The sequence below is a fragment of the Ixodes scapularis genome, unplaced genomic scaffold (assembly GCF_016920785.2).
Source record: "Ixodes scapularis isolate PalLabHiFi unplaced genomic scaffold, ASM1692078v2 ptg000972l_1__unscaffolded, whole genome shotgun sequence".
NCBI lineage: Eukaryota > Metazoa > Arthropoda > Arachnida > Ixodida > Ixodidae > Ixodes > Ixodes scapularis.
In genome coordinates, this window is record NW_024610076.1 from 169,277 (window position 1) to 226,928 (window position 57,652).

At 46.2% G+C, this 57,652-nt stretch overlaps 1 protein-coding gene across 1 annotated transcript; it reads right to left on the reverse strand.

Annotated features, from left to right (window-relative positions):
- Positions 1 to 5,456: 5,456 nt before the first annotated feature.
- Positions 5,457 to 31,105, reverse strand: LOC120841568 (hydroxyacid oxidase 1-like). Its single transcript, XM_040212481.3, has 8 exons — positions 30,951 to 31,105; positions 28,021 to 28,175; positions 22,947 to 23,202; positions 18,153 to 18,313; positions 16,827 to 16,918; positions 13,962 to 14,120; positions 10,194 to 10,263; positions 5,457 to 5,530 (listed from the first exon to the last, which is right to left on the reverse strand). The coding sequence occupies exons 1-8, from the start codon at positions 31,103 to 31,105 to the stop codon at positions 5,457 to 5,459; spliced, it is 1,122 nt and encodes a 373-aa protein (XP_040068415.3).
- Between the last annotated feature and the right edge of the window lie 26,547 nt (positions 31,106 to 57,652).

Here is a 57,652-nt window from a genome sequence, read left to right on the forward strand (position 1 = left end):
TTTGGTCAAGAAAAGCTGAAATTTATAATTTTCTAAATGTTATCTATGTGAAGAGCAAGTCGTCTTCTCCTTGCTTAGGATTTTTGGTGACACCAGAAAGAAGCCGATCTCTGTTTGGCTTTGATTGAAAGAAAATGATTAGTACACCTCACTTAATGCTAGATTCCTTGAGGTCTGCACACTATTTTTTCAATCGGCCAATAAGAGCTCGGCCTTTTGATATCACCGCAACCCCTGAGCAAGAAGTAAACAAACTTGCGCTCCGCAAAAGATTCAATGCGAAAAAATAGAGCACCGTGGAATAAAAACTATACACATCCAGAAGTTCAATAGCAGTACTGCTTATTGATATTTTATGGCTTCCATATAAAATATTCTCGGGGAACATTGCGGTGCTTGTGGTTGTCCGGTTTAAATCAGTATCTTAGTGCATGCGCCGATACCTTGATGACCTTGTAGAGATAATATAAATTACATTATCAATGCAATTTTGTAAGATTTTCACATCGCTAGGTTGGTAAAGGTTCTACATGACTACAAACACATTTGCTAGCACTTTCGGTTTTGGTAGCGTTTTGGCACGCATCTCGGCTTTTATATTTGTGTAAACAGAAAAGGAAAGACAGGAACATTTGATCTGCCAAACAAGAAAAATGAAGGTTCTACTCCCAGTAAGGTTTCAAATAAGAAGGAAAACTCCAGTCCTTCATAATAATTAGGGTAGTGTGGATATTTATGCAGCGTGTAGTTGGTCAGCCATTTCAAAGTTGCCTCGAGTCACTCGATGTAGATGAGAAATTTAGCCAGTGCAGTAAACCTGCTAGCCTAAGGTTTTTAACGTGCACCAAGCAGTAGTGGTACACGACCGCACGCCGGTACGATGCTCATCCAGATCGAAACGGGCAGGGGTGGGGATTGAACCCAGAATCCCTGGGTTCTGCAGCGTGAGCTCTCGCTCCACGTGCTCCGAGGTGGTGTGCTCTAGCCCACTCGGCCACCGATCCTTTTTTCTTTATTGCATGGAAGAATAAACAACTTCTACACCATTCCTAACCAACTTACCCATAACAGAATCAGGTATTCTGTCTCTGTTACTCAATTCGGATACGAAAGAGACACCAGGAATTGACGACATTCCAAAGGGTTTTTTTCAGAGGTACGCACAACTGTGTGCTAAGTACCTTTGTATAATATTTAAGAGGTCTATATCGACGTGTAACGTACCAAGGTAGTGGAAGCGTGCCAAAGTTACCCCAGTAGTAAAATCGGGAGGTAGTCAACTTGTAACAAACTACAGACCAAAATCGATCTTGTGTGTGTCTGGAAAAATCCTGGAACACGTCGCATTCAAGCACATCGCATATATTCTTGAAAGCAACAAACTATTGGACAATAGACTGCACGGGTTCAGAGAGGGTTTCTCGGCAAGTACGCAGTTACTAGAAAGAGTCCATTACGTTAGAGAAGACTCAATCGGTGACGACAAGTCGACGCAATAATCTTGGGCCTCGCAAAGGCGCTTGACAGGACGTCCCACTCCAAACTACTTTTAAACCTGTGGATGCTTCTAAAAAAACGACATGTCACGCGATTGGATCCAAGATTATCTTTCCTCAAGAAAGCAGTCAGTGTGCATCGGTGGGACCCAGTCCAACCCGGTCTTGGTCGACTCAGGGGTGCCCCAGGTGTCCGTCCTCAGGCCACTTTTCTTTTTAGATTTTATTAACAACATTTTTCTGAAAATACCCGTACAAATTAAGCTATTTGCGGTAGATTGCGTACAATTTCACGAAATCCGTAGTACCGAAAACCAAGCGCTATTTACCACAGCCCTGGCTAGGAATTGCTAAATAGTGTGAGAATTGGCAAATATCACTGAACCTTAAAAAGACGGCAACTATGACGTCCACCTAAAAACAAAAAAAACAAAACAAAAAAGCACCTAGATACCTTATACCTTAAGCGGGACACCGGACTGAATAAGGTAGATTCATTTAAATACTTGAGAGTTATGCTTACAAGCGACATGAGGTGGAACCAGCACATAGACTATATTACAAAGAGAGACTTCAAGAAACTGGGATACTTAAGGCGATTTCTTAGAGACTGTTTATCTTCAGAAGTAACACTACTCACCTTTAAAACGCGCGTAAGGCCTACCCTTGAGTACGCGGCAATAGTCTGGGACCCTTACACTGTAACAGCGAAAGATAAACTGGAGTGTATCCAACGAAAGGCGGCACGATTTGTGTACAGTTCGTATAGCTTGTCGGTCATTTTGAAACAAATTTTCAAACATTTCCCATGAAATTGCGCCACCTGTCTAACCAAACTTTATTTCCCCGTGGGCCTTGTCTATATAACATAATTCAGCGCCTTCAGAAAAGCCGCAGTAAATATTTTAACTACTTTTTTAATTGCATTTTTAATATTGATTTCGACAATCATGTTACAAATGTAGTACTGACGCCGATTCTCATTAGGGTCATGAAATTATAAAATTTTGGTTCATTATCGAACCGCAACGATGATTATTCTCCAATCAAATGTTCTCAGAGCCTCAAAACACCGGAAGAGACGGCATTCATGTAACCACTACACCCCGCTTTGACAAAATCTTTTCGATTTAAAATGAAACTACCCATATACTGCCGTAAATTAACAAGCACTTCCGGAGAGCAGTAATCTGCTAGGGCTATACAACTAACTTTTAAAAAAATCCTTACCATATAGCGTGTGTAAAACTAACGCTATGAAAATATTGTAAATCGCTAGCGCTAAATAGTTTTGCCATCTGAAATCCCTTTTCATTGTGAAAAAATGTGGTCTGGGCATTTTCATGGCTTATCGAAGTGTTATTTACTCACAAGAGGTCGGCGCGTTTCCAACAATGGGGCAATTCATAGGATAAAAACATTACTCCAAACTAAGTAAATGAGTAAATCAACTTTAAAGTAGAGTCTAAGCCACAAAATGTTTCGCTCGGCATAAACCATCATACGCAGCACACGCGGCAAGACGCGGCCAAAAAACCAAACCGGGGAAACGGAGCCAGCGAAACCTAGGGTGCCTTCATTTGCGCTTCGCATAGAGTGATGCCAACTGCCTGTTTCCCTTTCACACACCCTCTTCCACCGCCATTTTGTTCCTCTCATTGTTTCCCCGTGCGCCAGAAAGTGGCCTTTGTGTCCATCGGTCCTCCCATCCAAGGGGGAAAGTGCTAATCCACCCTCTGTGGGTTCCACAACGCTGCTCCGAACTTGTGAGATAAGGTGCTTGTTTCCGGGAGGGTTATAAGCCCCACGTATTATCGCCGAGAACCAAAATGGCTGCTGGTTTGTCGGCAAGTGGTATTACAAAGGGTGGCATCACCCTAACAAAGCGCACGTGAAGGCTCACTGGCGAAACCTAGCTTCCCGTGAGCTGCACTGCCCCGTCATGTCGCGGCGACATATCCCAGTGCCGTTAGATGTTTTCTTATGACTGTTAAAATGCTTTGTTAAGTATTTTAACAAAACAAAACTGAGCTGTTTTCTTTTTTACTCAAAACTAAGGTTATTCATATGATGGTAAACCGAACGCCTCTTTTTTTCTGTTAGACATGAGAGGCGTAGGCAAGCGCTGGTTTCAGTTTACTCAGTAAGAGATGAAAATATTTCCTTCCCTTTCTATCTTCAAGGAATAACACGCAAAACTAATAACTGAAGGAAAGTTTAAATAATATTCTCTTTTCTGTGATCTAAATTCAACGCACCATTCTAATAACTCCAAATATGTAAAAAGCAACCAAGTGCTCAATAAGCCGCCTGTTTCTCCACCGGTTCGATCGCTGTTGCCACAGGGAACATGGAAGATGAAGTTTTCCTACCTTTTTCCAGCGCAAACAGACGGCGCTGCGTGTGTATCGGTAGACTGAAGGAACAGGAGCAACTTCCAACTCTTAAGTTGGCGACAGGAAGGAAAATATTTCTTTTTTCCATCTGTCCTTTCTTTTTTTCTTTTTTTTAGAGTGCAGTAAACAACGGTCAGTGCGCGCGTCGTCGCCTTGGTGAAAGATATCCAGTCGGAAATTGGCGCATCGAGCACACGTCTTGTCCACAGACCACATCAAATCTGGAGTGGCATTCGGCAGGCGTAAAAGTTCAACACTTCATGCATTGTAGTCCTGTCGCTTATTGTCTAATCGTGTTAGAAAGGAGTTTAAAAAAGAAAAAAAAAAAGCATTATCCATTGGTTATTGCATTCGCTTCACCTCTTGGCTCAGTATCTTAAGTTTTGAATCCAGATTACTGTCACGGTCCGATTTTCGTCATGGTGAGCTCTAGAGCGTTATCGGCTGCTGATTGGGCATGACTCCACAGTTTGAACCTAATGAACCAATGAGACCATTTCAACCCGCTCGAGAGTTTGCAATCTGGCATTATTTTGGTGAGAACGTCTTACAAACATAAAAATAGCCATAGAGGTCTCGCAGTCTCTGATGCGCTCTTCCTTGTTATTCTATCGTCCACTGCAGGGTGTCTGTTTGTGTACAATAACAGTACAACTTTAGATATTTCATCAAAGTTCGAGTTGAGAATGTCTTACAGTGTTTTGTTGGTTCATTTTTGTTTCCAAAAGACGCTTAGTAGAAGACAAACTGCGTTCTACCATCGCTTTAGCAGACGATCTTCTTACAACCTCCATTTTCATTCGCTCCACGAGAGGCAAATTACGTATCGCTTTCGTTTTTGCAGTGTAATCGCATTGGCGCAATCAGCTTTCCTGTCGCTTTCCACACGTACCTGAGGGACACGTGGCTGCAGGATTTGCTGTAAAGAACCAATGCTACATGTGGAACAAGAAGCCAACACTGAACGACCACTCTGTGCGGCCGCCCTATACAAATGTGCCAGCTGCTTTCCTGCCTTATAAATCTCGGAGGGTATGATGCTCTGCGAAATATACTTTGACAGACGGCACAGACCTTTCAGGACATTTTGACGTACCGTGGTGCACGTTCAAGACACGAGACTAGGAGACGTACTGCACTGGCTAAATTGCTCATCTACAGTGTGAGACGTCCGTTGTGGCTGAATAACATCCCACTGTTTAAACATCCTCACAACGAAACTTACTTTTTCAAAGCTTTCACAAAAATGTCGAAGGCGTCATCAACACGACCTGAAATCTTGACGGGCCGTACTAACAATCTCCTATATTATTAAAGCGAAGCAAGCACGTAAATGAAACGTTGGTGGACATCCCCAGACACGAACTTATTTTAGGTGCTGTCTCGGAATGTCACAGATGGGGTAGGAGAATATCAAGATGTAGGAGAGGCAAAAAATACAAAGGCCAAAGTATTTCAGTCATCTAAGATTTATTTATCAACCTGACAAATCACAAGGGCGCTTGCTGGCAGATGGCACAATAAGCGATTGTAAAATGCAGTTCATAAACAAATGTCACTTGAGTTAGTCACACTGGCCGGAAAAGTGGTCTTTATGCACAACCATCTCGGGCACCAGTTGGTCAATAGATGAGCAGCCTGCATGTTGGGGCAAATTGTCAGTCTTCGTTTATCACAAATGACTACAGTGTCGCGTGTAACTTAGGCTTTCGAGCAATATACCCGATTTGAAGGTACGCGTGTGTACGTGTTCATAGACAAATAAAAAATGCGACCACAGCCCACAACAGTCTCTGCGGTGACTCATTAAACGTAACCGCGCTACCAGGAACGCGTTAAATTTCCACTAACTTTGTAACGTACTCGTTACATTTTCAAAACTGTAACGGTTAACGTACTTAAGTTATTTATTTCGGGTAACGCGTAACTTCGTTACATTACCCGTCACATACTCTTTCCAAAGCACAAGAGAATACATTTACGATTTTTTTCTTCAGATACCAATTGTTACATAAAACGTAGCTTTTTGCGTTTATACATGTGTCTTTTCTTTTTGTCGCAAGTACTTAGGTGAACAATAAAATAAATAAGGGGATTATGTTCAGTTTCTGAACGTACCTAAGGTTTCTTTAAATATGGCGCTTATGCATAGTTGTAATGTCGTAACTTAAAACAGGTAATTTGTAATTTAAAAAGTAACACAAAAGTAACGTGTCTTACTTCATTTTAAAGCAACGCTGAAGCGTTTTTTTTTTTTAGGTAAAGTAGTTTGGTAACGCGTTTATTTGATTTGCAAGTAACGAGTAACGTATTTATGCAGTTTGTTTTTTGGTAACGCCTTCAACACTGGTTACAGGTAGTATGCCTCTCTGGCGTGTACTGTCAACTCACGAACCCCAATGCAAACTGTTATCTCCCGGAATTCCAGTCGCACAGAATTCAAAACGTTGGCGTTCACGTTTGCGACGTATGTATGCTGGCATTATGTTTACGTAGATTTTAGATTCTCTTCAGGTGTTCCTAGAAGCAGGAATTGGAGCCGGCGCGAGAGCCAGCTGCGTATTTCGCTGCATACATCCCACAGCAACAACAGCGACGTACATATGCTGGCATTATGTTTACGTAGATTTTAGATTCTCTTCCAGGTGTTCCTAGAAGCAGGAATCAGAGCTTGCGAGAGAGCGAGCTGCATATTTCGGTGCATATCCCACATAAACAACAATATCTCTAAAGAAGCCCGGAAAACAAAATAAATAACAATAAAGAATCAGAAAGACCTGAATGTAAACAGATTCCAACAACTACACATTGCAACGGAGGCTCTTGCGCAAACGCGAAAACATCCATCGGTTGCCTTTTTTCGTTTAGTCTTGCACTACTCTAAAATAAAGCAACCATTATCTGTCTTTTAGAGCGCAGCTCTTAGGGGCCCGTTCCCGGCTTGAGCGGCGTCGCCGTCGGCGTCGGCGTAACCAATGTCATCCCAAGGTCACGTGGCCCCCAAGGTCATCCCAAGGTCACGTGACCCCCAAGGTCACCCCAAGGTCACGTGAACACCCCCGCCCCCCGAGGTCACGTGACCCCCCTTCCGGTCACGTGACACCCCCAGGTCACGTGACCACCCCCAGGGTCACGTGACCCCCCCCCCCCCGAGGTCACGTGACCTCCCCGATGACGTCATCGATGACGTCACCGGCATCCGCATCGTCATCGTCATCATCACTGATGACGTGATCAGTGACGTCACTGGTGACGTCATCAGTGATGATGACGATGACGATGCGGATGCCGGTGCCGTCACTGATGACGTCATCAGTGATGATGACGATGACGATGTGGATGCCGGTGACGTCATCAGTGACGTCACTGATGACGTCATCAGTGATGATGACGATGACGATGCGGATGCCGGTGAGGTCATCAGTGACGTCACTGATGACGTCATCTGTGATGATGACGATGACGATGCGGATGCCGGTGACGTCATCAGTGACGATGACGTCATCGGGTAGGTCACGTGACCTCGGCGGGGGTCACGTGACCTGGGGGTGTCACGTGACTTCGGGGGGGCATCCGCATCGTCATCGTCATCATCACAGATGACGTCATCGGAGTCCGCATCGTCATCGTCACTGATGACTCCCCAAGGTCACGTGACCCCCCCCCCCCCAGGTCACTTCACCCCCCAGTACCCTTCCCTCCTCCTCCTCAAGAGCTGCGCTCTAATTCGGTGTTACAGGGAGTTGTAAACGGCTTTCACTTTTTAGGAAAGAAATCTGCTATGGGCTTCAGGATAATTTCTGGACATTGGTTAAGTACAGGCATGCTAGAAGGAGTATAGAAGCAAGATATATATATATATATATATATATATTCCTGACGAAGGCCGGACTCCGGCCGAAACGTCGAAGATTAAATCGTCCGTTGTTGCTGTTTTCACTAAGGATTTTTTTCTTCTCAGTCATATATATATATATATATATATATGGAAACACGATATATATATACTTCTGAACAGTATATTTTCGTGAGCCATCTTGGAGCTTATGCTTATTTGAGGCTTGTGTGAGTGCGGGCAGTAGCTTCTTTTAAGTGAGTTGGAAAAAGTTTCTCGAGTAACAGCTGACCAGGCCCTCAAGTTGAGTAGTCTGGTAATCGAGGAACAAGTCGGCATAGGCACAATCTTGTGTGATCGATGCCAATTAAAATAGTTATCTGAAAACACACGCACATACACACACACACACACGCAGGCACACACACACACACGCAGGCACGCACGCACGCACGCACACACATAAAACACGCAGACACACACACAAACAAACAAACACACTGGTTGAGGCAATTTGCTACACTGTTCACGCTGAAAAGGCGTATGCCGAAATTCTCATTGTTTTCTTTTCAAGCAAAAAAGCGTGTAATTGAAACTGCTCTAGTCAATGACAAGTTAAAAGGCGCAATGTGTGGTGAGTCTCGGGCACCCTGTTAACGCCCCCTGGTCAATCATATCGCGTGCCATTAGCCAATAAGAGCACATACAAATGAATAACGTAGTAAAAAAGTTTAAAGTGGCACTGACACATCAAATCATTTTTTTATTGTTTGAAACGATTGAAATCGGTGCTTGGACATTACCCTCAAAACTTGAAACTTGGAAATTCAGTATTTGTGAAGTAAAAAATTAATTTCCAAATGGCCGAATTAGAAGTTCCCTCGCGATCCGCGCCGGTGGAGTGACGTCAAATTTTGAGGGCTTCTCAGGGTCGAGTTTCTTTCGCGCCTCCGCTCCAAAACGTGTCTCCGCGACCCGAAGCGAGGAGAGAAGGCGCCGGCGTCGCGGGAACTACCGTATTGGGAAACAGGTTTCCTGCGTGAGTGCCGTGCTGCCTGATGCTTCGAGCAGACGACGGTGCCCCGCCGATGTCACAACCATAACTACGATACAAAGACACAAAACCCAGTTGCTTTGAAGGTTTGACAATTTCCTCTTCGAGGTCTGAGAGGTCCTCGGGCACTTTGAAAAGACCACTTTATCCAATTCCCCGACTCGGCCATCACCCTCTGCTATACACGCGTCGAGCGTCGCCATCTTTTCGAAGGGAGGATAAAAATCCAGAAGGGGACATCACAACGGACTACGATTTTTGGTATTTCAAAAAGAAGGGCCGTAGGGCATTCGCAAGTGCGTTAAAAAAACATGTTTTACGATTGTAGTGTTTAAATGTTTTAAAAATGTCGCCTACAAAGCTTCTAAATTTCATAATTTGTAGCGTCACCAATCAAAAGAAGCAAGGAGAGGAAAACGCCAAAAATAAAAAGACGCGCGCGCGGCGGGGAATTTTTTTTTTTTTTCTTTGCGATGCGGTATTTTTTTGTGTGTCTACGACTACGACGTGCATTGTTTTAGACATTAAAGAAATACGACCTTTGGGGTGTCAGTGCCCCTTTAAGCTACCCTAACCAAAGTGGAGTGAGGTGCCCCTTACCAACCTGCTCGGTCAAATTTACCCTTCGCTGCTGATCCATCACGGAAAAAACACAAAAACAAAAACTACCCGATTTCTTTGTTGCTGATCGAATGTCGGGCAGTCTACGCCATGTAACAGTAAATATGAATGGCCAGACAATATAGAAAATCCTTCATTTTTCAGAAACTCGTCGTAGATGCTTGCAGACGACAGACAAGACATGAGATCGCTCAACAACTCTAAGCGTCTATGTAGCTTTGTATGCTACTATTGCTTTAGGGCAATACTAGCTTGCTCGGTACTCGCCAAACCCCGTCTTTCTTAAGCTGTCAGAGACTTCAGAGAACATCATCTGATATAGTGAGTGAAGTAAGAAGTGCAAACATAACAGATCACACCATGCACTTTTAAACATTTCAGCGACTACATCTTAAAAAGCTGGAGTACTACTTTCTCCTTTCAGGGAGAAAAAGAAATGTCCAATGAAGTCCTCCACAAAGGGAGCACAATTTTATTACTTCAAAAGGGTGGGAATTTTATCCTCCCACGGTAGATAAGGCCTTCTATTTCCACGAACGGAGTAAAACATCGTACCCTAAACCGACATGGCGGAACGCAAGTGCGAACCGGGTCGAAAGGCATGACAATCTGCACGGCTCTTCACCGTAGTAAGAGCGAACGGCGTATACACCATAACGTCGTCTTTCAGGTGCACAAGAGACTCTAAAGAGCTGTCTTCAAGCATTGGCCTCACACATCGTACGGGGACATGATGAAAAATCGCACTCAAAAGACAAGGACAAGGAGAGGTGTTTGAAGAAAGCTAGTACCCATTTGAGCAAGATCTCGGTCCACCTCTCGCCTCAGTATCGCCAGCATTTCCCTCACTCCGGCTTCACCCTGAAAAAGTAAAGAAGGCTTGTTATAAACACACATGTGTGGTCCGGAAAACATTCTCAATATTGTCCGCCTCTCTCGTGTCGCGATTTTGTTATCCGACGACCGCAGGCAGATGAAGAGGCTCTTTCACGCTTAAGTACAAGACGGTAGCTATACTAAAAACACAAAGATTATAGAGTTTATGATCATACGCGTGGTGACGAGTTGCGAGACGAGCTGCTGTGGGAACCGCCACGAATGACATCACTCACCTTTTAGGGTTGATGTCGCTGGTGGCTCTGTAAACCCCAGTCACAATCCACAAGCATCATACAAAACAGATGTTGTTTCCGGCTGACATGGTGAAAACGAAATGTGCAAACACGCTTCAAGCATTCATCGAAGAATATTCGTTCTACATACGTGTATTTGCTTCGAATATGTCTGAATGCAGTTTTTGCATAATACATTCACTTATTATGAAACTCAAGGGAGCAAAGTTTTATCGAATATGAAGTAGTTGGGGAAATATGGAAAGGTTCGATGCTACTTAGATTATCTTAAGTTAATGGTTATACTGTGCATGAGGTCGGACATTCAATCAGGAAAGGAAAGTCGTTGACGAACGTGCGCAGACTGAAATTGGGAGCTTATCGGAACACACCAAATAAGGAGGTACCGGGGGACATGGCCTGGTCGTCTCGTGAGAGGAGAGTGGCAATTACTAAACTTAAATTGAACGAAGTTTGAAATAAATGGAGGATAGCCGGAAGGCTTGGAAGCTAAACGAGCAATTAGACCGAAATAGTTTAAACAAAAAATGAACGAAGTGAAACCGAAGTCTTTTCTTAAAATACCTCTGCTTCTTTTGCACTCGTTCTGGTAACGGCAGAACGTCAAGCTCAGATTGGCTGTGATGGAAGGATAGTGGGTAGGTTTCAAAGCAAGCCTGCCTTGTGGTTTACCCAATATCCTTCACATCGAGCGTGATCGGCGTTCTGACGTTACCGCAACCCCTGCAGAAGTAGCAGACGAACTTGCGCTCCTCATAATCACAAAAGTGTCTTAAACTATTCATGGAAAAGGTCTAAAGAAGCGTGATAGTAAAAAAACTGATGAAGCAAATTATTTGCGAAAATTTTAATTTTTAAAAATAATTTTGATGGGATAGTTGTGTTTATAGGCCAGGTAACGCCAACTACCGCCCGATACAGAGGTTGATGCATGGCATGTCCAGTACCAAAAGGTCGAACCGGATTCGGAACCGAACCAAACCTAACCGGAAACCGGAACAGAACAGTTATTTTAGCCGAACCGGAACTTAACCAAACCGAAAACTTCGCCGCCATTTTCGAACTGAACCGGAACTCAACCGGAAAAAAATACAATGGCAACCAGTCCAAAGCGGCGCGCGGTATTTCTTTTGTAACAAAATGAATGTTTGTGAAATAAAAATTGTCTGCTGCATTTCTATGTAGTGATCGAATTGGCATACACCGAAGTACAATATATGAGAAATTGTGGGTTTTCCTGGCGCTTTTTTATTGGCACTGTGATTCATTGCGTGGTCCCGTGACGCAATCAAGTGACTCAAACTCGACTTACATTGAGAATATCACTTGGTTTATTAGTGTTATGTTTGACGCCGTGACGTTAAATGGCATCATGACTTACCACGAGTCACGTGACACTGTGACGTACTCCATTGCCATCAGCAGTGCTCATGTTCATGACAATCAGGATCGTCAAACATTCGAATAATAGCTCGAGTACAGTCAAAAATGAGGATAGCCGAACTCTAACAATGTCTAAAGCTCAACCCATGCTTGCTCCTTTTCCAACCTCATCGAATCACTATGATATGCGTATAATATGCGTATGTGACACGCATAAATCAGAAATATTATCTGCTGCATTGCGTAATAATAAGTAGAAAAAGTCGTCACTTATTGACAAATGATTAAACTCAGGTGCAAGAAAACAAATGTTTCTGCCAATTTACATGCACGGAGAATATAGTGGGGAAATCCTAAACACGCCAGTCTCACTCGCTTTTTTCATAAACCGAGATATCAGGCGTGTATATCCTTTTGCACTCATAACACTGACTTTGCATACTTAGGACTATGACCACGCGGCACTCCCTGGCGGAGCCTCGTTTCGCTGATCACCAGTAAACTTAGTTCATTCGATGTTTTTTTTATTATTATTATTTTCGCTTCGGCTCTCCCTCCCCGCCCCCTTGGTGGCTCCCAGTGTAAGTGTCGGACGGATCCCGAGTTGGCGAGTCCAAACCTCGGCCAAGATGCCCGTATTGAGACGTGAAGCCCATTTCGGAGAAGACATGATGTAACCGAGATTTTGATTTCATTACCGTCCAGAAGGTTTGAAATTCATCCTCAGTTTTCCGCTGGCGCGCGCGTCCCCCTCTCTTCCACCTTTATTTTATATGGCTGCCTCTCCCGTTTCTTCTCGCCCCCTTCGCCTGTTGAACGGACACAGCCCCCACGTTCGTTTGTTCTTTGCGCACTTCGTTCTTTTGTTTACAGTACAGAAACGCGCGCGTGCTTTTGTTTCGCCCCGACCTCTACCAATGACGGCCAGCGCCTGTCAGTCTCGATTTTGCGTATTTTTGAGCATACATTACGTTGTCATTTTATTCGCGATCTCCTACTGCCCTTCTAAAGCGTGCAGGGACGCTTTTCGGAACACTTGCTCTCCGTATAGTCACAGTAGCGTACGAAAACTAAGGAAGGGCCGATTATGCTCGCGGTTTTTGTCTTTCTGAGCCCTCCGTCGCTGCTCTTATCGGATAGTTCCGCAATGCACCCTGCTGCGGAGGGCTAATAAGATCCTCGGAACACAATCGCGCCCACCGATTTTTGAGCTGTCGGTGAGCATGCACGAGGAAACAACCGTCGAAATCGGGACGCGCTCGCCGTGACCACACCGGGACTTCAAAGCGATCCCCGAGCGGCCCTTGCAAACACCATCTAGATAGCAAGGCCGTAGTGCTAAAGTTTGTTTACGTTCCGCAGAAAGACGAGCGCGGGGGGCGATATCGGAGACGGTATTGCGTCAGCGTCCATCGGGAAGTCGTGTCAATTTATGAGGCAACACTCGAAATGAGGCAGCACTCGTAACAGCAGAACGATTGACGCAGCACACGTGGGTTCATGCTCTCTAGCCTCTTGTAGGTTACCTGACCGTAGACCCTTTTTAAAAAGTCCTCACCATCGCCTGTCCGTCATTGCTTGAGCACGTACTCTGAGCAGGTGTTGGACACGAGTGCTGTCTCATGCCCAAGCAATTACGATCACCAACGCTGCTTTGTGCACTCTCGAAAAGGGTCTGTTCCAGCACTGCCTTGGTGAGCAGGTGGCGTTCTCATTGGTAGGCACAAGCAGCTGGTGCGATTGCTATGCGACAGATTCCTGGATAGTGACAAACTTCAATAGTATCATAGTGACCTCGGGGACTTCTGGCCTTGCATCAACAAACAAAATGAATATTTTGAGTCCAACGGCGACATACCGAATACGTCCCGGCAAATCTCAGCTAGAACCTTGTCAATAGACCAGGAAGTTGGTTCAGCCTTTGTGCTTGAACTCGTGTCTTATTCCGATAACTTTTTCATCTATTTCTCGCTCTTTGATCATATGGCTTCTATGGGGTTTCTTTCTGATAATGTTGCAGAAGCGATATCGTGGATGTCTTACGTTGTACGCCAACCCCCAGATGGTAGGACGTCCAACGAACACAGCCTTGGCTCCGAGTGCCAACGCCTTGATCACATCCGTGCCGTGACGAACGCCGCCGTCCAAGTAAACTTCGACGCGTCCGCGGACTGCACTCACGACCTCTGGGAGGACCTCGATCTGCAGACAGGTCGAAACAGAAAATTTCTCTGGTAACTTTGCTTACCTTTATTATGAGTTTCATGGCAGAACTGAAAGGTGGGATTATTTGCAGTTTGTCTTATTTGCTAAAGACGCTTTCAGGCAGCTGTGCATCGGCGGCGCCATGACCGACCTTCAGTTTTTTTTTTTCCTCTTATTCCGTTAGCCGGCGCCATTTGAAGGTTGCCAAATTCTCCCATAGCACCCATCTATTTTCTTCTTCTTCCGTTCGCTTCCCTTCATTGCAGCAGCAAAAAAGGTTATTGCCACTTTAAATGCTACTGAGTTCTTCTCCCCAGCATAGGCCCTTGTGGAGGCTCGTTAACCCCCGCTTCAATGGCCCAACATCTCGGTAAGGCAAGATATGGTCAGCAATAGCAGGTCAATCTGGCGAAATGTTAGAACTTCTTTTGAAAAGATCTATCTTTTTAAATTTGCGAAAGGAACACTAATGATGTTTGTGTAGGTAAGCTCTACGGCCAAGGAGCATGATATAGGTAGTTAATTCTCAAGATACGTCAGTTAATTACCTAAGATTTTATTATTCACTTTTTACTTAGTGAAATCACCCATAAGGCTCTATTTAGAAACTTGCCACGCGTCATTGTAAACACGTAATTCAGTACATTTGAGAAGGTTTTGATGAACGTGGGAAGCAAGGACTTGCACCAAAATTCTCTCTTGTGCCTTGAGCAACAGGCACAAGGCTAGTGGCATGAAAACGGATAGATTTCTACTACATGGGGTTGGATCTTGCTTAGAGATGCACCATGCCGGGCACGAGTGAACCCATTGAGAAGTTCAATGCTTATCCCGGAAGTCTAGTGTCTGCTGGGGTTTATTTCATAGAGCATTTATTCAATGATTTGGTTCACAGTTTCTTGCATTTTTACGTGGGCATTAGTAATACCTTTCAGCTTTTATTCTAGAGGCGTTTAAATACGGTTATCCACACTTAATCAACTGGAATCTCGGAATTCTCGTAGATCACTTGGCTTTTCAGAAGACTTCTCTAGCCCGCATGAGCTGTTCTTGCGCAACAAGTGCGCTCTCCTGAGATAACGAAAGCAAACCGCCGCCTTGGACACTGTTTGAGAAAACGCTCTAAAGAGTTGGAAAGACTCTCAAGCGCTCGTTTCCTGGACAAGCCGCTTACATCTAGTGGCTTCATACCTGTTTACTAAATGCGCCATCCAGTACCCTAGTGAAGATTATTAAGAAGACGCGGATGAAAATTGTATAGTATCCGCGTTTAGGGCACCGATTATCGACGGTGACTGCATTCGATGCGGGAGAAAGAGTCCAGCAACTATAATACATCTTCTATGGGAATGCAGAGCCACTGTACGCTCAAGGCGGGCCATCATATACGACTTCCCCGCTCGTCATCGACTCAAAACTTTCGTAGAGTGGACGCGACCAGGGGGCGACGTACAGCACAGGACGATTGTGCTGGACTCTCTGATTAAGTTCATTCGAGAAGCTGGCATCCGTAACTATTTTTAAACATTTCATCCTCATCGTATTCCCCATCTCTCACCCCTCATCTTCCCCACAAATGACGTAAGGTCAAGGTGGTGGAAAAATCATTAAAATACGTCTTAAACAAACAAAATGAATTCGGAAACGCAAAACCTCGCGGTGGAAAACGAAGGCGGTGACTTCCCATGAACGAAATTCAAGCATGATATGATTTGATGTTCGTCCCAGTTTTTCTTTTCAAATAAAAATAAAAAATTATGACCGCTCGAATTTTGTATTCATCCATCGTTAAAAATGTTCATGGTTGCTCGACTAGAATTGTTGTCAATGCCATACTTTTTCAGATATCAATCTGACGTTTGTGGTCATTTTACACGAAAGGGTGCCCAACACAGCGCCATAAAAATATATTGGTAAAAAACCCTTCCTAATGGTGATTCCGGAAACTTTTCAATCTAACCTCCTACGTAACCCTGGTCGTATAACTCAGCTATAGAAACCTCATAAGTGTAACATTCACGGCTTTTTTTAAACAAATTTACAAAGCAAAAAGAAAAAGAAAAAAAAAACACACTGTGTATCTCTCTTCCGGTCTTTACCGTGGCATGTTCGAAAAAAAAAAAAACTTTATGAGCTGCGTTTTAATTTCGCATTACACAAAAGAGTAAACTTTTTTCAAAAATAGTCTAAACTAGCCATCTTATTTTCACCTTATAAAAATTTTCGTTGCGTGTAGATATTTTTAAGTTACGAACACACGCAATTTCCACGGCGATTACTCCGGATTATATTAAAAGGGCTACGCTGCAATCCCTACTCCTTAAAGGTCAACGTAAAGTTCAATCACGAAATGCCTTCCCTACTCTGACAAGCACGACTTTGCCATTCGCCATATGCCAACACTTCTAAGTTACCATCACTCGCTGCGACAAAACGATATATAATATGATGTTCCAACTCCAGGCGTAAGCTAGTGGATCTATATACCTTTACAAATATGATCACAATACTGCGCGTCTAGCTCCATACAATAAAACACAAAAACAGCCTCATTACTTCTCAAACAGCCCTCGTACTTAGGAGAAACGAAATATCTCCATGCCGATCATCGACGTTCGTCTACAAAATTTAAAGCATAGCATTATTTCCTTTAGTGGAATCGAGTTATAATTATAAAGTAAGACTTTGCCAGATGGAGCGTACGGTTGCTGGGAGCCCGTCCAGCAGGCGACCACCGTGGTTTGATACGAAGATCGCTGAAGCGCCGCGACTGATGGCTTCGTCCGCGTCTTCCGCTGTGAAAGTTAAGAAAGCTAGATCGGTACACTCACATTTGCGAATACAATCGAAGCATATAAATGTAGACGAAAGCTAGAACAGCAGCAGAAGCTTCACTAGACAAGTGACTTGGGAAGACTTCCCGAAACGTTTCTTCGGTAACGCTTCTCCTTTTAACGTTAAAAAAAAAATCTATATTTATAAATATATCATATTCATAGTTATACTTACTAACACATTGCTGGATTTCATTACTGAAGTACCACAGTGTTTTATTCCAAAATTTGGTGTTTGCGTGTCAATTTTTAGAGCCCTCTACGCCCAAAGAACGTTAACGTAAAACCTTGGATTTTCTTTTGGCCATAGCCCGGCACGCTTTTCACTGAGTAGGCAAACAAGTGCCAGGCTTCACCCCGGGTTGCTGGGAAGGTAATGGGCCTTTTTGCCGCTTGTTTGGTACTTTTAACATTATGCGGTGAACTGGACAAAAATCGCATAAAAGCCGAATGAATGTGCTTCGGCACTTACTGAAGCTTCGGAAAAGAACCATATTAGGCCCAAGCTTTCGCGTCTAGTCATGCTCGACGTTTTTCTGGCGGGCAGCCTGTGTAGCCATATTTGTATTTGGAGAAGCAATGGGTAAAAATGTGCATTTCCTGTCCTTTGGCGGTTTCAGCAAGCGTCATACTTAAGTTGAAAAATGCCCTCACTCGTAAATGGTGTTTTCTGCGTTTAGTCTCCAAGGGGTGCATCAACATCGAGTTAACCACAACGGTGCAACATCTATTAAAATGCGATCTGTTTTAAAAATACAGAGTGCGTCTCGTGTTTTTTTTTTCTGACATCGAAACATTAATAATTGCAATTCTCAGGTTTAATATTTTCTCGCTATGTGACAAACATCTTAGCTCGGTACGTTTAACCCAGGCGTGCATCACATCACGTTATCCAGTGATGAAGAAATTCATGCGAATGCCGGTCAGTCCGTAACCGGCTTTAGTATATCTCCGCAGATCGAGCAGATCTCCATTCACTATTTAATGCCTCCAAACATATAATAAGGATTAATAAAAAAATATGTGAATATAGAAGATTGTATGGATTCTAGGGAATTAATTATTTAGAGCGCTCGAATAATTACGAAATTTAAATATTGAGAAGGCACCAATTTTCCTGCCTACAACAAACCGAAGAATGCAACCGCGTTTCAAATTAACACAAGAGGTGTAAGGATACTATGCAAGTTCGCACCATTAGTGATTCCTTTGAGCACCAAAGGTAGGCTGGTGATACTCTTCAACCAGGTGATGTCATCCCAAGACTGCGAGGGGTCGATGTGGGCGTCTCTCACGGACACCATCGCTTTCACGTTGGCAGATTTGTTTTCCGGGCTTGCTTCCAGGTTCCCAAATCTGCGTTGAAAACGCGCTGTGGAAACTTTCCGCGTTTGTCGACGGCGTTTTCATTACGAGACCCTGAGTAACCGCTCATTAACACTGGAAGCGGATCCGCGTTCGTAAAGCGGTTGCGAACGCCGCTTGTATAAAGATTCAGTACAATATCACGCGCACTTGATGTGATTGAGTGGGCGTGCAATTGTACTGGATTTTTATACAACCGCGTTCGCAACCGCTTTGCAAACGCGGATCCGCATCCAGTGTGAATGAGCGGTAAGAGCTGACTTTTCAAACGACGAACGGTCTTCAGGCCAAATTCGTCAACATTAATATTATAAAAAATGAGATAACAGCCATTGTCATTTTTCTTTTGTCTCATGCTCCAGAACAAGCACTCAAATAACGCATGGAAATTAAACTCAATGACTAAAGTTGAAAGATATGCGATATGCTTCTCTTTTTAAATAATACTATAAAAACGCATCAACACGACTCATCCGGTTATTTGAGCAAACCTGGCTTCTTACCGGTGATGATAGTTTAGATTGAATAGAAGGGTAAAATATCCAAGAGTCTCTCAACATACGAGCAGGGCCATGAAACTGCAATGATGATACCAAATCGCTATTCAAGTAGCCATGAAATATTAGAAAACAAAAACGACATGAGCGGTCTGGTTTTTTTTTACAAGTTTGGTAATGAGGGTTAATACAGTATGTATTCAGGGTCCTTCTGCACATAGAGGTGTGGAAGATCAAGCTACAGACAAGTCGACTTAATGGCAAACGTTTAACACACGTCCACTGATCAAAATACAAAAAAACATCATTATCATAGACAATCGTGGCCAACTGCAGCTCCTTGTTTTTTTTTTTAATTACTTTGACGACACCGTAATATTACGGCTGCCACGAAATCCTCGTTCTATACACACAAGAATATGACCTTGAGTATTAGCCGTTGCAACCTCCGCCTCTATGGACCATGCCCGAAGTCATCTCACTCAGAATCATCAGCAAGGGGAGGGCAGGGATGGGGGGGGGGGGGGGGGGTGGCAACTCCTTACGCAGAAGCTCATCACCTTCATAAGAAAACCACGTCGTGATTCAGCGAATAACAAGTCTTCGGGACGACGGGAGTCATCACCAGAGCAAGTTCGTAGGACGACAAAGTACAATATAATTTTTCTAGCACGGAAAACCGACAAAACTGTTTACAAACAAGCAGCACGTCTGTGAGAACTGGGCACAATCACTGACTGGCTTTTGGAGCGATGAAGGTGCTGTCATTACCTCGTAAACAGTATGCTAGCATATATGGTCCAGCACTCTGCTTCCAAACCCGTACATATTGACCTCTCTCCGACCTCATGTCGTCTGTGTCCTAGTATTGTTCCTGGAAGGCGTCACTGATAGGTGTGTTTACCGGGTCCAAAAATACGGTCCCTCGATTTCCGGCTGATGACGTCGCAGAACTGTCATGTTTTCTCCGGCCGCGATCCTGGTGGTGTCACAGCGGCGGTGGTATATGTGGCGCACACCTATTCTGCTGCGGGCTGATCTCAGCTTGACAGTCCACGGAAGCTTATTAGGCTGGGGTTTGGGATACCGCGACGACAGCGACACTCTCGTTTGCTATTGCTTTGTTGCCAGGACATCTACGCCCAACAGCCAGGACCGCGGCATGCAATCCGACAGCGTGACACTCCGGCGTCAGTGACGCCATGTTTTTCCACTTTACGACCACTTTCGGGTCATGGGTGGAATAGGACTCTGAACACCAACAGCCGGCAAAGCGTTCCAGATACTATGTATTTGTACTAGTAGCGCACCGCAGCTCGGTACACCTGGACCAGGAGCTCGCGCTTCAGAAACCAGTGACCTCGGTCTCAATGGAGACTTTTAGTATAGCCCTCACGGTTCTTGGTCTTCTTAGAATCTTATGGTATCGCACTGGTTGTGCGAGGACATTTTAAGTATCCAGAGTGCAGCACCCCAAGCTGGTTGCGGGACCGCTGGGGCGTCCTATTCTAACACTCACTAATTTTTAACCTGGCCAAATTCCATGAGGGACGACATATAGCCACCAAATACGATGCTCTTCCGAGCGAAACGTTCGCTGACTTGGTGCTTGTTAACCAGTTTTCTGAAGTTTTATCTGACATCGCACAAAGTTAAGTTCCTTCCTCCGAAAATATTAAGGCAGTTCGTGACAGAGCTTTCTAATACTCTATCTAAAACTAAGAAAGTTTCATTTTCGAATGGTTATTTTAACCGAGTGCGCTTGCCCTGTACTACGCACCAAACTGGCGGCGCCCAAAAGAAGATTGGGGAATCGAAGCCGATATGTTAATCACAGGTTATTGACTAGCTGGAGGTGGGCATTGTATACTGTCATGTAACCGCCGCTGCATGATGCATGTTAAAGATTGCAGTTTATTTCAAAATACGGGCCCGCCTTTATCACGACATCCTACATTGTAGCGCCAATTATAACCTATGCTAAGATAAGGGATTAGAGTCACTCAGTCCCCTCCGACTTGGGTAGCGTATATACAACTAATGCCCCCTTTATGACTCCCTTGTAAAGGAATATGCCTTACACCCTGACAGTAAAGCTCTTTTTTATACCTAGGATTTTCCAATGGACTTCTTCCAAAACCGACGCGCCCCATCGCGGCCAAATACCACGCAGTGCACTGTGGGAACTAGTTGGCCACTCAGTTTCGGTTTCGACTGAGCAGCTTCATCTCATGCTATCACGCCGCGACCGAACGCACTGCTTGCGTTTTTGCTTATCTGACTTTTTACGAATGTACAATACACTCATTCTCGAGCGATACAAAACGAAGACCGGGGCACTTTCCTTGGTTCCCGAAACACCGGATATTGTGCGTCCGTATGCAAACGTATTGAGACGTGGCTTAGTCACCTCACCGCGAGTGCATCTTTGAGCTCAATTTCAATAATCCCGTCTAGTACCAGTGTACTAGAACTGAAATTTGGCCTTAAACGTATTTTGTGTGCCAAACGTCTGCTCCTTGTTACTTCATTGGGCGAAAAGCAAGCCGCAACCTCACAGGAGTATCAGAGTTCAGCCTAGCGGTGACGCATAAACGTTTATTAAGGAAACGCGATAAATCCGACCTCACTTCTGCACCAAAGTTACTATGATGTCTTCCACCGTGTCATCATATATCCCCCACTCAAATTTTATGCTGATAGAAGATTAAGTTATCGCAAACGCTGAGATCGGCTAGCTAAGACGGAGACCCTAACAATGCGTCCCCTACTCCTCTGTTAGCCTTTTTGGACGAGCTTTACTGACGCCCAAGATCTGTACCTGAACGGTGTGTCTGAAATTATCTCCGGATATTCAGTCAGGAAGAAAACAAACACATAACAAATATTGTGGCCATTAGCAACCGTCAAATGCGCTTTGATTAATTTCGTTCGTTTGGCGCACCGCATACGCGATGTTGAATATCAGTGGAATGCAAGCGGGTGGGAACTTCACTTCGTGCAGTGCTGCGGGTCAGTACAGGTAAGAGATAAGAAGCGTGTTAAAATTCAGCTTTTCACTGGCGCCTCCAAGTTTTACCTCGCGTTCTCAGGCGTACTAAGAAAAACTGTAATTGCAAAAAAGTTATATTTCGTCCATGGATGCACGAAACAAACTAACTTCCTGATCAAAAACACTAATGTAAAGGCGCGAGCTCGATGTATGCATGCTTATTGGTTGCTACAGCTTGTTGATTCGTACACAAGCAAGATCCCCGAGCTCGCAGCGTCGAGATTACCAGCATGGCTCGTCCACATACCTCGAAACGCCAAGAGAAAGGCTCAAATACAAAAATACAACAAGCATGTGTTAAGACAAGCTATACATCTCAGGCTTGTGCTAAAGCTTCGAGGTCTGGCAATTTAGGATAGTTTAGAGACCACAAATGACGCTCTCGGGACCAGAAGACATGTGTATAATCTCTTGTCGACGTGTCGATCGAAACCGAAACCGTGCCACACTCCTCCCTGGCCAACTAGTTCCCAAAGTGCAACGCGCGCCGTGTTGCATGCAGGGCTTTATGGAAGTAGTCAATTGGCTGGAAGTGACTTTAAACCCATTAATAACTTTAAGTTCCCCTTGGATGCATTCTGTGAAATGTGTTCAATTTGTTTCCCTCTCCAGCGTTAACTATGGCCGATGAACATGGCCTCGCCTACTTTCCTCATTTTCAGGACTCTATTTCGAATATTCAAATCGTCTTGCTGTTTGTCACGTCACATTATTTATTTAATATTCAATGAAAGTTAGTGATTGTTCAAGGAATAGAGAAGTATGTGATTCCATGCGACTCATTATTTGCATGATAATGAATGATACCAATGAGTAACAGTGTAATTGCGTACTGTGTGTACTTTAGAGAGTGCGAAGTCAATCAGCCGCAATAGGCGTCTGGTCTCTTCGCTGGAGATAAGAAATTTGCCCACTGCAGTAAACTGATAGCCTGGCACGAGAATCATTCATATTGAAGAAGGCAGAGGTACGGATATATACCAGAATCCTTGGGTTCCCCAGCGCGAGCCTTCGCTCTACCGATGAGTAAAAAATAAATACCAATAATTAATAAAGTTCCTCAGGCTCGACGCACCTGATTCCGTCATGCATATAGAAACGCCGCTTTACTGCGCCGATTTTCTTTCCAAGCACGGGAGAATCCACGGTGACCACAAGTGCCCGGTAGCCAGATCGTTCGGCCCGTCTCACCAGGCTCCTCGTGAGGTCTCGGTCAACGGCGAACTGTACTTGGAACCAGAAGAGGCCGTCTGGCACTTCTCTCTTCACAACCTCCATAGAAGTGCTGCTGTAGGTGCTCAGTACCATTAGAGTCTTCTCTGCGTGGGCCGCTGTAATGTCAGAAAATATCGACTTTCCTTCTACTCGGGTTCACTTTAAAGAGACATGAAGTGAAAAAAAAAAAAGATTTTTTGTTTGATTTATATTTTCTCGTGCATTTCTCAACCACAAATTTTTTTGTGCAATGTTTACATTGTTATGCGCAATTCAGTGGTGGTAGCCCTAATCTATCCCCCCCCCCCCCCCCTCCCCTGTCTCCCGGTGCTCACAAAACTAAGCACCGTTTCACAGATCTCACCGGTTCGAGATATGATTGACGTGTGAAATGTCGGTTGTAAAATTGTCTCTCTGGGCCGTAAAAGCATTGTGATCTACAATGTCTTTATGTTTGAGAAACAAGCAATCTAAATCAAGTGATTATTGTTTTCAAAAATTATCCAAAGATTGCCTTTCCACTTGACTTTGAAATGACAACGAACAGGGCTACCGGCGTCTGCGGAGTGATCAACTCTACTAAAAGACTCCGTTGGGAAACTCACCCTTCAAACCGGGACCGCTCATCTCCGCCGAGGCCAAACTAAATACGATAACGGCGCCTTCCTTTAGCAACTGGTCAAAGTATGAACATTTGTATTGCTACTGCGAAATGGCTTTGCGAGATGGCGCAACCCGCCCTTGCGCGGTTGTACCAGAACTCTTACGTGCAGACGTGCACTTCCCGGAGTGGCCGCTGCGAGAGAAATGGCGTCGTTGTGTTTGGCAATAGTTCGGTTATCGAGAACGTATCGAAGTTCATGACGAAATGTAAAGCGCGCAAGAAACAAGGACGAAAACGAGTTGGAGTCGTGTACTGCATTCCGCTGTCTTGTGGTAAGGCCTATCTGGGCCAGACTGGACGTTGTATTAACGATAAACTGAGGGAGAACTGCAACTCTCTCCGTAACACTCCGTCTGGCCATTTAGCAGTCCACCGCAGATGGTGTGAATGTGCTGCTGTTTTTAAGAACAGCATTATTTTAGCATGATTTCAGGACCAGAGAAAACGGTAGGTTTTATAGGCTTTTATTACGAAAACTTTCGGTGATGGTGGCATCTGTCACCCGTCACTTGCTTTGACAGATGCAGAGGAAGCACTCTTATCCGCGACAGTGCCATGCGCACGTTAAAGGGGGGGGGGGGGGGGGGGGGAGGTAGCAAAAGGGGTTCCTTCGTTTTGTAGATTAGAACCGGTAAAAGGGGCCGGGAGAGGGGATTGAACGGCCAATGTGCAGTCGGTAAAAGGAACTATCTTCGTGTTGTCCCAAATATTAATAAAAGTTCAGTTGCGAGTAAGCGCGTGTCTGTCTTACGTGTCCTCTCTTTTTCGTCCTTGTTTATTGCGCGCTTTATATTTTCTCATGAACTGCTACCAACTAGCCCAACTTTCAACCCTGCTGCGGATCGAAGTCACGGTTTTAAACCAGGCTTTGTGGCAGTTTCCCAACTGAGTTGTACTGGAAGCAATGGGGGTGAGAAACGAGAGCAGCTCGTCCAGCTCGTTTATGCTAATGTGTGCCAGTCATTCTGAGTTCACCGCGGTGTTTAGACGAAGATCTCGTAAACCGATGTAGTTTGTAACAAGCGAACTTTATAAGTACATGCCTACGGAAGCGCTGTTGGCACTGTGCAAGTGCTTGGGTTCGTAGCGTGGGTACTGGGACAAACCTAAGCCTAGCGTCCCACTTTAACTACATGGTGTTTTGAAAAGCGGCCACGCTCTTCAAATCGACCCCAAATGCGGTTTCTTAACCTATCGCACTACGCTTTTGTGCAGCGTTGCCTACAGGTGGTGCATTTTTTTTTTTTTTTGTTGTTGTTGCCTGCAGTTAACGACGCGGAGGAAAAATAAACGAAGATTTTGTCTTTGGTTATTTTTCTTCCGGTAAGTTCGCTCTTTGCAAATTTTATAGAAAAAGTGCACCATCTGTGGACAACGCTGCAGAAAATCGTAGCGCGATAGGTTAACAAACTTATTTTCGCAATGGATTTCAAGAGCCCGGCTGCTATTTGAAACACCCGGCATGTTGGATGACCTGGCTTGATCTGTTCTTTTGCGCGTATTGATGCCGAATAAAAATATTGGTTCCCATAAAAGCGGCAACGCTGCTTTGTGAACTGTGTGACCGTTGCGATTGCAACCAAGGTTTTAATCCCGAAAGGTTACCTATACTAGTAAGAATTTGCGAACACTTTCGTTGGGGGCAATGGGGCGTTTGGCTCGCATTAAGTTTGTCCAGGTTCGTTCCAGTCAGTTTGTTTCGATAAGAAATAAGCTCAATGTTTTGCAATGCACCTGGCCTGCCAATACGAATATTTTCAGGTCGCGTTTTAGTTGTGCGCCATGACGCTCACCCACCTTTGCTCGCGGATGCCATGCGAAGAAAATAAAAAAAACACCTGGAAAACGACATATTTATTTTGTTAAGTTTTCATTCTTTTCTTTAGTTCTCTCGGTCACTTTTACTGCACTTCGACAGACCCTGACAGTCGCTTGTACTGGACTGTGGCTCGTGCATGATGGATCGCTGGAACTCCGCTTTCATGGTCGCGTCTTGTAAGCGTTGCAGACGTTTTAAGACAGGGGCGGAATGCGGAGAGCTCGTTCGTCTGCTCCGTTTGCAGGGGTTGTGGTGACGTCAGAAAAACACCGAGCTGTGATCGGCTTTGATTGAAGGATAGTGAATACACCCCGAAGCCAGTTGTATTGAGGTCAGGGTGTGAGACAGGCAGGTGGGGAAACAGCCCATAAAATCTTACCGCAGCGCCGTGACCGAATTGTGTACTCGTCTGCTTACGGGTACGTCCAATTTGCGACAGATGACGTTGCGGCGAGAGGAAAAAAATCGGAATCGGATTTGCGTGGAACTCTATGAGAGAGTGCGCAAAATAAACCGAGAGCACGACAGTCTTTCATTGAAAACTTACGAGAAACCATCTCCGTCAGTTTAGCTGGTCGCCACCGGTCTCCCACCCGGAGTGAGAGTTCGCGATGCTCCACATAGATGGCGCCACAGAAAAAGAGAAAACCGAGGGGGACACAATCCGGTCGCTCATTTGGCTCTCGTTTCTCCACCTGTCTATCTTAACACCCTGATTGAGGTCTACCTACAATCCTTCAATTAGAGCCTATCAGAGCTCGGCGTTCTGACGTCACCACAACCCCTGGAAAGGAAGCAGACGAACTTGCGCTGTTTATAGCAGACGGACGAAGGCAAAAACGGACGCCGACACGCAGCTTCCATATCCGCGTCTGGGCATGGCAGACGACGATAGACGATGTTGTGGAATAGCAAATGATGCCGGAGTTTGCCGGGCGTCTGCTCGCACGAGTAGCAGGCGGTGTCAGACTTCCAGACTATTCGAGACTAGATGCACCGGATGTCGAGAAAATGGAAACAATACGTTTCCGAGCATATTCGGTCGAGCAGCCAAGCCAATCCAGTGGTTATGGGCGGGGCCACTGATCTGAGGCTGGGGCTGGGAATGGGCCGGGATCACCACCTAAATTGCGGCTAATGGCGTAAATACTGATAACAAAAAAACTTTGAAAAAACTTTTTAATACGTTTTTTTTTTCACTTTAGTGATTTTGTAAGACCGACCGCTTTCAACACTACGATGCGATGGACCAAATCAAGCGGCGCCAAAATGTGCATCGTCAGGTTGCTTGTCGTCTTCGTGCATTTTCTGTCGCAGTTTAAGCCATTCACTCGGAGAAAAAGAGCTCGAAGTCGAGCCGCACTCAAGGTGCGTGGTTGGTTTAGCCGGTGATATGTACATACACCGCACGAAGAAGACAAGCGCGATGGCCATGCACCTTTGACGCTGATTGGTCGACTTCGAAGGATTAGAGCACTGACTGCGGTCCGATCTCATGTAGAACAAGGACTCACACGCCTGGAAATAAGAGATTTCATTTGCGATTTATACGCAACGTGTGACCAGACATGAAAGTTGTAATCTTGAACACATCACGCAATGTATGCCTATTTCAATGAAGCGTTCGCGTGAATAGGTTTGGTCTTCCAGCAATGATACGGGATATGAATGTTTCTCACTTTACACAACCTTAGTGCTACTGGCGAACCTATGTATTCTCGCACACAACGCCACTGACCATGGAAGATACTTTGTCGCCCCGCAATTTCAAGGATAAAAACGGACGTTTTATTTCAGTCTCTCCTTTGCATACCTTCGGAAGAAAATTGTGGGGTCGCATTATTGGCGCTGTCAACCATGCGTGATTCCCAGATTTTCGCCATCAAGCTTTCCCATTCCCGTGGTGTCGATACATTTCAATGCGGCTCGTACAGTAGAGCCAAACACTGCGTGAGGATTCAATTAGGGCTCGTGATAACGAACGCTTCGACTACTCAAAGCATCTCCGCGTCAAGGTCATTGAATTTTTGTGGAGTGACATTTATTCCCGTATACCCTGTTCCAGGTTAAGAGAAGTAGAGAAAACTAATCCCAGAAAGTTCTTCACTGTTTTCACTTTAGTACAGCAAGCGCTGTAAAGCAGTCCCTCATCGCCTCCTTTCACTCCCCTCTGGCGTTCGCTCTACTAAAGTGAAAAGAGTCGACGGCTTTCCGGAAGAAGCTTGCCCCGCTTTTCGTAACCCTAAGCAGGGTCAGAGTATTTCGTGTAGAATTAGCGGCAGCGCAGTTGCCGTTGATTGTCTACAAACAACCTGCTCGCTTGCGTTAATTCCACCAGTTCTGTTTGCTGATTCCACAGATAGTTCCCCGAAAAATTTTTTTGGCGCCTAGGGGGAGCTACAAGTTTGAGACCAGGTCGATTGAATGTTTCGTAACTCCTAAATCGCTTACCTCTAGCGGTGGCGATCTCCCCGTCCGGATGCCACAGCTTATGGAGGGATGACGGCGAGAGACCAACCGGCATTGACACTTTCTGGTCCCCCAGCAGGGTTACCTCTAATCGGCGCTGGGTAACGTCCCGCAGTATCCTCGGCAATAGACGCAACCTGCGTGTGAAGACAAATGTACTAACTGGGGTTTGGGCCTTCTGGGTAAATCCTATTCTAACATACGTATTATTTTAATAATGATAACAAATAAGTTATGTATGCAATCTGGGATAACATTATTATCAACGAAGCACAAGAAAAATAATTAAACATCATCGCTTGAACTGTGTCTCTTTAGAAACTTTTTATTTGTTAAATGCGCAACCGAATGCTGTAGAGGCTGCAAATCTCTGTCGTTTTGTAGCGAATATTTTATTATCAGAACCTGGTTTTTCTTTTAACATTCTTACCGGGGTGGCAGTATGCTCAAAATAAATAAAATTAACAACTTAAATATTAACATTAAATTCGTTTTACAAATTTAATATCATACATAAGCAAATCAATACATTCACATTTTCAGTCTGCCATACTGCCACCCTACCAAGCGTAAACTTGCTCTCAGGGTTAACAGGATAATCAGTACGACAGCTTATGAGCAGGTTGCTTATTGATGAAGATGGCTTCAACGTAGGTGTGGTACCGGGCTACAAACCGCTTTTTTCATGAACTAATTTAATAAAAAGAATTACTGCCTGACACCTGCCCAGTAGTGTTCTAAATGCGGAGAGGAAAAGAAACTGGCCGAACAAACAATAAACCTATAAACATATCGATAGCAAAATAGCGCACCGATGGAAAAATAAAAATGAAGTAATGTAAAAGACCATGTTTCGGGTGAACGCCCATTTGTCCGTCCAGAACGTGGTATTTCCCGAGTCCCTGCCCTTTTCATTTGGCACGGTATGCTTCTGTCTGTGCAACTAAAACACCCAGGCTCTTGGGCCACTGCTACGAATTTTCTTTTTTTCAGTTTTCAATGAGAGGCTTTAGGTAGAGAACTCGAGAACCCTGCGCCCCATTCCTGCCTCCGTTTGTTTCGATTTGTATGATCAACGTATCTGCTTCCCGTTACGTACCCCTGCTGCGAGCTTTGCGCTGAACCCTACAGACTACCAGGAGCACCGCGCCGGCTAAATGTTTCGTCCACGACTTGAACCAATGTCACCGTATCCGAGAGGCAGAGCGGCACCGGGCTGTCTAAACTTTCAAGCTTGACTCCATAATTCAGTGCTTTCTGAATACCAGAGCCCTAGAGACTAAACCACTGCGCGTTCCTATACACCTTCACCTGCAGCCAGTCGGTAATGCCCAGTTGGAAAAAGCGACGTTCCTATCGTTTTCCCGCGTCTCCTGTCTGATCCTCGAAACACAAGAAGGTATGCGTCTTTCGTTTGTTATATATTTTAGTCATATAACTGCGAGCAATGGGATTTTCTTCGGGCAATCGGCCACCGTGTGACTCTTCTGTATTGTATTCATACCACCCAGAAGACAAAGACAAGCCTCCCCCCCCCCCCCCCCTCAAACGTCATCACTACAAAATCCACGCTGCACCGCTTAGCTAGCGTCACGATCGCGGCTAGCTCGACTTCCTGCCTCTCACAAGGAGCGGGACGCTTGCACACGATGACGCCATGATGGATCCGTCTGCCTCTTCGCGGCGACTATCCTGGAACTTCAGCGTTAATGCCTCTTGGGCGAATGAGGAATACACTAAACATGACGTCATGCGTATATTTGTATAATAATAATAATAATAATAATGTTTATTTTCCGTCAAAACACAAATGACGGAGGGAGACCGAGGAAAAAAGCTGCATCATGCAGCTTGACGGGCCCTCGGCCCCCCCTCCTTACACATGGCAGCAGTGGCACAAGTAATCCAAAAAGAAAACCAAGAGAAAAGATAACAATTTCAGAGATAAGAACAGGACAATATTACAAAAAAGGTGCGACTATATATAAAAGGCAAACAAAATCAAAGCACATGCAAGTAAAGCATTATACAATTCAGCAAAAAGAGGCCTTTTACTCTTTGGGGTAGTGCTTGTACTGACAAGAAAGCTCCATGATCATCACCATCCACAAAAGCTGTAGCAGAAACATTCCATTTTAATGCAAAGAGCGCTTGCTTCTAACGCAGGGGTTGTGGTGACGACTGAACGACGCTGCGATCTGATTGGCTCTGCTTAAAAGAATGGTGGATAGGCCTCGACGTTATATGCCTTGAGGTCTACCCACTATTTTTTATCAGCCAATAAGAGACCGGCATTCTGACATCAGCGCCACCCTGTGAAAGGAGCACACGAAATTGCGCTCCGCGTAAAGTGGTTCAAAACTTATTTTTATTGTGCTTCGAATGAATCCTTGCTCTAAATCAGATATATTTTTATACGTTTGAAACTACTTCATAACTGCTTAAAGAAGTTCCCCGAGTAAATTCGCGACAGAACACACATCGTATATTCTTGCCATCACGTCGATTCAGGTTACCCCTTAATATACTAGGAATATTACGAACTTCTGTTCAAAACTGAGGTTCGACCGGTTAGTCGAAACTTCAAACTTCTCTCAAAACTCAACGAACTTTCTTCTGTAGACGTTTTGCTCAACCTGTACGCAACAATTTTATTTTAATTTTATTTATAAAATTAGTATAATATGTGCACAACATAAAAACAACATATGGCCTTTGAACGCTTTAGTTGGTCCAATAATGCCAAACAATAAAAGATATACCCAACAATTAAAGATTGCACTTTTACGCTAGGTGCCGTCTGCTGGATTTCAATTTTCGCGCATGCGCACAAAAGTCGAAACTTGATTCGAACTTTTGTCAATCAGTTCAAATTTGGTTAAACTCGTACTGAACAGTACCCTACAGGTTACCTGAGGTAAGCCGTCCGGTTTTCCTTGAGTGTCTGTTCCAGGTCCGCCCCAGCGTTACAGTAACTCTTCGCACTCCCATTCATATTGGAACAACCAAGACGTTCGATGTCATCCACTGTCACCACGACCTCCCCTCTAGCTATAGGAGCATCCATCGCGATCCGCCGCGCTCTTTTCGGCGATGCCAAATGCCCCATCTGTGACATTGCTTACCGTGGAAGTGTCTCGAGCGTAGAGGAAATCAAGCTCCCCTTTTTTGAGTCATATGTCGCGCTATAAACTATATCGCTTTTTGATTTGTTTGTTTTAGCGAGTTCCCCGCAGATTTGCACAACTCGGCACCCTGTTGAAAAAAAAAATTATATTGTGTAAGAGAAACAAAAGCAGAACTCCAACAAATAATATATCATAAATAGATGTTAATATACTTTTGAATATCCTTGAATGTTTGTTGAAAGTCACATTTATTTTTACTGGTAAAATGACAACAAATGGAAATGCTGCAGCCAGAAACGTGTTGCAGCCGGCACGAACAAAGCAGGTGCTCGCGAGAAAAGTAGATGCAGCACGCCGAGAGTGGGAAGATGTGTTCTGACATCACGCTCCTAAAAGCAAGATATTTCTTTCTATACATTTTGTGTTTTTCTTTTTCACTACAGAAATGCGGAAAATACTTTCAAGTTGTTCTGCATCATATATTTTTGTTTTAATAGTGAAACATTTTATATAATTTGTCACGTTGTATACAACTTCTCAGATACAATTGATTACGAATGAGCTCAATACGTAAGAGGGCTTCGTGACCCGTGTAAGGTTGCCTGGGAAAGGCCAAAAAAGAAACCTACGGTTTTACCTTATGTGCATAAGGTCTCGCACAACCTACAAAATGTAGCGCAACGTCAATGGAGAGCCAGTGGTTTGGTCGGCGCCTTTGAATTTCCTGCGCTAAAGTTGCAGTAGTTGCAGTTTATAACATCAAACTGTCCTGTTGCTATGTTTACATCGGACAGGCCGGCAGATGTATGAACGAGAGGTTAAGAGAGCGTGCTCTTTTGGTTAGATCATCGCCAGCAGGGAACTTGGGAGTACACTGTGATAGGCGCGGTTGCAAACCCCTATTTGATAACACGAGTATCTAAGGACGACACAGTCAACAGATGACGAGAAGTTTTAGAGGCCTCTTTTATTTTAGAGCATTAAGAAAGGCGCGCCAGTTCGCCTTCTGTCGCATTATTTGAGAAATAGTTGGCATTCTTGAGCAGGTTTAGCACGTGCGGGAGGCGGTGACTCGATGATTTTTGATGGTCCGGGATGGTTTTCGATTTGTGTTTTCTTGCAATAAATCAGTTGAGAGTCAGCGCTCTGTTTGTACTCTTCGCTTTCTTTTCCTCCGTTGATGTATTTTTTGGCGCTGTTTTACTTTTAGTTCATCATGTACTACTAAAGCACCTAACTGGACACTTGGCAAGAAAGTCAACGAGAAATTCCGGCGGAAAAGATTGGCGGGCGACAAGGTCATCTGCGGCGTCAGCCAATCACGGTCGCCAAATTTCTCGCCGACGTTTTCGCCAAATGTCCAGATTAGGGCCCAAGTTTAGGGTTGTATCTCGCCCAACTTTCCACGATGTTCCTGTTGCCGCGGGCGCAGCTAACCAAGTTGGAAGGGCGCCCGTGGCCGAGCGTTTATCGTGCTTGGATCCCCCGCAAAAGAGCCGAGGTTCAAAACCTGACTGCGGATACACCTCTTCAATGCGGAAGAATTTACTGTCCCATAGAGCCAGCCAATGACATCAGCTTTGAAACCGCGCCAAACAGAACCTAAACTCCTTTCTCCAATTAATGCCGCGATTTGATGGCTCACAGCTTTGACAGCGCATAAAAAGGCCAGCCAAAGGTCCCCCAGATTTTCTACTCCCGAAGATACGAAGTGAAGCCGAAATCTGATGGATTGCCATTGAAATCCAATTGGCTGGCGAGCGTTATAGTTTCATGGGACAAGGCTTCCATTGGCCGGAGCGCGTTAGTTTAAAGGAAGGCCACGCCGTGGCGCTGCAGGCTTGTCGCGCCCGCGCACCGGTAAAACAGACATGGTGGAGCGCGCTCGGCGGTTTCTGCTCGTCTCGTCGCCGACAAACATGCCGTCGCCTCCAGCATCCACATCGTCGGCGGGGCTTTGCTCGTCTCGACGCCGACGAACATGGCGCCGCATCAAGCATCCACATCGTCGGCGCCCGCCACATCGGCAGTGACGCCACCTGTCGGTCCACGCAAGTGCAACGCAGACGAACTAAGGGAGCGAAACAGCGTCATGCATGCTTTCGCATTCACGACTCATAAGAAGTGCTTAGGTGTATCACGAGCCTTTCTTTTGTTTGTTTGTTTGTTTGACTTGCGTCGGAGTGTTGCGGCGTCTTAAGCACGATCCAAGCAAACGTGTATTTGTGCGCGCGTGGGCCGTGCGCTTCCCGGAAATTGCGTATTTCGTGACGTGTTTGCTGTTTCCGGAGCGCTTTCCGAGTCACAATTATGCGGGTTGGTTACGACGGTGCGGAGTCGGGCGAGCGCGCACGCAGAGCCTTATATTGGGAGAGTTTGGCCAGTGGGTGTGGCAACGAAGGCGCCGGAGAGGAGAAAAGTAAATGAAAGGGAGGAAAGCGCCAAAGGAGCGAGAGAGAAAGAAGGGAGCAGAGAAGAGACGACCGCCATTTTTTCGCAACGCTGCCGGAGACTGGTCGGAGAAGAGCACTGCTGAGGCTACGCGTCGTCTGCTACGGGCCGACCTCTTTTTCGCCTTAATAAAAGTTTCTGGCCATACGCCGAAAAATCTTCATCTATTAGCTTTTCAACCCACCGAGGAATAACAGTATGCCATTTTCTTGGCAGAGCCAGTGATATAAAAGGAAATAATCGAGATTTAGATGCCGATCCCACGCATTCCGCCGGGAGAATGAACTAAAATGGCAGCATTCCCCACTCAGCTGGGAGCAGCCGGGAGTTCACGCGCATGCGCTCATGCCTCTCGCTCTACGCCGCGTGCTGATTGGCTCACTCGGGAGGAGAGCGTTACAGCGGCGAGATCATAGACTGACTAAACTCTCCCCATATACGGCTCTGCGCTCACGCATACACGAGCATACTCTGACGGTGAGTGACGGCCAAGCGAAATGCAGCTTCCTCTTTAATCTGCGCGTCTGCAGCAGCCTTTGTTTCAGCTGCAGAAGTCACCTTCTTTGCGTCGGAAACAGGGGGAAAGTTCACAGACGCTTGCAAGCTAGCAGAGAGCATCTGCGCCAGACGACGTGTTTGTGTCGGCGCTGTAAAAGTAGATAAGGGGGGGGGGGGGGGGGGGGGAGAGGAGAAGGCCAATCGCGCTAGACGCCGAAGAAACGCGGAGCCGGAATGAGTGCCCCCCACCGATTGGCCTACACGGGTACGGGAGACAAGAGCACCCTACTACGTCACTGCGCTTCTTGCGCCTTCAGAAAAAGCTGAATTTATCCACCTTCCTCATGTGTTCCCAAAAGGCGCACGAAGTCAGCGCAACGTCACAAAATACACAACTTCCGGGAGCCGCACGGCCTACAAGCGCACAAAAACGCGTTGGTTTGGATCAAGCTTTACGCATTTTTGCATGGTGTAGTCCTGGTATTTCAAGGACGTACTGCAGGATTAGGGACGTTCAGCTTGTTAAGCGGCAGACTTCTATGGCAGTCTCCGGCAAGCGACACTGATGTCGTTACGGGTATGGGGTGTTCGCAGCTAGGCTTAGCGGGGTTGCGGGTCCGTGCCTCCACAACCTCAACTTTTCGCTGGAGGGTACCCTGAAGCATTGTTTCGAGAACCACGAGGCTTCATTGACGTGGTGAGACATCTATGTGTCCGAGTTGCAGTGGAAGTTCGCCACCCTATACGGACGGGAGACGGCACAGAATATTCTCCGGATATGAACCCAGGGCCCCAACGAAAGCGTCAAAAGCTTCATGGAAGATGTCCTGCGCCTGAGCGCCCGTACTGACCTACGAGCCACAGACGACAACAAGCTGCGAGTCCTCGTGAGCGGGGTGAGAGACGACATCTTTGAAGGCCTCTTCTGCAACCGGCCGGTCACCATCAAAGCCTTCGTCGCCGAGGCAACAAACATCGAGCGCGCCCTCCAAGCGCGCTCTTCCCCATACCAGCGACATTTAAGCGTCGCTGCAACCACGCTGCTTAGCGGCGAAAACGCTATCGGTACAATCATCCGCGAAATTATCCGGGAGGTCGTCCGGGAGGAACTCCGCAGGTTGCTGCCAGCCGCAAGTCGTCCAGCAACACTCTCCGTCTCCGAGGCTGAGCGCGAGGAAGTACGACCGGCGGTCAACCCTGAAGCTCCTATCAACACGGCGGTACCGGAGGAACGGACGTTGATTTACCCTGCAATGGTCGGAAGAACTCAACCAGCCCCGCGCAACCCTTGGAGATGGAGTTGCCGTAGACCGCCGACGTAAAGATCCTCCAAAAACACGGGAGACCTCCCACTCGACTGAAGACGTGCATCGGCGCGACGCTTCTGGAACGGTGCCCAGCAGCCTCAACATGACCATCGACGGACGCAATGGGTCGGCACTCCAGGACACTGGACCAGACTACTCCGTCTTGTGCGGGAGGCTTTCGAGCTGTCCTCGGAAGGTGAGAACGCCGTGGGAAGGACCTCAAGTATGGTTTGCCGGTGGGCACCTCATCACACCAGTCGGGAGATGCACTACTCCAGGTGAGATTCACGGTGAGACTTGCCCCGTGAAGTTCGTCATTCTGTAAGACTGTGCGTGGGACGTTATCCTCGGAATGGAACTCTCTGCGAGTATGGCGCCGTCATCAACCTCGGAGCAAACCGACTGACGCAACGAAAACCTGTTCCACTAGCGGAGGAACCCAAAGTTACGTCATCCGCAGTCTTACTCCTCGCAAACCACGTGACCTTACCGCCGCAGTGAAGCGTTTTCGTACCCGTCCGGATCGAAGAAGCTTCCTTCGGCGAGGTTATTCCGAAAACCAGCCTTCCATTGCTCCTGGGAAGAGGAATAGGCATCGCAAGAGCAGTAGCTGAACTTCAAACTGGACGCACTGCGGTCCTCACGACGAACTTCAGACAAGAAACGGAACACCTCACTAAAGATGCAGCTGTGCGCCACGTCGAGGAACTTTATAACTCCGCCGAAATTGCCGCGATTACTGAAGAACCATCGCCACCTCAGCAAGACAGTTTTGCTGTCGTGCTGAAATGACTGCAACCAGAGTTTTTTTTTTTTTTTTTTTTTTTTTGCGACGCTTAGGTTTTGCAATATAGAATTTGTCCACCTTCCGTGAAACACCCTGTATATACAGGGTGTTTCAGAGAACGCAGGCCAAATCGCTCCTGTGAAAACTACTCGTCGCAACAAAAAAAGGCTTGTGGCGTTTTGGTCCTGGGCCAGGGACCCATTTAGGAAAATTATTAAGGTCTGGGATAGTTAAGTTGTTAATTATTTTTACGTAATTAATTTTTTTAATTTTGTGTTTAAGGGGATGGTTCAAATTAGAAAATTGCTGAGCATCATCGGAAAAAACCGAATCAACAAATTGCAGAACGATAGAAAGCACGCGAAGCATTTTACGGCTTTCTGAAAAACCACACAAAATCGACGGGTTTTTAAGTCTCGGTTTGCTATCGGAGCGCATCTCATCCCCGGCGGTACCGCGCTCCGTCCAATTTCTGCTCCGCTGACATCGCGCAACGCAGCAGAGGCTGGTTGTACTTTCTCTCCACAGGGCGCGGTGCCGCCGGGGCCGAGATCGCTCCGATAGCAAACCGAAACTTAAAAAGCCGTCCATTTTGTGTGGTTTTTCAGAAAGCCGTAAAATGCTTCGCGTGCCTTCTATCGTTCTGCAATTTGTTGATTTAGTGTTTTTCGATGATGCTCAGCAATTTTCTAATTTAAACCATGCCCTTAAACTCAATATTAAAAAAGTGAATTACGCAAAAATAATTAACAACTTAATTATCCCGGACTTTATTAATTTTCATAAATGAACCCCTGGCCCAGGACCTAAAAGCCACAAGCGGCTCTGCTTCACTCTAAAAAAAAGGGTATCACCTTACACCCTTTTGTCCCATATAATACACCCCAAAACTTCATTTCGACGTACAGCGCCTTATAGTCGAACAGACGGCACCAAATTTTACCAGGGGCTTGATAACGGTGCGATATAACTTATTAAATTGTTAAAGTACGTATCAAAGACCAAAGAAAGAAACACGGAGCTTTTGCAGTACGGCGAAGAAAACTCAGATAATCTTTTTTGTAGTCAATAATACGTACATCAGCTATATTTATAAGTTGTACCACACGGCTATCAAGCTCTTCGTAAACTTTGGGGCCGCCTGTTCGATTATGGGGCGCTGTACGTCGAATTGAAGTTTTGGGGTGTACTATATGGGACAAGGGGTGTAATATTACACCTTTTTTTTCTGAGAGTGTTCGTCAGGAGATGAAATAGCAGACAAACAGAAATATACAATACAATGCACTGACAAACAGAAAACGAAGCAACCATTACAAAACAACAGAAAATCCAATCATTTACCCTCCTCTATGAATGCCAAGTTCAGCCGATATGCGGCTGTCTTATGTTTTATTTGGAGTTGGCCGGTCACGGCCGCATTTGTCTCATCAACACTTACACGCTGATCAAACATTACGCCTACTCATTTCGTCTTTCAAATCCGCCGTCGCCCCGGGGTAGTGAGTAGGCGACGCCTCGGTGGACTGCTAGTGCGCGCGGCTGGTGGCCAAAAGGGTCAACTTTGGAAAGGTCTACTCACCGAGCGATTGGCCACGAGCGCTGAGGCAGAGTTTCGGAAGGGGGCACGGACATTCGAGCTCGAGATCAGGTCCAATGACTGCGACCGCGGGTCGACTCAGACTTGCGAAAATTCTCCTTAAGATTGCGCCACCTGTCAAACCAAACTTTGTTTCCAGTGGGCATTGTCTAAATCCCGTAAGTCAGCTCCATCACAAAAGCCACAGTAGAGTAATTAACTATATTTTTAATAAATTAAGTTTATAATATGGATCTGATTAATTTTGTTAAAAACGCGGTATAGCCGCTGATTTCTGTTGTCAAAAATTTATTAGATATTAGTTCATTATTCAATTACAGCGACGATTATTCTCCCATCTAACGTTCTCTGAGCCAGAACCAAAGCACACAGAGAAGACAAGGCATTCACGTAACCGCCATTCCCTCCTTTCAAAAAGATATTTTCGATATAAAATGAAATTACCCGGACATTGCCGTAAACTAACACACAATTCCGAGCAACGCTAGGAATATGCCACATTATAAATCATTCTGACAATTTTGCCTGTGCAGAACTAACACTATCAATCCACTGTAAACCGCAAACGCGGTCTTGTTTTTCATCTCAATTTCCCTTTTCATTCTGACAAAGTTGGTGCTTGGGCATTTTCATGGCTTATGCTAGTGTTTTACTCACAATAGGTTGACGTTTCAAAAACTGTAGCAATTCAGAGGATTGTAACCAGTCTAAACTCAACACAAAAAAGATGACACCCCAAGCCACAATATGTTCCGCTAGTTGTAAGCCATCATACGCAGGACACGCGACGAGCCGCAGCCCAGAAATCCAAACCGGTGAAATGAAACCAGCAAGAACCTTGCTTTCCGTAAGATCCGTGTCACCGCCATGTCGCGGCGATCGCCTAGTGCAAAATAAAACGAACAAAACTGAGCTGCTACCCTTTTTACCCCAGCCTGAGGTTACTCACATAATGTTAAAGCGAACCAGTCTCCTTCCTATTAGCTTTGAGAGGCGTAGCCTAGCGCTGGTTTCAAATCTCTCAAGAAGAGATCGAAAAAAAAAATGCACAACTTTCCATCATCGATAAAAGGCCCACCGGACTAACAACTGAGCGAAAGGTTCTTTAATGATGTCTTCTGCCGAGATCTAAATCCAACGCACCATTTTTATTACTTCAAGTATGTAAAAAGCACCCAAGCACTCGATTTGCCCTGCCTTTCTTCACCGGTTCGAGCGCTGCTGTCTCCAAGAACACGGAAGAAGAAGTTTTCGTCGCTTTCTCCAGCGCAAGCAGACGGCGCTGCGAGTGAATTGGTAAAATGGAGGAACAGAGGTAACTTCCAACCCTTCTGTTGACGAAAGGAAGGGATTTTTTTTCTCCTTCTGTATTTCTTTAAGAATTCATAGTAAACAACGGTCGGTGCTCGCGTCGGTGCCTTGATGAAAGGCATTCAGGCGGAAATTGGAGCATCGAGCACACGTCTTGTACACATACCACACTAAATATGAAGTGGTATTCGGCAGACGTAAAAGTTCAGCACTCTATGCACTGTATTGATGTCGCTTATTGTCTTATTGTGTTAGATAGGACTTTGAAAAACGCTATTACCCATTGGCGCAAGCTCTCAACTCGTTTCTTGACTCAGAATCGTCAGCATTGGATCCAGAGTACGGCCACGCTCTGATTTTGGTCATGCTAAGATCAAGAACGTTATCGGCTGCTGATGCGACGTGACTCCAGTGCTTGAACGTAATAAACCAGTGAGACTGTTTTAACCCTCTCGCGATTTCGCAGTCTGACAATATTTTGGTGAGAACGTCTCACAAAAATAAAACTAGTGAAAGAGGTCCCGCAGTCTCGGACGCGCTCGTCCTTATTATTCTGTCATCCACCGGAGGCTATCAGTTTGAGTACGACAGCAGTACAACTTGATATTTGTAAGCAAATCTCGAGTAGTCAATGGCTTATGGTGTTTTGTTGCCTCATTTTCATTTGGGAATGACGCTTTCCAGAAGACGAACTGCGTTCTTCAGTCGCATTAGCAGACGAACTTTATACAAACGGTATTTTTGTTCACTCCACGAGAGGCAAAGTACGTCTTCCTTTCGCTTTCGCGCTGACCAAATTCGGACCCTCGGTAGTTGTCGCAGTGGCGCCCTCAGCTTTCCTTTTACTCGCAGGACAAACTTCTGACGCCTGACAAGTCAAGAGGCGTGGGAAACAGGGCGCTGAGTGACCTCCACACATACCTGAGGGGTGTCTCAGAATCGAAGAGGTCGTGTGGGCGTCGTATTTAAATGAGGCAATTAACGTAAAAGCAGAGAACAAACTATATTCACACTAATAAATCAATCGAATATACATCATTACAGAGAAGTGTCTCGATCGGCTCCTGTCGTTCGCCTCGTTCCGCTCGTCACTCCAAAAACTTCTTTCTTCTCGTTTTCTCGTGAGCTTCAAATTCTTTCCAATCTGTAACATCCTCTCCCCCCCCCCCTTTTTTTTTTCGAGTGAGAAATGCTTTGGTTCATTCACTTGCCAGTTCCAGGGGGTAAAGGAGCTGCACAGGGCGCCGAAGCGTTGCCCCGCTTGGTATGCGCACCAGACAGGAACGCACGTGGTTGTCTCTGCCCAGCTGAACTGTTTCAATCCTCCCTGTTTACCACATGAGCCGTGGGGTCTGGTCTTCATGAACAAGAACGAGGTCCCCGTTCTGTAGGTCGCTTGTACGCGTCTCGGGCGATCGGTATGTGGAGCGGAGCTGAAAAAGGTATTCCTTCCGCCATCTCCGCCAGAATTGGTCCAGTAGTTGCTGCCGGTGTAGCCAACGTCTGGTAATGTCCCCTCTCGCATAACCTGGTATAGATTCTACGTTGAGTGATGGGAAAGCCGTCAGACGCCAGCCCAACAAGAAGTGCGCAGGCGTTAAAGCATCCTGCTTGTGTGGAGCGTCGTGAACAGGGGCCAAAGGTCGAGAATTCACGACGGTTTCCATCTTGTGGGGCATGGTTGTTAGTTCTTCGAAACTAAACTTATTCCTTCCTAGTATGTTCCGTAGACTACGCTTCACTGTCTGGACCATCCTTTTCCAGAATCCGCCCCACCAGGCTGCTCTCTCGGCGATAAACTTCCACTTTATCCGATGCTGTGAGCAGAGGTCCTGGAAGCGTTGGTTTGTGAGCACGTCCCATACGCGGCATAAGAACTTTGCTGTCCTTTGTCTAAACGACGCTGGGCAAGCCACGTCTAGCAGTAAAGCGCTGGAATGCCATGATGAACGCTTCTGTCGATAGGTTGGAGACAAGCTCTAGGTGTATGGATCTCGTCACCGCACATGTGAAAAGCACAATGTACGACTTTTCATCTGATGCTGCAGTCTTTACCATCAGTGGGCCCGCAAAGTCGATCCCGACCACCTCAAAAGGATTCGCTTGGGTAATCCGATTCTGCGGCAAAGGTGCAGTCGGAGCGTTCGCCGGCTTGAGTCGGGCCAACCGACAACCATTACATTTGCTGATGACCTTCTTGGCCAGCTGTCTTGCTCGCGGTATCCAGAAAACGCTCTCGGACTTGGGTTAAGGTGTCCCGAAGTCCGCCGTGCAGTGTTCGACGATGGCAGTCTCTTACCAATAACTCAGTGAAGCGGTGATCGAGAGGTAGCAAAAGCGGGTACTTGACCTCGATTGTTTCGTTTAATTGTTACAGTCGTCCCCCCACCCGTAACATTCGATTGGGGTCAATGAAGGGGACGAGCGAGACTATGCTCGATCGCCTTTCCAGATTCTTATCTGCTTTAGATCGTTCAATTCTTGTGTAAAAGCTTCCTGTTGCGTTCGTGCGATCCACCAAGTCTCGGCTCGTTCAAGTTCTTCGGACGCTAGCGGGCCCTCACGTCGGCTTCGCCGCGTTCGGCAAATCTTTACAAACCGCATAACCCATGCAGTAATCCTGAGGATCCGTTCCAGCGCCCCGTACCGTTCAAGTTCCAATAGAGGTGCAATCCCCTCTGTTGCAGTCTGCAATACGTGATGTTCCACCTTTCCCTCCTCTGCAACAACTGCTACTGGAACGTCGTCGACCATGACGAGGTTCGGCCATACGTCTTCGGTTTTACCAAGCCACTTTGGACCATTCCACCACAGTTGCATACCTTTTAGAGTTTCTGCAGATATTCCCCGTGCCATCAAATCTGCCGGATTTTGTTGTACGGGGTAATGCTTCCATGCAGAAGCTATCCTCCAGATTGGCTCTGCCAGCCGATTTGCCACAAAGGGCTTCCACTGAGTTACTGAACCGCGGATCCAGTGAAGTGTGATAGCGCTATCTGTCCAGTAGAATGTCTTTTGAATGTTCATGATCTCTTCAAGATACCGGCCCATTCGTCTTCCAATCACTGCAGCCATTAGTTCTAGTCGAGGTAGTGTTATCCGCTTTATGGGCGCCACACGTGATTTCGAAAATAGCAAGTTCACTTCTTCTCTCCCATCTTCTCCGTCAGCTCTCAGGTAGGCACAAGTGTCATAGGCCACCGGTCTTGCGTCGCAGAAGACGTGTAGTTGGAGAGGACATATGACTTCTCTTGGCGTCTTCATGAAGCAGCGAGGAATCACTACCTCTTCTAATTGGGGAAGTTCTGCGCACCATCGCCGCCACTGCACCAGTAGGTCGTCCGTTAAATCGCCGTCCCAACCAATTCCTCGTTCCCAAATCCGCTGAAACAAAACCTTGATTCGTATGACGAACGGAGCAAGGAGTCCCAACGGGTCGAAAACCCTAACTGACGCAAGGAGTACATAACGCTTCGTCGTCCCGCTGCACGTGACGAAGTTCAGGATCCTCTCCACTGGAATGGCCAGCGTGTCAGCGTCACGTGGCCAAAGCAGTCCAAATACAGCTCTCGGCTCAGAGAGTGCAGACGTTGATGCAGCTTCATCAAACGATCTTTGCAGTTCTGTCGCGTTGGTAGACCACTTTCGGAGTCTCATTCCTGCATCTTCTAAAATCTGGTTGGCTTGTTCTTGAATTCGCGTCGCTTCTTCAATAGTGGGGGCTCCGATCAGGAGGCCGTCGACGTAGAATCCCCGTTGAAGCAGTTCGGCAGTCGATCTCAATTCTCCATTGACGTTGCTCAGATGATGAGTAAGAGTTGCGGGTAGTAGAAAGGGGCTGGTTGATGTCCCAAAGGGCACTCTCGTCATCCTCCACCATTCAACGGTTGGCTCTCAGCTTGCTGACGACGAATTTCTTTGAAACCACAGGAAGCGTAGGACGTCTCGGTCGTCAGGTCGAACGCTGACCTGTAGAAACGCCTTTTATACGTCGGCTGTTAGGGAAATTGGGTGTAGACGGAAGCGCACCAAGATTCCGACCAGATCAGCGTACAAATTCGGCACCTTTTCCAGGTGTTCGTTGAGTGAGGCAGCCCCTGGGAGATGAGAAGAAGCGTCGAAGACGACTCTCAGCCTGGTGGTCTCGGATTCATTCCTAATTACGGGATGATGGGGCATATATTAAATCCGTGGGTTTGTCGACTCGCCGCAAAATGGGCTCGGTGGAACCTTTTCTGCGTGCCCTGAGGCGATGTAGCTGCATATGACTGTGTCGTAATCTTTTGCGAAGGACCCGTCGCGTGACAATCTCTTCTTAAAACTCCCAAGACGCTTCAATGTCAGCCTGTGGTTATCCTTCAGTTATCCCGCGCCGACCCTGAACGGCAGACCCACTTCGTACTGTCCATTCACTTTCCCTATTGTTCAATTGACCTCTTTCAGCAGTTCGTTCTGTTCTTCCATCTTTTTGGAGGGCTGGTCAGAAATGCCGATGCTCTCTAGCTCCCAAAAAGGCCGCAGGTTGTCTCCGAAGTCCTCCTTCGTGGAGCATTCCGTTCTTAGCAAGCATACCATGCTACTAGCGCTGCCTTTGAGAGAGCTGTGGTTTGACACTGGGCTTTGAAAGGTCCAGCCAAAAATGATGCTTATAGCTACCAGCTTCTGATTTTCCTTGCAATGCAGCACTTGGTCACCGTTCGCTCGCCACAGCTGGTCTAAACCGACCAGAAGCAAAATGCCCTCTTCAGTAGTGGCCAGAGGGAAGAGAAGCATGTCCGCATTACGACAGCCGTTTTTCATCATACGGCGAACAAATTCATGGTCGACGGGTACCTGCACAACGTCCTTACAGATGAGGGGTACGTTGACGGCCTCGATGACGCACTCTTCTTGGCCGTATTGGCTGTGCAACCATACTTGTACGAGTCGCTGACGTTGCGGTCGTGACGTGGAGTGGCCGAACGCATTTAGCCGGAGGGTAACACTTCCCAGAACCTTGAAGCCGAGTTTGCGAGAAAGATTCTCACGAATGAACGTCCGTTGGCTACCTTCATCGATAATGGCTAGCACGTAAAGTCTTTGGTTGCCTTCCTCAGCCCAGGCTCGGAACGTTTGAAGAAGCACTTCGCAATCCAATGGGACGTCAGCACTGTCAGAGTTTGCGTTCTGGACGCTTGTCGCAGGGGCACCTCTATTCGATTTCTTCACGTTAGGTTTCCAGTTCGGGTCGCACATGGATGTGGCATGTAGACCGGAGGACGACGCGCATGTCACCTTCCGCCGACACTCCCTCGCCCGGTGCCCTCCGATTGTGCATCTGAAGCAACGGTTTTCTTCTGCCAGCCTCCTTTTCTTCACCTCTAACTTGAGGTCGCCAGTACATACTTCTGTTGCGTGCTTTGTGGACCGGCAAAAGAAGCAGAGTCTTGGGATATTTGATTTTAGCACAGAGGTTGCTTGCATTCTGGGTCTTTCAGTCCTTTTCTTCTGCGTGTCTTGCCGTTCTCCTACTACTCCGGCTCTCTCCCTACTCTCAACCTCCATCCGAAGGAAGCTTAGAATATCGGCGAGATAATCTTCGGCATCGGCGAAAGAGGGTGGCCTTGAAGCGCTCCGGGTGGGAAGCGGTCCGTTGACAGCCTGCCCGGTGTCCGGCGCCGCAGGTGAAGTCATTGAAGTCGAACTCTTTTGCGTTTCTCCCGACGACCTGTAGGCAGCGCTGCTTGCCTGCTGCCGGTGATAATTTACGACGACTTCGCTCGGCAAGTCCTTGAGGAGGATATCGGACATCATCGTGCATGCGTTGCCGATCCCACGCCGAGTCCCTTCAGACCGCGGATGTTCGTCTGAACGTGGTCGCCCATCTTTCGGAGGCCTTTCGTTTCTTCCGCGGAGGCAACAGGACGCAGTGCTCGGAGCTTCGCCAGATAATTTTGCTCAATCCTTCGTTCATCACCGAACCGCAGTGTCAGGACTTCAATGGCATCATCGTAGCAGCCCTTAGTTGCCTGGGGCCCAGCGATGGCCGCCACCACTGGTCCTGTGACGTGGTTGCGCAGGTGCTGATACTTTTCCGATCGTGGAATGCTATCGTTTTGTGGATAGCATGACCGAACTGCTCCCAGAAGCTCTGCCACGCGCTGACCTCGCCGTTGAAAGTTTGAAGTCGCAACTTGGGAAGCTTCACGCCGCTAGTCATGTTGGTGCGAGCTCTTCCCAGGTCTGTAGTGGCGGTCGCAAACGTTGTCGTGGATGTGGTGATCTGGGTGGCGTGTGCCTGCAGTTCTTTACGTCTCAGTGAGTCTGTCTTGCAGTCCAACAGCGCCATCGTTCCGATGGCCTCGTCGTCGTACTCCGTGACCGTAGTGTATTCTGCGACGAGGTCTTGTTCCGATACATGATCTTCTATCACCACGTTCAACTCTTGAAGTGCCCTGTTATTGGCCTTCAGCCTCTCTAGCCAGGCAGTCAGCCGATGCCAGGTCCGCTCTCTCCATCCCCGCTATCACCTCGTGGATAATTTTTGTTTTGCGACCGCTTCACCCCACTATTTGCCTTGAGACATTCCATGTTTGACGATCTCCCAGACTCCCACACAGCTCTCGGAAACAGCGTTCCAGGCAGGTGTTCTACAAAGGTAGAAAATCCGCTTACCTCAATCGTTCTCGATCCCGGGTTTTGGCACCATAATGTCTCAGAATCGAAGAGGTCCTGTGGGCGTCGTATTTAAATCAGGCAATTAACGTAAAAACAGAACACAAACTGTATTTACACTAATAAATCAGTCGAATATACATCATTACAAAGAAGTTTTTCTATCGGCTTCTGTCGTTCGCCTCGTTCCGCTCGTGACTTCAAAAACTTGTTTCTACTCGTTTCTTCGTGAGCTTCAAATTCTTTTCAATCTGCAACAAGGGGCATGGGGCTGCTGGAGTTACCATAAACAACCAATGCATGGGACAAGAGCCCGACACTTAGCGACCACGCCTTGCGACCGCCCGATACAAAATCCCTAAGCGGCTGTCCAGGTGCGAAGATCCTGGAGCGTAAGGTGCTCTCCTGGAAATATCTTGACAGATGCCACAGACCTTTGAGAAAACTTTGACTGACCGCGTTGCACGTTGGAGACCCGAGGTTAGGCGTTGGCACTGCACTGGCGAAAGTTCTCATCTACCGCGTCAGACGTTTATTGGAGTTGAATACCATCCCGTTGTATAAACGTGCAGGCAATGGGCCTATTTTTCAAATCTTTCTCATAAATATCGAAGGGTTGATCAAGACGTCTCAGAAATCCTGACGAGCCTTACTGGCAATCTCCCCATTAGAGTATTGTGAAAAATACGGAAGTGCGTAAATGAGATGTCGGTGGACATCCCCAGACAATAACTGATATTATGTGCTGTCTCCAAATGTCGAAGATGGGGTAGAAAAAAATCAGGATATAAGAGACGCAAAAAATGCAAAGGTCGAAATAGTTTAGTCATCTCAGGTTTATCTATTAATCTGACAAATCAAAAAGGCCCTTGATGGCAGATAGCACCACAAGCGACTGATAAATTCAGTTCATAAAAAAAAAAAAAGTTGTGGTCTCTTGAGTCAGTCATATTGGCCGGAAAAATGGTCTCTGTACACAACCATCTCGGGGATCAGTTCGTCAATGGATGAGCAGCCTGCATGTTGGGACAAATAGTGAGTCTTCGTTCAGCACACATAGCTATAGTGTTGCGACATAGACTTTGCCGGAATGTTTTATTCTTCGTAGTTCAAGCTTCATTTTGGCTTGAGAACAATATACCCGATTGGAAGATGCGCGTGTGTAGGTGTTCATAAAAATAAAAAATACGCGACCACAGCCCACAGCAACGTCAGCGGTAATGCGTTAAATGTAGCGGTGTAACCGGTAACGCGTTACATTTTCCCGTGAATTTGTAAAGTATTCGTTAAATTTTCCAAACTGTAACGGCTAACGTATTTGTGTTATTTATTTCGGGTAACAGGTAACGTAGTTACATTACTCGTTTCATATTTTTCCCAAGATATAAAAAATATACTCACATTTTTTTTTCGTTTCCAGACGCCAAGCTATATAAAATGTTTTTTTTATTGTGTTTTCATTAGCGTTTTTTATAAGTATATAGGTGGCACCTTAAGAAAGATAAGGTGATTATGTTCAGTTTTTGGATGGACATAACGTTGATTTAAATATGGAGCTTACGCACACCTGTAACGTCGAAGTGCAAAACGTGTTAATTTAAAATTTAGAAAGTAACGCAAGAGTAACGTGCCTTACTTTTATTTTCAGGTAATGGTAACGCGGGCCCTTCATATGTAGGTAACGTACTTCGGTAACGCCTTCAATTTATTTCCAAGTAACAAATAACGTATTTGGCTACTTTTTTTCGGTAACACCTACAACACAGGCCACAGGTGGTACGCCCTTTCTGGCGTGTACTGTCAACAAACGAACCCGAATGTAAACTGTTATCTCCCGGAATTCCAGTCGCACAGAATTCAAAACGTTGGCGGTCACATTTGCGACGCACACATGCTGGCAGTATGTTTACGTAGATTTTAGATTCTCATCCAGGTGTTCCAAGAACACAGAATTAGAGCGTCCGCGAGAGCCAGCTGCATTTCTCTCTATAATTGCCTCCTATAAACAACATTATATATATATATATATATATATATATATATATATAAAGAAACGGAGCAGCAAAAAAAATATAATGAAGATGCAAAATAATCTGAATGTAAACATATTCCAACCTAAGACGGAGGTTCATGAGCATATGCCGAAACATCCATCGGTTGCCTTCTGTCCTTTGGGCTTGCACTCCGCTGACATAAAGCAGCCATTTCGTGCCTCTTTATAGGAACAAATATTCCGCTATGGGCATCAGGATAATTTCTGGCCATTCATTAAGTACAGGCATGTTATGAGGAGTGTTGAAGAAAAATTGAAAGCCGTTTACAACTCCCTGTAACGCCGAATTGGAGCGCAGCTCTTGAGGAGGAGGAGTGAAGGGTACTGAGGGGAGGGTAGACCCCTCCTCCACCTCCTCCCCTCATTCTTTAATATAGGCTCCTTGCACATGACGTCCTTTCCGATGCCCTCCAGAGAAAAGGGGAAGAAAGAGCTCCCTTCTTATCAGGATCCTCCTTTGTGCCTCCCGGACTTGTACAGGCGTCGCTATTCTCCCCCCAGAAGATTATAGAAGATTAACCTGTCACTCAAAATTCTTACAAAAGCAACTTCCCTCTCCTCCTTTTTCTTGGTGTGCAAAAGTATGCGATATGACGTCAATGCAAGGGGCCTATACTCCGGGGGGGTCACCTGACCTCGCGGGAGGAGGTCACGTGACCTCGGGGGGGGGGGGGGGCACGTGACCTGGGGGTCACGTGACGTTGGGGGGTCACGTGACCTGGGGTGGTCACGGGACCTTGGAAGGGGTCACGTGACCTTGGGGTGACTTGGGGGTCACGAGACCTTGTGGTGACCTTGGGGTGACCTTAGGAGGGGTCACGTGACCGTAGGAGCCCTTGAGGGGTCACGTGACCAAGGTCACGTGACCCCTCAAGGTCACGTGACCCGGGGGTCACGTGACCTGGGGGTGACCTTGGTTACGCCGACGGCGACGCCGTTCAAGCCGGAAATGGGCGCCTAAGAGCTGCGCTCTAAAATATACTTACTTGTGATGGCCAATGAGACCAGATTATGCGTGCGGTTACGGAGCGTGTCATAACCTGAAAGGTTTTTGTGTGTGTGTGTCTGTTCAGATAAACATTTTGATTGACATCGATCGCACAAGGTTGTACCCAAGCCGCCTTGTTCCTTGATTTCCAAGCAACTCAACTTAAGCGCCTGGTCAGCCGTTATTCGAGAAACTTTCTCAAACTCTTTTCAAAGAAGCCTACTGCCCGCACTCACACAAACTAAAATAAGCCAATGCGGCAAGTTGCTTCACGAAGACATCCGAAAAGGACAGAAACACACACGCACGTACCGACATATCTGTCTGCTTGGGCAGGCTAATACGTAAATCACCGTGGGCTGTAGCTGGTTAGAGCGGCGCGTAAGTTGACGTGATGCATGAGCTAGCTGATTTTCCTGATTATTATTGTTTGACCCAAAGGGTCCTTTTATAGCGAAATCGGGTGTGGGATTGTTTATACAGCCTGAGCTTAGTCTCACTCAACGGGCAACTTGTCTCTCAGCTGTAGGAGAGAAATTTAGGCAGTGTAGTACAACCGCTAGCCTGGGGTCTTTAAAGTGCATCACGCAGTATGGTTCACGACCGCACACCGGTGCGATGCTCATCCAGATCGAACCGGGCAGGGGTGGGGATTAAACCCAGGATCCCTGGGTTCTGCAGAGCGAGCTCTCGCTCCACGTGCTCCAAGCTGGTGTGTGCAAGACCATTCGGCAGCGATCCCCCCTTTGGCTTTTTAAATTACTGGAAAATGAGTATAAATTACGACCGCACGATATATTAGGTTAAAAAAAACACGAGAATAGAGGTATATATAATTGTAAAATGAGTACAAGCGACGTTCTATGCGTTATGCACTGCAGTCCTGTCCCTTATTGTATCAACCTGTTAGAAAGGTATTTGAAAAAAGTCAATTAGCCAGTAGTGCAAGCGCTCGGTCTACCTTTTGCCTCAGTATCGCCAGCATTTGCCTCAATCCGGTTTCACCCTGGAAACGTAAAAACTAGTTAATGACACACATGTGTGTTTCGGGCTGTACAACACTAGAGCGCACGACACAAGAGCGCCGACACTAGAACGCCGACAGTAGAGCGCCGCGACGTTAGCGCGCGCGACATGAGAGCGCAGCGATATTTGAGCGCGCGACTTGAGAGCGCCGCGACGTTAGAGCGCGCAACTCGAGAGCGCAGCGAGTCTAGCGCGCGTGTCATTAGAGCGCCCGTAACGAGAGGGCACAACCAGTCCAGCGCGAGTGGCCCGACCCGACCGATCACTTGTGAAATTGTGAAATTAGCAGGATTTACGCCGCGGCATTCAGCAAGGGCATTGCGAATGAGTCGACGAACTGTTTGCGTGTGATAACCCAAGAAGTGTTACAAAAAGCAGACACCAGAAAAAAAAAAAAAAGTAAATGATTTTTTTCAGCCTCCAGTTCCGCAGAAAAAACAAAAAAACAAACAAAAAAAAAAAACATTGCAGCTTATTTAGCTTCATTAGCTTTTTGATTTTAATTGATAAAGTTCACCGCCGATCTTACTAGTTTTTATTTTGAATTATTTTAAAACGTTCGAAAGAAAAGAAGCAACATGTAGCATGCTTCCCCGGGTTCTGGGGTTTCCGAGATCAATTTCGGGAAAGGGGACATCGTGTTAAGTGTCATACGCCAACCATTCATATTGCCACAAATGACATTTGTACTAAACACTTCATATGAGAATCGGTGCCGACAGTGAAAATAAATTATGCTTTGATGTAAGAGTAGCAAAAGGATAGAGCACTCGAGCTAGACCAACAGCATCCGGTGCGGCAGGCGGAGTAGTCTCCAAGCTTCTACGAACATTCTGGTCCAGAACAATCTTGCACTTCAACCAGTCTGGATTCTGCTATGGGGTAAGAGACACGGTATGGTGCTTAATTCACCTTTTGTCTCGGCCACCCTATTCACAATGGGCAGAGCAAAGAAGTTCATGGGAAAACCGACGAGTGCGAAGAAAAGCTCACCTTCGAAATGTAGCAATCAATGTAACTTTAACATTCGAGACACGGGCGGAAGTTTCGTTTAGGTTCATATTTAGAACGTTCTTGTCCGCACTTTGCTTACCGTTGACACTATATTTTGATGGTGTATGTTTTCGTTGAACCCCAGAAGAATGCTTTGATTTATTAAAAATTGTACCCGTTTTAGTTTTATTCAATATTAAAGGGACCATGAAATGACCTTTTTACTTTTGCCAGATAAATTTTATATTAAACCTTCAATGTTCACTGAATGCCGAACAAGCATCCGTTTTTGACTCAGTTTATCAAATTCTACACAAAATAAATTAATGAAATATCCACTTTTTTTTTTCTCCAACGGACCGCAGAACAAGTTTCGGCGTAAGTTTGACGGTCGTGACGTACTCTGGCACAGGAACCGGAAGTTCTCTCGGCAGGAAAATGGGAGCGTTAGCGGCGGCGAGTTGGGGGTGCGCCGGTAGGTTTTACTGCGCGGATGGCACTGATGTCACCGACGTATTTCCTGAATCGGCGCCTCTCATCGTCGCGGTAGCCATGGACACATCGCAGCTGAGTGAAATTGAATGAGTTATGTTGCGCTACAGCGACAGCATGGAACTAGTCCAATACGCCGGTATGCCTGTTGGGAAGTGCGGCGAGTCTCCCGGCGAAGACTCCAGTTCTTCATCGGAATCTGACGATGAGGAGTGGGGCGGCCTCAAAGTACGGAATGGTAGGTTACGTTTCGGCCGTATATGCAGATGTACGGAAGTAACAGAGATAAAAAATGTTTTGTTTCTTTGAAGGTGCACTCGCAAGTGGTGCATAGTAGCGCCTACCGCTCGAGAGTGCTTCTGCTGCCGGGAGTGCGACGCCGCCGTCTCAATTCAAAACAACGGCCGCATTCGCGGAGAACGCTGTGAATGTGGCTGTAATCACGCTCAGTGTTGAAATGTTCCGAGTATACACGAATGACCGCAGACCCGGGATCCCTCTAACCGATAAGCCTGCACCAAGTGCTTCGACGTGGTTCATCGAGTGGCAAGCGGTGAAACTGCAACTGCTTCTTTTTAACCACCGGACTGCAGAAAGAGTAATTCGGGTACTTCGGTACACTGCAGGCTTTCGGGATAACTAACGAGCGATCGATCAGAAACAGTGTAAACACTACTCGAGCAGCCAGAAAACGAAGTGCTATGCGAAGAAAGCGCGACCAGGAGCAAACCTGTTCAGCAGACGACGCTCGTTGGTTGACTGCGCAGGCACGGTCTTTCTCTTGCTTCGTTTACCACACGATAAATGGCGCTTGGCTCTGAGCAGTATCAAATTTGGCAATTTTTTGTCACATCTCTAATTATGCTACAAAATCTGGATCTGAATAATATTTAACAAAACTATTACGAAACATTCGCCGGCTATTTATTTTTTTATGATCGCGGTCCTGGTGAGGTAGGCTCTTACCCAATAGGCGACGTGGATTCGGTTGACGTGCTGCGGTTCCGCGGATGCATCGCAGTGAAAAGGCAGAGAGCTTTCGAAGGAAAGAAGGCGCAAAAGAGCCCGGGTTTCTTTTAAGAGTTCTATAGCAAAAAGGTTTTTTTTCTTTTGGCTCCCTATTTTTGTGGGTTTTTTCACACATTATACTACGTGCGGTGGACGAAATTCGATTTCAGAATCGTTTCATGATCCCCTTAAAGGCATTCAATCAATCAAAAATCACCAATGCTCCGATTCGGTGAGCCACGCAATTTTGTTCTGTCTGTAGAGCCGCAGTTACATCACACATTCTGCGGTGTTCGCTCAACTGGGGTGCGCTCTCATGTCGCGCGCTCAACTGGTCATGCGCTCTCGTGACGTGTGCTCCAGTGTCAAGCGCGCTACTGTCGGAGCGCTCTAACGTCGGCGCTCTAGTGTCGCGCGCTCTAAAGGCGGTGCTCGTTGGATGCAGAATATTTAGAATGAGGACTGATTTTATTTTGTTTTTCTTTTGTGGTAAACATTATGTTTGCGCACTACTTGGTGCAAAAAAAAACAACAAAAAGACATCGTTCAGAAAATTGTTTTTCTCAGTTGCCCGTGGAGACCTTGACGCTGTTGGCGCTAGGAACGCTATCCGCCTAAAGCCCCTCCATCCTGGGAAAAGGGCGCCGTTTATTGTTGTGGAAATGCTCGAGGCACGTGCCACTTCTGGGAAGAACGTGGCGTCTGAAATCTAGCTCAGTACTGCGCTGTGCCGCCATGATCTTCGACGGCTGCACGTCGTGCATCGACGCACTTTTGGCTACTTTTAAAACCTAAAGGGGCTTTATATCCGCCTTTACCTGCTCGCGTGCCGACACAAACAAGAATCGTTTTCAAATGCGGCTCTTCCGTAGAACTCATCAACTGATAAATCTAGAACGTTGGTTTCAACTGCGATCGACAGTTGGGGTTGCTTGGCGAATGTACCGTGTAACACGGGACAACTTAGTTTAGTTCTACACTCTAACAAAAAAAGGGTGCAGCCTTTACACCCCATCTCACATATATGACACCCCAAAACTTTAGTTCGCCGTAAAGCGCACTGACATCAAGCTGACGGCCCCAACTTTTAGGAGAGGCTTGATCACGGTGGCGATATAAGATATTAAATCGCTAAAGTGTACATCAAAGGCTGCAGAAAGATATCACTGAGGTTTTGCAGTAGGGCCAAGAAAACCCTGATAACCTTTTTAGGGCGCATCTCTTAGGCTCCCGTGTCCGGCTTGAGCGGCTTCGGCGTCGCCGTCGGCGTAACCGCGCGGTCCATTATGGGTAAATTTCCCCGCTAAATTTAGCAGAAAAATTTCCCCGCTAAATCTAGCGGAAACATTTCCCCGCTAAATCTAGCGGAAATATTTCTACGCTAAATCTAGCGGAAAACTTTTCCCGCTGAATTGAGCGGACAAATCTCCCCGCTAAATCTAGTGGAAACATTTCCCCGCTAAATCTAGCGGAAAAATTTCCCCGGTAAATCTAACAAAAAAATCCCCCCGCTAAATCTAGAGGAAAACTTTCCCCGGTAAATCCAACGGTAAAATTTCTCTGGGGGTCACGTGACACCCTTCAGGTCACGTGACCCTCCCAAGGTCACGTGATCCCTCGAGGTCACGTGTCTCCCCTCCCCGAGGTCACCTGCCCTTGGGAGGGTCACGTGACCTGGAGGGTATCATATGACTAAAGTGAACTAGAGGAGGGGTAGTGAGGTCAGAGCGCTCTGACGACGGCCGCACTTCGTGTCGACGGCACGAGAGGGCGTCGCGAATGCATGGGCTGGATGAAGCGGGTGGCCAGGGCGGCTCGCATTGCATTTGCTGCGCGTCTAAACACTCTTTGTTGGAGCGTTTCGGCTCGAAATGTTTTTCGTTTGAGGCCCGAACCACATAAAAGAAATACGCGACACAAAATTGACGCAATTCGTCCGGCCGTGTTCGCTTTAATGCGCGGGGTACGAAGCAGAAATGCGCGACGTGGAAGGCCGAACACGGCCAGTTCAATTTCCCGGGCGGCGTTTCGAAACCAAAATGTTCGTGAAATTTTTTTTTTTTTTTAATGGCGGGTGGGTTTTTACTAGTCTCTCGTTAGAAATAGGGTGAAGCTATTTAATGGTCAAAAAGTCCTCCACTCGCGCGCATAAATGGCTAGTTGTAATATTTACGAGACAGGATCATATTGATGTTTCCTAGACATTTAAACAATCACGGCTCAAGCCACAAAAATAGCATGCAATCGTTAACAGGGCATTCCTTTTATACCTAGTATTGAAACCGTGCATAGCTAGCCCCAAGGTTTAATCTCCTTTATTGACTCACCATCATATGTCTCGTTAAGCCAATTTCAAAGAAACCTGTTGGGTAAATACTACTGAACAAAAGGAACTCGTGTGACAGGAAATCCTGTTATTTATACATGAATACACTTTTTATTGGTTAAACTCAGCAAAAACACAATACTGTAAACGACGTATTTTTCGCAGGCTCAATATTTCGCGATTTAGGTCGAAGCTGAAGTTTCTATATAATTCGCGGGTTCTAATTTTCGCGACGTGGGGGGATCTCGCTATAGGTTCCAATGTGTTTACATTTTACCGGAACTGTTCGCGGGACCTATTTTTCGTCGGCACGGCACCTCCACAGAGACGGTAGGAGACAACGTCTCGGAGAAGAACCTCCGGTTCCTCGCAGCTGACGAAACGTCCTCCTTCAGCCACAAAGATGAACAGTGTATACAACACCACGCATGCTGTCTCGTGAACAAATCACTACTCTCTCGGATAAAACTTCATTGTCACACATTTTAAGTTTACAATACACGAAACCACTGAGGCTCGGAGCTCGGTGACGGCTCCAGTACTCGGAGGAGACACGCAGCGTGGAGTATTCTTCGGGCATACAGGCTTCATCAAACGCCCCGGTATCGGCTGCAGCCGGTGTGGTGCTGGCAGTGCTGCTGCAGGAAGTTGGAGAGGCAGTGTGTGGCCTTTTTTTTTTTGCCGTCAACTGAGGAAGCATATGCGTTTTTTCGCTTTCTCGTGGGCCTTGGCTGCGACGTTTTCTTTGATCAGTAGCTCGGAGCATTCGGAAGCATTGTCGGTACAACGCCCGGCAAGAGGTGCGGCTTTCCACGCGGAATGCGCACCTCTTCATCGTTTATAATGTGAACGAAGTCTCGCTTAATAAACGATTGGTCGAAATGAAGCTCACACACCGAACACGTTTCGTCCAGGAGCTTATCCTGGCGATGCAAGTTCCGTTCCAAAACTTTTCCTTGCTCTTCCTCCTAAGGCACTGAGAACAGCTACGGCTGCTCACCTTTCCGCCAGCTGATAGCCCCTCTGGCACCCCGGAGGGAAGCAGTGGCGTTGTCGACGTCGATTCGGCATGGCACTTCAATGACCATAAATGACAGCAGACACGGGTAACACGGGATAAAAAGCGGTTCAGAATGGGGGCCACTTCGAGCTGTCAAAAATGCAAGCCAACTCTTCTCACCCAGGGCCTTCGGAACGCTCGGAAGTGGTCGGATCCTACAGCCACTACGTCCGCAGCGCCACCGCGTGCATCCGGGACTTTTCCACACGCGCCGTTTCACAGCAATGCATGGCGCGCCTCGGCGCCTGATCTCACTGCCCCTCCTCTAGTTCACTTTAATATGACCTCGGGGGGACACGTGACCTTTTGAGTGTGAATGACAGCTCGGAAATGCCAACGATCGCTGGCTCGATGATCGTTAAGGGCGCGCGTCTAACTAGGGTATTAGATATTGTCATGAATGACAAATGATAAGGCGACAAAACAAACTACACTCTTAAAACAAAGAGTCGCTATGACTCTCTTTGGGGGGTATTGGCGCGCCGCAGAATCGACTCCAGTTTGTAGAGTCCCTCGACTCTTTTTTTAAAGAGAGTCGCCACGACTCCTTTGCGCGCTACAGATTTGACTCTTCCACGACTCCAGTTTGTTGAGTCACTTCACTCTTATTTAAAGAATAGTCCTGCGACTCTCATCACACTGGAGTCATGGTAGTGTATGGGCGACTCCAGGTGACGTAGTCAACTGCGACTCTTTAACGACTCTTATCCAACGGAAAAAAAGAGTCGCACGACTCCTTCCTGGTAATCCCCGTGACTCTGTAACAAGAGTTGTGAGAACCCTCCTTTTATGAAGAGTCCCCGACTCCTATCGCAAAAGAGTCATGGGAGTGTATGAGCGACACTCCGAAAGATAGTCAGTGCTGACTCTCACTTTGTCTGGAGCCCTAGTCAAGTCTCAGTTTGTTGAACAAAGGGAGGCATTTTGTTCATTAGGAGACTTCTTGCCGCCTGCGAGGTTCAACTTGAATTTCTCTAAAACAAGGGTAGTAACATCAACTGTGTGAAAGTATAAAAGTTGAAATGGAAACTTCGATTCCACCTAAAAGAAGCGGTAACATCAATTGTCTGCAAGTGTAAACGTCGAAATGCAGAGCTGATATCTTACAATTTCCTGCAATGAAACATGGAAAAATGAACGATGATGGTCTTAACGATGCTGAATTGAATGATGCTCTAAAATTTATCATGAAACACAACAGAAGCTTTCAGGACAGCATTGTTTTGTTACATTGGAATTTGCACAAACAAAAAAAGTAAAAGTTTTTTTAATTGGCAGCTTAACTTTCTATTAGTTTGGTTATACTTATCATTTACAATAGGTTGTATATCTTTTTTGTCACATGTGTATACTATTGGCAAGAGCTGGTGTGAACGAGCATATTCTGTTGCTTTATGCCTGCTTTGAGTGGACAGGTGGGTGGCAATAAATTGCAGGAATCTTCAAATTTAACAATAAAGATAGCTGTTTTCTCTCAGCTCAAATCACTGCCATTTGTGCAAATGCAACTTCATGAGTTCTACCATGCAGGCACTGCAAAACAAGCTACAAGTATTTAAAACAATTACATTATTAGAAACTAATGCGATACATATTGGCTCAAAAGCCTGCTTCGGCTTATCACAGGGGTTTTATCACAAACACTAAACAAATAACATCATAAGAAATAAAACTAATACACAAAGCTGGTATAACTATTAGACAAGAACGAAAATAAATTACAATGGCAAGTTTTGTGGAGGCTTACTTTGCCTGCTTGATGTTGAGGATTAAATTAGAATTTAAAAAAGGACAACAAGTTTCCTAAAAGCTTTGTTTGCCTACTTTCTGTTTTTTCAAAGCTTTGTTTTTCTATTTGCAGTTTCTTCTTCTATGGTTTGAATCCTCATATCAACAGATGCACAAAAAAAATCAAACAGAAGTTTAGATACA

What these genes read in the sequence shown, in the direction of transcription:
- LOC120841568 (XM_040212481.3), bottom strand. Translation starts at nt 31,105, where the DNA reads ATGGATGCTCCTATAGCTAGAGGGGAGGTCGTGGTGACAGTGGATGAC. An exon ending in AACCGGACGGCTTACCTCAG is followed by an intron (nt 28,176 to 30,950) that starts GTAACCTGTAGG and finishes CTTCACACGCAG; the next exon opens with GTTGCGTCTATTGCCGAGGA. An exon ending in TCTGGGGGTTGGCGTACAAC is followed by an intron (nt 10,264 to 13,961) that starts GTAAGACATCCA and finishes TTACTTTTTCAG; the next exon opens with GGTGAAGCCGGAGTGAGGGA.